General features: G+C 54.9%; 5 protein-coding genes across 10 annotated transcripts in view; 3 read left to right on the top strand and 2 right to left on the bottom strand.

Moving 5' to 3' along the window:
- The window catches only part of CSK (c-src tyrosine kinase), a 19,238-nt gene extending 12,396 nt beyond the window's left edge, over positions 1-6,842 (top strand). The window contains exons 2-13 of one of the 2 annotated variants that reach the window (XM_018066366.1): positions 1,975-2,054; positions 2,363-2,476; positions 2,581-2,693; positions 3,006-3,225; positions 3,984-4,077; positions 4,286-4,351; positions 4,431-4,530; positions 4,627-4,717; positions 5,170-5,243; positions 5,332-5,527; positions 5,634-5,720; positions 5,971-6,842. In XM_018066366.1, the coding sequence (XP_017921855.1) occupies positions 2,040-2,054; positions 2,363-2,476; positions 2,581-2,693; positions 3,006-3,225; positions 3,984-4,077; positions 4,286-4,351; positions 4,431-4,530; positions 4,627-4,717; positions 5,170-5,243; positions 5,332-5,527; positions 5,634-5,720; positions 5,971-6,153 (1,353 nt within the window). In that variant the 5' untranslated portion in view covers positions 1,975-2,039 and the 3' untranslated portion in view covers positions 6,154-6,842. Of the gene's footprint in view, positions 1-1,974; positions 2,055-2,362; positions 2,477-2,536; positions 2,694-3,005; positions 3,226-3,983; positions 4,078-4,285; positions 4,352-4,430; positions 4,531-4,626; positions 4,718-5,169; positions 5,244-5,331; positions 5,528-5,633; positions 5,721-5,970 lie in introns of those variants that run through there. The other variant, XM_018066367.1, reaches the window with a different exon arrangement.
- LMAN1L (lectin, mannose binding 1 like) lies at positions 11,535-23,419 on the top strand. The gene is made up of 13 exons (XM_018066365.1): positions 11,535-11,835; positions 14,372-14,526; positions 14,641-14,748; positions 14,840-14,898; positions 16,338-16,437; positions 16,808-16,928; positions 17,713-17,768; positions 18,384-18,516; positions 18,795-18,946; positions 20,203-20,270; positions 21,154-21,277; positions 21,929-22,056; positions 23,120-23,419. The coding sequence occupies exons 1-13, from the start codon at positions 11,658-11,660 to the stop codon at positions 23,250-23,252; spliced, it is 1,515 nt and encodes a 504-aa protein (XP_017921854.1). The 5' UTR covers positions 11,535-11,657; the 3' UTR covers positions 23,253-23,419.
- On the top strand, positions 24,238-28,798 carry CPLX3 (complexin 3). The gene is made up of 3 exons (XM_005695134.3): positions 24,238-24,494; positions 25,624-25,711; positions 27,405-28,798. Exons 1-3 carry the CDS (start codon positions 24,331-24,333, stop codon positions 27,627-27,629), a joined length of 477 nt encoding a protein of 158 aa, XP_005695191.1. The 5' UTR covers positions 24,238-24,330; the 3' UTR covers positions 27,630-28,798.
- Positions 32,775-39,903, bottom strand: ULK3 (unc-51 like kinase 3). 3 transcript variants are annotated; one of them, XM_018066233.1, is made up of 16 exons: positions 39,683-39,903; positions 38,884-39,024; positions 38,680-38,800; positions 37,874-37,978; positions 37,039-37,182; positions 36,774-36,856; positions 36,005-36,160; positions 35,725-35,830; positions 35,479-35,519; positions 35,150-35,252; positions 34,949-35,013; positions 34,785-34,863; positions 34,668-34,708; positions 34,248-34,295; positions 34,030-34,096; positions 32,775-33,910 (listed from the first exon to the last, which is right to left on the bottom strand). In XM_018066233.1, the coding sequence occupies exons 1-16, from the start codon at positions 39,782-39,784 to the stop codon at positions 33,894-33,896; spliced, it is 1,419 nt and encodes a 472-aa protein (XP_017921722.1). In that variant the 5' UTR covers positions 39,785-39,903; the 3' UTR covers positions 32,775-33,893. The 3 variants fall into 3 exon arrangements, 2 of the variants coding, with proteins under 2 accessions (XP_017921722.1, XP_017921723.1); XM_018066234.1 differs by having other exon boundaries at positions 38,884-39,021; positions 39,683-39,859; XR_001919874.1 differs by lacking the exon at positions 34,785-34,863 and having other exon boundaries at positions 39,683-39,887.
- Positions 40,490-63,676, bottom strand: SCAMP2 (secretory carrier membrane protein 2). 3 transcript variants are annotated; one of them, XM_018066235.1, is made up of 10 exons: positions 63,490-63,676; positions 51,237-51,305; positions 50,718-50,816; positions 50,052-50,180; positions 48,529-48,646; positions 47,889-48,017; positions 47,070-47,229; positions 45,819-45,920; positions 42,299-42,416; positions 40,490-42,040 (listed from the first exon to the last, which is right to left on the bottom strand). In XM_018066235.1, exons 1-10 carry the CDS (start codon positions 63,544-63,546, stop codon positions 41,906-41,908), a joined length of 1,116 nt encoding a protein of 371 aa, XP_017921724.1. In that variant the 5' UTR covers positions 63,547-63,676; the 3' UTR covers positions 40,490-41,905. The 3 variants fall into 3 exon arrangements, with proteins under 3 accessions (XP_017921724.1, XP_005695187.1, XP_005695188.1); XM_005695130.3 differs by lacking the exon at positions 50,052-50,180 and having other exon boundaries at positions 63,490-63,675; XM_005695131.3 differs by lacking the exon at positions 50,052-50,180 and having other exon boundaries at positions 50,718-50,783; positions 63,490-63,675.

Raw genomic sequence — 67,080 nt, 5'->3', positions numbered from 1 at the left:
GAGATCCGAGGATCAGAAGGGTTGAGTTTCTTGCCCGTTGTGTACTTGTCAGAGCCCGGTCTGCCTGACCCTTGCCCCAGGAGTGGGGCCTGGAAGCGGTGGTGGTGGTTCCCCCCCGGCTCCTTCTGGTCACCCAGACCGCACGCCCCCCTGCTCAGGTCCCAGGTCCCATGGCCCTCAGAAGCCAAGCTTGTCTCCTCACCTGGCATTAGAAGCCCCACATCCCTGCAGGGTCTATGCCCTGCGGGCCCAGTCCTCTCCGTCCCCTGCAGCGGACAAGGTGCTCAGACCATAGGATCTGTTTCCCAACCTCCCTCACCATGGGCTTCCAGCGGGGGTGCCCCTGCCTTTCCAAGCCCTGCAACCCTCCAGGCTCAGCTCCAGTGCTCCCTCCTCCAGGAAGCCCACCTGAGCTCTGCAGTCCTCACTCCCTTCACACCCCTGCTGCTGCTGCTGCTAAGTCGCTTCAGTCGTGTCCGACTCTGTGCGACCCCAGAGACAGCAGCCCACCAGGCTCTCCCGTCCCTGGGATTCTCCAGGCAAGAACACTGGAGTGAGTTGCCATTTCCTTCTCCAATGCATGAAAGTGAAAAGTGAAAGTGAAGTCGCTCAGTCATGTCCAACTCTTAGTTACCCCATGGACTGCAGCCTACCAGGCTCCTCTGTCCATGGGATTTTCCAGGCAAGAGTACTGGAGTGGGGTGCCATCGTCTTCTCCGTCACACCCCTAGGCACTTGCATTTAAATGTCTCCTTCCACTGCACATGCATCTCAGCCAGGCCCCAGACCTTGTCCGTCACATGAATGAGCCTGGGAACAAGACACATGGAGGCGTTTCTCTTCTGACATACCATAGGCATGGGAGAGCCACTGGCCCTGCCTAAGCCTCAGATTCCTCATCTGTCAGCAATGAACAGTAGTCCCATCCCTCTGCTTCCTGAGACAGGTACACAGCGGCTCTGGGCTGTGTGTGGGAAGATGATGGTTGTAGGAGTGCTGAGCTGGGGCCGCAGAGAGTGTGTGTGCAGGATCGGGCTGATTGCTGCTCTGGGGGCATCAGGCTGGCTGGGGTCGCTTTCTCGGGGGAGTCCACTGTATTGAAGTCGACATGTACATCAGAAGGTACGCCAGTCTCAGGGCACAGCTCGGTGAGTTGCCAGAGCTGAGCTTGCCCCCTTCCAGTCAGCTAGCCGCCGCCTCCGAGGTCTCCATCCTGCCCTGGGAATCCCCCGATTCCGAACCTGATTCAGATGGGGTCACACGGCGTGTGTGCTTCCTGCCAGCGTCTTGGTCAGCAGACGCTTAGAGGCGCGTCAGTGCTGGTCCACAGTGGCGGTTGATCACGGTTGCTGCTATCCGGTGTCACACACAGCTTCTCTCTCACTCCCGGCGAGCATCTGGCCAGTCCCCGTGTGCACTTTGTTCAGACCAGGCTCCCGGGCCTGTCTCGGCAACACCTGCCCTGCCGTCTCCCGGGTGTGTGCCAGGAAGTGGGGTGGCCAGGCCATGGAGCTGGCTTACGTTTGATTTCAGAGATACTGCCTGGGCGAGTTTTTATAGGTGACAGAACTGAGAGGCCCACAGAGGACAAGTGACTTTCCCCAAATCCCAAGCACCTCAGTGACCTCAGCCGCCCTCGGTGACCACGCTCAGTGGCCCTCGCAGACCGCTTAGCTGATGTCCCGCCATGGGCTGGTAGGACAGGTCTACTCACCCGCTGTGATTTGTGGCCTCGGTCGGTCATTCTGTGGGCTGTAAAGCCACAGTGGGCTCAGGGTTGGGGGGTCCTCGGCCCTCCTTCCCTGCCCAGTGTCCCCAGCCTGCCAGGACTGGAAAGGGCAGCCCTTGCCCAAGACCCCAGCTCCAGAAGCCTCTGGCATCTGTTCACATTGCTGTGGGGAGGGAGCAGGATCTCAGTGACAGAGGCACCGTCTCTTCTCACAGCTTCCTCTCAGTCCCCCCTTCTCCCCACAGCTCTCATGGTACCAAGTGACAGGTCGGCCTTCCTGTGACACGGGGACGCCAGATCTTCTAGGAAGATGTCGGCTATTCAGGTACTACAGGGATGGGGGTCCCCACGCCACCATGGGGGTGCCGAGAGGGGAGAGAGTGAGAATGCAGGTCGACGCGCTCTCCTTCTCCCCAGCCCTGGCTCTCAGCAAAGTAGAACTCAGATGCAGGCACTCAAGATGGGAGCCCAGGGGGTGAGACTCAGCTGGCAGGCACCCAGCACTCTCTGGAGGAGGGGCGCCTCATCCAGGCTTGTGGAGGCTAGGCGAGAGGCTGTGGCCTTGCAGGCGTGCAGGCAGGTGGGTGGGGGTTGCCCCGAGCTGCACCCGCCCACCTGTCGCCTGCCCTGCAGGCCGCCTGGCCATCCGGTACAGAATGTATTGCCAAGTACAACTTTCACGGCACTGCTGAGCAAGACCTTCCCTTCTGCAAAGGAGACGTGCTCACCATTGTGGCTGTCACCAAGGTAACCAGGGACCTCACACCCCCACCCATCACCTGCCTCTCGGTTTTTGCTCCCCTGCAGGGGTGGGTGAGCCTGAGAAAGTGTCTGGGCTCCCCTCTCCCCAGGACCCCAACTGGTACAAAGCCAAGAACAAGGTGGGCCGTGAGGGCATCATCCCAGCCAACTATGTCCAGAAGCGGGAGGGTGTGAAGGCAGGCACCAAGCTCAGCCTCATGCCGTGAGTACCTCCAAGGAGCGATCAGGAGCTCCAGTCTGGGAGGGAGGAGGACGGGAGCCCTGAGTCCCCAGGAAGAGAGTCAGGAAAGCATGGAGGCAAAGCTGGGATGTCCGTGAGGGCCTCTTAAGACAAGAGGAAGGGCATGGGTGCGGACCTCAGAGGGGATGAAGGGCGGGAAGCAGAGGACGAGGGCCTCAGTGCCTGTCTGAGCCACAAACCCTGGGGAGGCACCAGCTAGGGGGAGGGCCTTTGGGAAGTGGAGCCCGGCATTGCCCTTGGGCTGCCACGACCCCAGGCCTGGCCTCCCTGCAGCTGGTTCCACGGCAAGATCACGCGGGAACAGGCAGAGCGGCTCCTGTGCCCACCAGAGACGGGCCTGTTCCTGGTGCGGGAGAGCACCAACTACCCTGGGGACTACACGCTGTGCGTGAGCTGTGACGGCAAGGTGGAGCACTACCGCATTATGTACCACGCCAGCAAGCTCAGCATCGATGAAGAGGTGTACTTTGAGAACCTCATGCAGCTGGTGGAGGTGAGCGGGGCCCCTGGGCCTGCTGGGTTCCAGCTGCAGCCCCACCGCCACTGGCAGGGTGACCTTGGGCAGGTCCCGCAACCTCGGCGAGCCTGCCTTTCCCTGTTTCTCCATAGAGCCCCTGTTGTGTGCCAGGGTTGATCTCTGACCCCACAGTGCCTCCACACGGAGATGGCACCCCAGTATGTAGGCCAGGAAACAAAGGTTCAGAGCAGTTAAGGGACTTGCTGCTGGTCACCCTGCTGTGAATTGGAGGTTCCAGAACTAGATCTGAGTCTTCTGATCCCAGAGCTAGCTTCCCTCCAGCCACTCAGAACTGTCTGCCCAATCATGTGTATAAGCATGGCCCCTCGAGCTCCACCTTGGTGGCCCCCGTGTCTGGCAGTTCCTAAGGCCGACTCTGCCCCAGGCAGCCTTCAGGTGCCTCCTGCACCCACCCTCAGCACTGTCCCTGCTGCTGGCCTGACTTGCGGCAGGGGTCCTCTGCACACCTGGCTAGAGGCTGAGTCAGGGCTGCTGGTGCGGCCAAGTGATAGCAACAGCCAGTGTCCGTCCAGCACCTGGCGTGTGGGGTGGCATGGTAGACAGGCTGTGTGTCTGGGCCTCCCTAACCCTGCTAGAAAATGGGGGACCCTCCCTCCCCAAAGCAACTCTGGACTGGGTGGGACCGGCCTCTGCTGCCCTCTGGTGGTCAGATCAGAGCGGTGCACTGGTGGTGCCCAGGGGCCGGTTTTGAGGGGCTGCCCTGCGCCCTGCAGCACTACACCTCAGATGCAGACGGCCTCTGTACTCGCCTCATCAAGCCAAAGGTCATGGAGGGCACCGTGGCTGCCCAGGATGAGTTCTTCCGCAGTGAGTGCCACCCCCACCCCACCCCTCTCTTGCCCACCCGCCTCCTCCCCCACCCAGGCTTCCTGGCACAACCCCCATCCCAGAGGCTCTGGAGACCTCCAGGGAACCCACATGTCATAGTCCAGTCTTCCTCTGCTGCGACCCCTGCTCTGACTTAAGCCCCCCTCCCTGACCACCGCCTCCTGCCCCCCTGTCCCCTCCTACCCAGGCGGCTGGGCGCTGAGCATGAAGGACCTGAAGCTGCTGCAGACGATAGGGAAGGGGGAGTTTGGAGGTGAGCCAGGGAGGGTGGGCGCCTGGGGGGCGCTGGTGGCCGTGGGGAGCCCAGGGACCGAGCCCCACTGTCTCCCCAGACGTGATGCTGGGGGACTACCGAGGGAACAAAGTCGCTGTCAAATGCATCAAGAACGATGCCACTGCACAGGCCTTCCTGGCTGAAGCCTCCGTCATGACGTGAGCTGGGGCAGTGGGTCGGGGGGGCGGTGGTCGCCCCGGAGCCGGGAGGTGATGGCAAGGCTTGGAGGCTCTGAGCACCCCGTCCCGCTGCAGGCAGCTCCGGCATAGCAACCTGGTACAGCTTCTGGGCGTGATCGTAGAGGAGAAGGGCGGGCTGTACATCGTGACCGAGTACATGGCCAAGGTGTGTGTCTGCCCCAGGCCCCCCGCGTGCCCTGGGCCCATGCTCCCGCAGCCCCTGCTCTCCAGCTGAGCTCTGAAGCCGCTGGGGCTTGGCTTTTGTCTTGGCTCACCGTTTATTCATTGGAGGTGACCAGTGGAATGACCATTCCCGGTGACCTTGGAAAAGTTGTGTCACCCACCAGACCTCAGGTCCTTGCCTGTGAAGGGAGGTAGTAACAGAGTTTTCCTCAGAGATTTATGAGAATTAAGAGAAAATGCATGAAAATTGCTGAGTGCAGTGTCCAACGTGTAGGATCTGATGTTCTTTCAGAAGTGATGTCCTGACCTTTCCCCTGTCCCTTCCCTCACCTCACACCTCCCGTGAGTGTCGCCATTTACCCAGCCCCAAGCCCCCTGAGGTCTGGAGGGCACGTCTAACCTGTGGGGCCTGTCGGTCTGTCTATCCTGCCCCAGGGGAGTCTAGTGGACTACCTGCGGTCTCGGGGTCGGTCGGTGCTGGGCGGAGACTGTCTCCTCAAGTTCTCACTGTGAGTGAAGCAACCTGATGGGGGGTGGGGGGAGCTGCCCTGCTACGGGACCCCTGCCTGAGGGCACGTGCGGGTGGCTCACCCCTAGAGACGTCTGTGAGGCCATGGAGTACCTGGAGGGCAACAACTTCGTGCACCGGGATCTGGCCGCCCGCAACGTGCTGGTGTCCGAGGACAACGTGGCCAAGGTCAGCGACTTCGGCCTCACCAAGGAGGCCTCCAGCACCCAGGACACGGGCAAGCTGCCGGTCAAGTGGACAGCCCCCGAGGCCCTGAGAGAGAAGGTGGGCGGGCTTCTCCTCTGGGCCTGAGCAGGGGTGGATGGGGTTGCTGGTCACCTCCACCCCCAGTTCCCAGGATCTGACACCGCCTCTCCCATCCACATGGCAGAAATTCTCCACCAAATCTGATGTGTGGAGTTTCGGGATCCTTCTCTGGGAAATCTACTCTTTCGGGCGAGTGCCTTATCCAAGAATTGTGAGTGTGGGCGCTGGGGCTGAGACTGGGGCTTGGAGAAAGGGGAGGGTGGCAGGGTGGGGGGCCTCACTGGGCCCTGCCTCCCGCATCTGAGGCCTGGAAGCTGCATGCCTGCCCTGGGGTCCTCGCAGGCCACCCCCAGGACCTGGATCTGAGACAGAACTAGGGGTGTCATGGAGAGGAGTCCTAAGTAGGGGTCCCCTCGGGGTCAGGCCTCGCACCGACTCACGCCACCCCCTTCTCCGCGCAGCCCCTGAAGGACGTTGTCCCGCGGGTGGAGAAGGGCTACAAGATGGATGCCCCCGACGGCTGCCCGCCTGCAGTCTACGAGGTCATGAAGAACTGCTGGCACCTGGACGCCGCCACGCGGCCCTCCTTCCTGCAGCTCCGCGAGCAGCTCGAGCGCATCAAGACCCACGAGCTGCACCTGTGACTGTCGGCCTCGCCCGGGCCGAGGGCCTGCGGGGACTGAGCCAGAGAGACTGCGGACCTCGCGCCCCCGCTCACTGGGCCCAAACCCGAACTGAGCCCAGCAGGAGGCTGGTGGGCCTCTTTCCTGTCCCAGCCCGCACCCCCTCTGGCCCCCGGAGACCCCGCCTAGGCCTGGCACCTTCTTTCATGGACCCACCTGCGGGGCTTTGGGAGCCCTGCCCTCGGGCCCGGATGGGAGGAAGCTGAAGAGCGGGGGGGTAGACTCCCTGCCGTGGTCAGGCTCCCCCTGGCCTCCCATCTCTCGCCTTCTTAGAGTTTTATTCCTTTTCTTTTTTTGAGATTTTTTTTTCCGTGTGTTTATTTTTTATTATTTTTCAAGATAAGGAGAAAGAAAGTACCCAGCAAATGGGCATTTTACAAGAAGTACGAATCTTATTTTCCTGTCCTGCCCGCAAGGGTTGGGGAGGCCAGGCCCCTCTCCAGGGACCCACCACCCCGGCCCTGCTCCCCACCCCGTGTCCCGTGTCCATGTTGCCTCGGTCGCCCCGTGTCTGCGCTTGACCATGTCGCACCGTTTGCATGCGCCCGAGGCAGACGTCTGTCGGGGGCTTGGAGTCCGTGTGCCGCTGCCGCCCACCCACCTGCCTTGTGAGACGGAATCGTAATAAACCACTCCATGAGGACCCCGCTGCCCGGTCTCGGCGCTTCATCCGCCGAGCCTGCCTGCCCCACCCGGCCCCTCATCCCTGTGCCATCTTGTCCATCCCCCTGTCTCTTGTGAGTGAGGCTGTGCTTGCCCTGTGAGGGGGGCGGGGTGGGGAGCGCTGCGGGGAGATGTAGCCACTGCCTTGTGTCAGCTGCACGAGCGAGTGTCCTGTGTCTGCTGAGAAGCAGTTCTCACCACCCGCCTCCCCCAACATCCCGCTGCCGGGCAGGCCTGGCTCCGGGGCGTCCTGGGCTTGGATCCCCCCCGCCGGCATCCCAACTGCCTCTCCTGCTGTGTTCAGGCTCACAGCACAGGGAGGGCTGGAGCATGGATGCCAGAGAAAGCCAGGCCTGACGCGCCGGACATGGGCTCCCCTTGGTAGGAGGCAGGATAAACATCTCGTGCCGATGAGACGTGACCACGATGGGGAGGCTCTAAGCTGCTGACCGATCTTACAGCTCCCCTGAGGCCGGGCATCGCTGACCCCGCCCCACGTGCGCCCAGCCTTGCAGGGCACAGATGGAGAAGGCAGACTGGCCCTGGGTTCCGCGGGGCCACTGGTCAGTGAGAGCCTCTGAGGGTTCACTTCATTCACTGAGACAGGCAGCTGGTGGAGTGTCCACTTGTCCTTGGGGCTCTGACCTGTCCTCTCCCAGCCTGCAGGACCTGAAATCCAGGCCGTTCTGACCGTGCAGGACGCCTCGGGGCTGCTCAGCCCACTGTGGTCCGGCCCCATCACCTCCTGCAGCTCAGTGCTGCTGCCTCCTCTCCCCCAGTTCGTTTTCTCTGCACATGGCCAGATGCATTTTTTTTTAAATCAGACCATTCATTCAACAACACACAGTTGGATCCCTGCTGTGTGGTGGGACTAGGGTTCAGCAGTGAGCAAAACAGACCCTGTGGAGTTGACAGTTGGGAAGACAATCACATAGGCAAACTGATAAGTGCTATGGAAGAAACGTGTAGCCTGGGAATCAGACCTTATGTGTAGATCAGAGAGGGCTTCCCAGAAGAGGCAGCATGCAAGCTAAAATCGGAAGGATGAATGAGGGTAAGGGGGTGGGTAGCAGCATTCCAAGAGGGAGGGGCCAGCAGGTTCTCTGCTTCTCAGAGGACACAGGAGAGGGAACCAGTCTGCTGTCGGGGTTAGCTGCAAGGAGGTCACTGGTGACTTTAGCAAGACTGAAGTTTGGTGGGGGTGGAGTCCAGATCACGATCACAATGGCTAGAGGAGGTGCAAGGACGGCAGGAAGGTAGCCTGTGGAGGAATCCAGCTGTAATGAAGAAAGGATTTTTAAGGCAGTAGAGGCTTAAGCAAATCTAACTGCCAAAGGGAAGGACTTTTACCTCGGGATCGTGTCCACAAGCTGAGAGGGAGGTGGACAGTAGAGAGGGGAGGGCACGGTAGCGATCCCAAGTGGGAGCTTGCCAGGGGCGGGGTTGGCAGCTGGAATCCTGAGCGTGAGGGGCAGTGGGTCTGTGATGGGAGAGGGACCGTCCTGGTGAGTTGCCGAGGAGAGGGTACCACGCAGTGGCACGCTGGTAGACAGCTGACACTCAGGTCTAGGGCAGGGGTCACGGGTGGGGGCTCCGATCTAGAGTGTGCTGGTATCTACTCTGTGCCCAATACAGGGTGGACTTCATGCTCCCAACCTGACTTCACTGAAAGTGGGGATTGGGGTGCCTTTTGATGATCAGCTCTCACTGACTGGTCCAGAAGCCAGCTCAGGTTCAGAAACCTCCAAAGATGCCCGTGGCCGTGGGGTCACAAGAGGGGCCAAGCAGGTGACGTAATGGAGAATTGTGACAAGAGTGAAGGGGCCAGGTCCAGCTGATGGGGCCCTGTGGGAATGCAGGCACAGGGGACAGATGTCCTGCCCCGGTCCTTCCTGACTTCTCCACCCCCTTCACAGCTTAATTCCTCCCTTTCTTTCATCCTTCGCTTGTGCTCTCCTGGCCACTGGCACATCGTAGATGAGTGAGAGGATTTCTCACCCAAGGAGCTCATGGACCTGGGGGAACCTGCTCAGAACTCAGTTCAGTACCCAGAAATCTGGTGGGTGTCACCACTGCCACCCAGGCCAGGGAGGCAGAGGACAGAGGGAGCTTCTCAGACAGTGGAGGACCATCGGGGACAGAAAGGGAGGGTGATCCTGCCAAAGGAAGGGCACTGCCTGGACAAAGGCAGTGAGGTGAGAGGCAGTTGAGAGGCTTAGTGCCCGGGGCTAAGGGGCCAAGGGATGCAGTTTGGGAGCAAGTGAGGCTAAAGAGAAAGCAGGGCCTAGACCCCACCTGGCTTTGCAGGCCCCGTGAGAAGTTTATGCAAAGATGACCAAGAACAACAGAAGGACTGGGGGCAGAGTTTAGCCAGGTCTGCATTTTAGAGAGATGATTCTGGCTGGAGTCTGGCTAGAGTGAAAGGGACAGGGGAGATGGTGGGAAGGCTGACGGGCCAGGTGGGAGGTGACTGATGGAGGCCCGGGCTGTGGGACCTGGTAGGAGGTGGAGAGGAAGATGAACACAGCTGGTGTTTTACTGAGCTGAGTTCTGCCCCTCTTTGTTCCAATGGATGCATTATTTCATCTAACCCTCCAAACAAGCCTTGGAGAGAGACACTATTATTATCTCCAGTTTACAGATAAGGTACATGAGGCTTGGAGAGAGTAAAGCATCAGGTAACAGTTTGAGGGCGGCAGGAGCAATTGAAGAGCTTACTGACAGCTGAAGAGAGGAAGGGGCCGTGGAAGGGCCCTGGGGACACTCCAGTCTCCAGCTTGGTAAGGTGGGTGGTCCACCCATGACACCCCAGCCCTGGAGGAGGATGTGCTGGGGGTTGCAGAAGAGTTTGGTTTGGATTTGTGGCCTGGGAGCCTTTGTGACATCCAAGCAGAAAGGTCCCCTCCAGAGTTAAATGTTTATTTGGGCCTGTGACTCCAGGAGAAGCTGGGCTGAAAGCGGAGATTTGGGGATTGTGGGCCCAGAGAAGGTGCTTGAAGCCGTGGGTGTGGATGAGCTTGGCCAGGTAGCATATGGAGCCTTTGGAGAGATGGGAGGGACCAGGAAGGGACAAGAGTGATCAAGAAGCAATTCCTGGGGTGGCTGGGGGCAGCAGAGAGGCAGGTGAGCTCTGGGGCGGGCGTTCTCAGAGCAGGGGTAAGGGAGGGGTGTCTACAGCGTTTCATGTTGCAGAGACCATGTTGAGAAGCGTCCACTGGGTACAGAGAGCGGGCATCGTCAGGCCTTGCTGGAACAGTTTTCATGGGGCGCGGGGGTGGGGAGGGCAGGAGCTGGGAGGACTTAGGGGGTGGCAAGGAAGCAGGGCTGGAGGGGACCCCCCATTTCCATAGCTTGGCTGCCAAAAGGAAGGGGGAGAAGCGAGTGGAGGTGGTTGAGGGCTCAGTGTAGAGAAATGAAGTTCTTCTTTTAGCGTGTCCTAAAATTTTCCGTTTGCAGCCGTGGTTTTAATTAACTTGTAGAGCTTCAGTATCTTAATTCTACTGGGGGTTTACAAAGTACAGTAAAACTTAAGCTATCCAGAATTCTTGGAGGCACTCTGGAAAACCAAAATTTATTTGGATGAAAATATTTGAGATACAGGATTTTTCAGCTTTTTTTTTTTTTAATTCATTTGGCTGCTCCAGGTCTTGGCTGCACCGTGTGGACTCTTTCGTTGCAAAAGATGCAGGCTTCTCTAGTTGTGGCACGTGGGCATAGCTGCTCTGCAGCATGCGGGATCTTAGTTCTCCAGCCAGAGATCGAACCCACGTCCCCTGCATTGCTAGGCAGATTCCTAACCACTGGACCACCAAGGGGAGTCCCAGGATTTCTTATTTTTTCAAAACTTCTTTCATTATGGAAATTATCAAACATATAAAAGTAGAGATTAGAATACAAGGACCCCTCACGTCCCTACTACCCAACTTTAACAGTTATCAACTCAAGGCCAATTCTCTGCCATGCACACCCTGTTCCCCTCTTCCCACCCAAGTTTTAGGAGACTTGGAAGCAAATCCTAATGTTATATCAATTCATCCATAAAGCTTTAGTATAGTTCTCCAGAAGACGTAAGACTTAAAAAAGAAATTCTACCACAATACCATTATTATTCCTAAAAATTCTAACAAGAATCCCTTAATCAAATATCCAGTGTTCAAATTTCCCCATCTCATTTTTCCCCTCACAAGGTCCATGCGATGCATTTATTTGCTCTGTCTCTTGAGACTCTCTTTCTATTTTCACATAATTTATTTTTTTTATTCTCATATAATTTCTTCGTTGAGGAAACCACGTTGCTTGGAGGCATGAGTGTTTGGGAGTATGGGAGAGAGCTGAGAATCAAGGCAGTGAGAGCAGGACAGGGAAGGATGGGGGTGGTGGTGATGGCCAGACAGCAGGGACAGCCATCCGTGGGAAGGGGCCAGGATGCCGGGGCCCATCCCAGGCAGGGAGGAAAGTCAGAGCTGCTGATGGTGGCTCGTCCCAGTGATCCCGATGAGGCCCTGCAGCCGCGGGGACAGAAGGAAGGAGGAAGGATGGCCTGAGCCGAGGAGCTGGGCAGAGCTCAGGTTGGCAGGAGGTCAGGCTGCCTCATCAGGCTGGAGGTAAAGGGTGGGGCGGGGCCTGAGATCAGGCCTGAAAGGAACAGGATGTCTGTGCTGGGGAGGGAGGGAGAAGACAGTGCCAAAAACCCAGGTTCTGGGCCATCCTGGCTCCTCCCCACCTGGCCCCATCCCAGGAGCCCCTCCCTATCCTCCCAGCTGCAAATCCACCCTGGGGCCCGGCTACTAGTTCCCTTCGCAATGAGGGTGGTCCGTGGCCTGGATCCCTTGCTCTGCCTTCTGCTCCTCGTACTCCTGGACCCCCACAGCCCCGAGGGGGGCCATCTGCCTCAGCGAAGATTTGAGTACAAGCTCAGCTTCAAAGGACCGAGGCTGGCATTGCCTGGGGTTGGAATACCCTTCTGGAGCCATCACGGAGGTAAAATGTCGGGTGAGGACCAGCCTTGCCCAGTGTTCTTCAGAGCACGGGAGGGGCTGACCAGATCTGGGTGGCTGTGACTGGGTGGGGAGTGGGCCTGCCAGTACAGCCACTGCCAAGACGGGGCCAGGCCTGGAGCAGACAGTGCCAGGGGCCCCAGGACCCCCCAGCCGACCTGTCTCCTGCCCCACCACCACAGCCCCACCCCTACCTGTCCGCCTCAGCTTCTCCTGTCTGCCTCTCCCCTTCTCTGCCCTGGGACTTCTCTCTCCTTCTCTTCTTGCCTCTCCTTGGAGATCCCTTCACCACCCTGCCTCATGGACCTGTGCACACACACACACCTGCTCATAGGCTCAGACTCACAGACGCAAGGCAGCTTGGATCAGCACAAGCCGATCCTCTGGCGCTACACCGTCAGGCCGTGGCTGTCCAGGAGACCTGGGGCAGCCTGGAAGGAGGCAGCCTCGTGGCTAGCTGTTTCACCAGAGAGGGTCCCAGCCCTGCCCTGTGCATGTGTGTTGGGTGGAAGCAAGCACAAGAGCATCTTAGCCCGTACATTGTATTCAGGGCCTTCCAAACCCAGACCTACAAACAATGTCTTCTACTCGGTCTTGTTCTAAAAAGATTTTCGAGGACTTATATGGACCTATGCAACTGAGAGGAATTTAAATTTGGAGTAAGCCAGAAGAATGAGACATAGTGTTAGGACTGAGGCATGAAATGAGTCCGAGAACATGGCTTACTGCCAAAACATATGCTGTGAAGCCTTCCCACTCTTCAGAGTTGAGCCATGAACCGGGTTTAGAGCCTCCTAGCAGCCAAACCAAAGAGAGAAAGCAGATCCATTGTGTATTTCTGTGTCTATGAGATGTAATGTCTGAAAAACAGCATCATTCCTAAGACCACAGCAAATATCCCTTTAAGAAGACAGGCCCTCTTAGCAGGGTTTTAAGCCCAGTTCTCCCTCACAAAGACCCAGGAGGTAAACAAAGGAGGAGGCTGCTCCCCATAGCACGGAGCAGGCCCTGCCTCAGGTACAGGATGGTAGGACCACACTCGTTGTTTTGGGCCATGCCAAGTCTAGGGTGTTCCAGGACATATGGGGGAGCAGAAGCACATTCTTCAAGGTCACTCAGAGATATGCTCACTGTCCATTCACTCGTTCATCCTTTTATCTGGCTCACCCCCATGTCCTCTGTGCCTTGCCCAGAGACACAGGGCTGAGTCAGTTTCGAGGAGCCTGCAGTCTGCAGTGAGGTCCCCTGAACAATCCACCAGAGGCCCAGCACAGAAGTGTGGCAGACATGGGCAACCTCTGCCTCCTGCATGCCACTTCAGAGGCGATGGTAGCTCCCAAGGGCTCCAGCCCTCCTGGCCTTGCAGCCTCTGAGCCTCCCTGCCCCCAGCTCTGGCCTCTGCTGAGCAAACAGGCTGGATTAGGAGTCTCCAGGACATGCTGGCAGGGTCTGGGCCCTGGGCCAGGTTCCAGGCTGGCAGGCCACAGGGGAGTGGAGGCAGCTGGGGCAGGGCCTCTGGCCTCCCTTCTCTGTTTCCTGCCAAGCCTGCCTCAGTTTCTCGCCCCTCCCTTCCCTCTCCCCCATCCCACCCACATCAGTGGTAATTCTCACATCCACTCCATCCCCACGGCCAGTCCCCTCCTCTGCTTTCATGCTTTCCCCACCTTGAGATGCCCCCTAGGTGCCCCCACCAGGAAGGCTCACCTCTGTCTGGACATACCCATGTGTCCAGAGCCTGGAGCCCTGGCCCTCCACCGGGTTATTCTCTCAGGGTGCTCCCCTGCGTTCGTGGTCTCCAGCTGTCCTTTCCCTCACAGGCCTCTCTTTCCTCCTCTGAGAAACACAATGCTCCCATGCTCACTTGCTCAGTCATGTCTGACTCTTTGCAACCCCGTGGACTGTAGCCCGCCAGGGTCTTCTCTCCATGGGATTCTCCAGGCAGGAATACTGCAGTGGGTTGCCATTCCCTTTGGACACAAATCTCTCTCATGGTGGAAATGGCTTGTACTTTGGAATCAGAGGGAGCTGGGTTCCCATTCATTTAGTTCCTTAATTTTTCTGAGCCTCAGCTTCCTCATCTATAAAATGGGGCCTTGGGACTTCCCTGGTGGTCCCGTGGTTACGACTCTAAGCTTCCACTGCTGGAGTCATGGGTTCGATCCTTGGTTGGGGAACTAAGATCCCCCATGCCATGTGGCCAAAAATAGTATAATAAATAATCAAAAGATAAAATGGGGCCCTATAAAAGCAAGCTGCACAGACTTGCAATGAGGCTTATGTGAGAAGGCAGGTAAAGCGCTCCATGTGTGTCTGGAGACTTTGTTGACCCTCCCTCAGCCTGGCAAAGACCCAGTCCCCACTTCTCTGGTGGATTCCACTGTCTGACCAGCCAGCTTATTACCTATTGGCTGTGATGTTTCCTCCTTCCTCCTTCTGGAGCCCAGCCTAGACCAGTGAGAGAGTGCGATGGGGGAGCAGGGGCTGGTGGGGCCCAGGCCCTGAGCTGCCCTGGCCCGCAGATGCCATCCTGGGCCTGGAGGAGGTACGGCTGGCCCCATCCATGCGGAACCGGAGTGGCGCTGTGTGGAGTACAACCCCCGTCCTCTTCCCTGCCTGGGAGGTGGAGATACAGATGAGGGTGACCGGGCCGGGGCGCCGGGGAGCCCAGGGCATGGTGAGTGGTCCCCACGAAGGTCTGGCAGAGGGGGTGGGTCAGAGAAGCTGGTGGTGAGCCCGGGGTTCCAGCGTCCTGCAGGGACCCCTGAGCTGAGCAGCTGTGGACCCACAGGCCATGTGGTACACCCAGGGCAGGGGCCAGGTAGGCCCTGTCCTGGGGGCACCGGACCTGGGGGATGGCATTGGGATCTTCTTCGACTCCTCAGCCCAAGATGCCCAGGTGAGTGGTGGTCTCCTGCCCATTGTCCCGCCCACACCCTCACCCTCTGCCCTGTGCCCGGGTCTCAGACTGCTTGTCGCCTCCCACACAGAACAGCCCTGCCATCTACGTGCTGGCCACAGACAGGCACATCCTCTACGAGCCGCTTGGGTAAGGGTCCGCCTGGGTTGGCCCCTGCCTCATTCCTGGGCTGCAAGGAGCTCGGTGGGTACCCACGCGGCCCACACACAGAGAGCCCTCCTCCTAGGGCAGTGTGTCCTTGGTGCCCTCTCATCTGAGCTGATGACACTGCCCAGGGCCCCCCTCTCACTAGGTCCCAGCCAAGCCTCCTCCAGGGCCTGGGACCAGGGTTGGCTTGCTCTTCTTGGGAATTACTCCACGGAGTCCTCAATTCACTGAACCCAACAGCCCCAGGGCAGCGGGTGTAGTGAAATGACGCAGGGTGAGGCCTGTGGTCAGTGTTTTCACTCCCATCATCTCCTCTTGACACTCTTGAGAAGTGGGGATTATTAGGCCCCAGTTACAGGTGAAGATGTTGAGCCCAGAGAGGAGAAGTGATTTGCCCCAGGTCACACAGCTGTGCCCGGAGCTGAGATTTGAGGCCAGACTTGCCGGTGGAGGGTCCACGCCCTTTCCTGCACCAGCTGCCTGCCTGCCTGCCAGCACTGTCGTTTTCTCTCCAATGACATGGCTCCCCATCCCTCCACAGCCAAGATGCCTCCTCAGTAGCTGGGCCAGGTCATCAGTGTCTCTTAGCACTTCTCTCTTAGCTCATAACAATTAGAATAATTGCTAACATTTATGACCTGAGCTTACTGTAGTCCAGGCACTACGCCAAGCACTTCAGGCTCATGGCTTGGTTAACCCTCATAACAATGTTATGAGATAGTTTCAATTATTATCCTCATTTTAAAGATGGAGGATCTCGGGTTTGGAAAGGTGAGGCAACTTGCCCAAGGTCATAGGGGCTCAGAGGGCAAACACGCCGCCGGGGCCCCTTCCCCTGCTCAGTGCTGCCCCCTCTCGGCCTAAGGCGGTGGTGACGGGCTCGCTGCCGTCAGAGCTTCTGTGTTGTCCACGAGCCCAGACACACTCAGAATGTCTCAGCACTCCTAACTCTCTGGACCAGCTGCTTCACCCCCGCGGGGAGGCGGGCTGGTCATATTGTCCTTGGCGGCTACGATGGGTCTCGTGCTGTCTGTCCTGCTATGGGTCAAGAGTGGCAGAAAGAAGAAAGAGAAGCCGTACCCAGAGGGAAGCCAGTGGGAGAGCATGGAGGCGGTGGTGGGCCTGTGGGATTGTGGGTAGAAATCCCACTGTTGGTCCAGGCTGAGCCCTAGGGAAGCGTCCCAGGGCGGGCCTCGGCGTCTTCTGTGTATTCCAAGTCCCAGCATTCTGCCAGGCAAGGCTCACTTTCCTGCTCCTCTCTCTTCTGCTGTGAGAGCAGAATACAGCAACGGATGCTGGAGCTAGACCATACCAGTGGGGGCGGGTGGCACTGCAGGCCTGGGCAGCACGGCCTCTGGGACCACCCCTACTGGTTAGGCCTTGGGTCCTGTGTGGCCCGGCTGGATTCCAAGTGCCCACAGGGATGGAGGCAGCCTGCTGCTGGGCTCCTGCCGCCAGGACTTCCGGAACCGGCCATACCCCTTCAGAGCACGGATCACCTACTGGGGGCAGAGGCTGCGTGTGAGTCGTCCCTCCTGCCTTCCTGGGTCTACTGAGCAGGAAGTGCAGGTTACAGGGCTCAGAGCTCTATGGATTCCCACGATCCCACAGACACACCTGTGACAGCACACGCGGTCCCTGGCACACACGGGCAACACCGATAGGGATCCCTGCTCTCTACACAGACTCCTAACTTGCCTCCAGCACATGCCTGGGAGAGCTGGCACGAGCCCAGGTGTGCGAGCCCCTCCATGTCACTCTGATTCCAAGCTGCCCACCCGCCTTCCAGGTCAGGGAGCCAGTGAGTCAGGTGGGGACACTGCCCCTGCTGGGGCTGGGGGAGAGCAGTGGGCTCCCCCTGTGAGGGACTCATGCCCTTTCTGTCCCTCAGGTGTCCTTGAACAGCGGCCTCACTCCCAGCGACCCAGATGAGGTCTGTGTCGATGTGGGGCCCTTGCTTTTGGCCCCTGGAGGTTTCTTTGGGGTCTCGGCAGCCACGAGTATTCTGGCAGGTGAGGGCCTTCTGGGCAGAGGAGCGGTGCCCACTGAACACCCCTTCTAAGAAGCACTAGGGTGGGGCCAGCCAGTTCCTCACTGTGGGACCCAGGAAAGCCACAAACCCTCTCTGGACCTCTGTTACCATCCAGGGAAGTTCGTGTCTGCCTTGCAGAGTTAATGAAAGTCTCAAATGCGGTAAAACACGAGTCACTTCCATGTCACTGTTGGCTCCACAAGGGTCCCTAGCTGGGATCTGTGGGGCAAGAGGAAGAGGGGCAGCCATGAGGGACATCTAGGAAATGGAGCAAAAGGATGTGATGTAACAGAGAGCCTGTGGAGGAACTCAGCTGGAGAGCAGGGTGCAATCAGAGGTGGCGTCCTGGAATGCCAGGACTTCGGTGTTTAGACTCTAGGCACTGGGGAGCCATGGCAGGTTGCTAAGGAGGAGAGTGACGTGGTCAGAATCATGAGGCGGCGGCGGCGGCCCCTGTGTCGTTCCTCTGCGAGGAGCAGCCAGGCTCCGGGCCTTGAGGGTATTGCTCGGCCTGTGGCCGTGGCTCTAGTCAGGACCAGTTTTCCCATTCACTGGGGGCCCCCCTCTACCTCTCTGTTGGAGTCAGTCCTCACAGCCCACCTGTCTGCTTATCTGATCCTCACACCTTTCCTATGAAGAGAGGCAAGATGAGGGTCAGAGCTGCTCAAAGTCACCCAGATCTCTTGCCTGCCTGGAACATAATGGAGGCCGGGGGTGAGGGCTGAGGGAGTGAGTTCCCTTCCCTTTGCTACACTGCTTTCTAGATGACCATGACGTCCTGTCCTTCCTGACCTTCAGTCTGTGGGAACCGGGTCCAGAGGTAATGCTGAACCTGGGCCTTCCCTGGGGGGAGGGCTGGGGGAGAAGCAGCCCAGTTATCCCTCCCCTCCCCTCCCCTCCGCGGATGCTCTGCTCATGTCCAGCTGTCAGACCGGTCATTCCAACCCTTCTCTCTACCTGCTTGCGGAGCTCTACTCAGGCCAAGCCTTGTGCTGGGAAGTGCTGGGGGCCAGAGGTGACCCAGAGCCAGGCCCTGTACTCAAGGAGCTGTGGGAGCACTGAGGGGTCCTAACCAGCCAGGGGAGCAGGAAGACGGCATGGCAAAGATGAGCCTGAAGGAACAGAGGGAGTGGCAGAGACAAAGACCTGAGGGAGCTGCCGCGGCCTGGGCCACAGTGGGAGAGACGGGTGTAAAGATCGGCAGTGCAGCAGGCTGGGAGGACGGCCTGGTGTCGGAGCTGAGGGAGGACTCGGTGTGTGTGTGGGCGAGTGTGAGTGTGTGTGAGTGCGGCGGAGGTACAGCAGGGCTGGGAGGACTGGGCCTATGCCAGGGTGACTGGTCAGGGAGGGGACAGGGCTTGAGGGAGGCCCTGTGGGAAGATTCCTCTGGCCCGCCTCTGGGTTTGGGGCCTAAGTTTGTGTCTTCTTTCTCCAGCCTCCTTCACAGCCCTTCCTGGAGATGGAGCAGCTCCGCCTGGCGAAGCAGCTGGAAGGGCTGCGGGCAACGCTGGGCCTGGGCGTCAAGGAAGACATGACTCCAAAGCTGAACTATGGAGTCCAGGAAGATGGTAGGGACCCAGGGAATAGGCAGGTGGGCCAGGGACTCGATTGAGGGTCACAGTATCCTCTTCCCTTCAAACCAAGAGCCCTTTAACCAGCGGGAAGGGGGGGCGCCTGAGGAGGCCGTACCTAAGCAGGCTCTGCCCCACCACCCAGACACATCTTTTCAGGGGAGAGTCTTGGAGGCAGAAGCCACACGTTTCTGCCTCTCCAAGGCGGCTTCAAAAGACAGGCTCTGTTGCCCACCCCAGTGGCCTGCCTGTCTCCACTCTGCCCCGATCCCCAGGGGAACAAAGCTCCGGCCTGGAGGAGACACTGCACAGACACAGCCAGATCCTGCAGGCCCTCCAGGGCCTCTCCAAGCACTTGGCGCAGGCTGAGCAGCAATGGAAGCAGCAGCTGGGGTCCCCAGGCCAGATCAGGCCTGAGGGAGGCTGGGTGAGTGGCCCTTCGAGCACCCAAGGGTCTGCCTACAGGCCCGGCAAAGCCGAGCTCCATAGGCACCGGATCTGATGACACCAGTGAGCTCTCTCTGTCCAGAAAGAGGGGCAAGCACTCTACCCAGGAACTTGTCTCCCCCAAGGTCTGGAGAGATAGGAGTGTGTGCATGCGTGCCTAGTCACTTCAAGTCGTGTCTGACTCTTTGTGGCCCCAGGGACTGTATCCCACCAGGCTCCTCTGTCCATGGGGCAAGAATACTGGAGGGGGTTGCCATGCCCTTCTGTAGACCTTCCTAACCCAGGGATTGAACTCGCATCTCTTTGCATTGGCAGGTGTGTTCTTTCCCACTAGTGCCACCTGGGAAGCCCTGGAGGGAAAGGAGGGCAGGGGTGAAATGCTGCAGGTGGCAGTGTGGCATGGATCTGCCAGGTGGGGGAGTGAGGTGGGGGTTGGGGGGCTTGGCACAAGCAAAGGCCCACAGAGCCCATGGCTGGGGCTGGGGAAAGGAGTTGCCAGGTATTTAGATGCGGATCTCTAGACAAGTGACAGAAATAGACTGGGTGCTTATTTGCATGTAGCTCCACACGTGATCTGATTCACATACGCTTGCTTAATGCTCAGATGCACCAGAATCCTTGTTTCCCCTCCACTGCTATCCTGGCTTCTCCCCCAGGGAATCACATCCCGTGGTAGACCCAGCCTGGGGCCTGAGAGCTGAGCTCAGTCAAGATGTTAGATGCCGAGCAGAAGAGGCCAGCGGCTCCTGTGAGCTGGGCTCTGGCAGCTCGAGGTTTGAATCGTATCCTCAGGACAGAGCAGCTGAACCTGGGCTGCTGGAATAGGGCAGAGGGAAGGGACCAGGTCCTCCAAGGCCATGTCTCCCTGGTCCTACCACCAGGCCCAGGACTTCCCCTGCCAGGCTCCACCCACCCCTGAGAGAGGTGGCTCCCTCTCCAGGTCACTGGGCAAGATGGCAGCTCAAGCTCTGGGAGTTGACTGGCTGGGACCTCGGTTGGGGGTGGGGATGAAGAGGGAGGGGGAAAGGGGACTTCTCAGGGAGAATGGTTTGGGAGGAGCAGAAAATCACAAGCCCAGATGCAAAGGGTCAGATAAACCTAGTGTATCCAAAATGAGGGCCCAGGTAATGGAGTGAGGCCTCTAGAAGGAAGAGGGCTGCAAATCCCTGGGGAAGGTGAACTCTAAGAAGAGGGGCTGTGCCCTGGGCCCTAGAGAAGAGGCTGGTACCCCTGCAGGACTCAGCCAAGGTCAGTGCCCTACTCCATGGACAGCGGACTCTGCTGCAAGACCTGCAAGAGATGAGGTAAGGGCACCAGGAGAGGGGGATCCTGAGGGAGAGGGAAGAGGAGTGCCCACCCACCAACTTGCTTCTCTGCCTGAAGACCCCTCATCAGTCCTTTAATACTTTCATCATCTCCTGAGCAGCAAGCACAAAGCCTGGAAAACAGGGAGGGGCTAGGGGCAGAGTTAGGTTTGTTGAACTGAGCTGAATTTAACTGAATCAAGTTTAAAGTTTTGAAACTCCTGGTTTAAACGCAACTCCCTGAGACATTCTCACCCCAGGGAGGGTTAGTAAAATTGAGCCTTCCTTCAGTGATAGCTTCTGGAAGGAGGGTACATTTTGAGGGGGTTCTTGGAGGGAACACAACGAAAAGCAGGCCCAGTTGGGGGATGGGCAGTCCCTGACTTCATTTTACCCACCTCCGGCCCCTCAGCATCCCACTCTAGGCCCAGGCCTCTGGAGTTACCCATGGAGCCCTAGGGGCAGGGGGTCACCTTGGTGCCATCCATGGGAGGAGAGGGGCTTCAGGCTGCATGCTGTGGCTACAGCCTAACCCTAGCCCTTCTCCCTACATCTAGATTCCCTGGGGCTGGGGACCTGAGGAGGAAGAGGATATAAATCCCTGAGGGCCAGGGACGGAAGGCAGAGCCCAGGGACCCTGGGGTTGGGATGGACAGCTTAAGGGAGATGCTTCTCGGGAGATGCTTCTCTGAGCTAAAATGTCTCAAGGAGAAGTTCTGGGTTGGGGGGAAGACCACCAGTCCCCAAAAGGGGCCTTATGGGTGGTGCCTGGTTCCTCGCCCAGGTGCTGCCTTTGAGGATTATGGGAAATCCATGATTAGGTACTTTGGGTGCAATCAGAAGCGATAATGGGTTCTCTCCCTTGGTTTCCACTCTGTACCAGAGATGCAGCTGCTCACATGGCCTCAAGAGCCCAGGTCTTCTTCCTGCCTGTGGGCACCAAGCACCATTTCTCAGAGCTGGCCCAGATCCTGAGCCTCCTGCAGAAGGACCTGCGGGGCCCAGCGGTGAGAGGGACAGGAGCGAGGGCTGCGCGGCTCAGCCTCCTTCTAGCACTTGCACCGCCCCAAGCCCCTCCTGCCTTTGCCCTTCCCCCGGGACTCCTGGCAGGCACACCTGTGTCCGTGTCTGTGCGCGCGCCCGGGCATGCAGGCACACGGACTGCATCTTCTCTCTGCCTTCTCTGCTCTCTGGAGATTCCCACAGACTGTCAGTACCAGCAGGGCCCTGGAGATCACTTGGTCCAACTCCCACAAGGACCAGAAGATAAATGGGAATGGGCTGTGCCCAAGATCATTCAAAGCTTGGTGGTGAAGTCCGCTCTCTCCTGTGCCCTCCTCCATCTTGCTCTTTTCCTCGCCCTCTCCATCACCTTGTCTTTTGCTCTGTATTTCTCTCTCTCACGTATCTCTAGAGCCTTCGGCCCCTTGAAGATCCCAGGTCCCAGGCCCTCCGGGCTGTTCCCACAAATAGGGACATAGGAGCTGGGGTGGGGAGGCAGCTTTCTACCCTACCCCCTCTCCGAGTTCCCTGGATGACAGCCAGGGTACCACAACACTGAGAGAGGGAAACAAAACCCCACAGTGGTCCAGATTCTAGGTCCCCTCCCTCCTTCTGAGTAAGAAGCTGATCTAAGATCTTAGAACATCTCTTTTCAGAGAGCAGCAGCCAAGGACCCTCGCTCACCTGGCAGGTCCCCAAGGGTTTCCTCGTGCCTGCAGCCTGGCATCTTCCTGTTCTTCCTCCTCATCCAGACTGTAGGCTTCTTCTGCTATGTACACTTCAGGTGGGTGTTCCCATGCGCAGGACTTCCCACACCTACTTGGCATCTCTTGGGTCTGGACCACAGAGATTCAGTTTGAGAGAGGGGATACTAAGGTTCCAGTGGGGAGATCCACATGGCCCACCAGCTGGCAAGGAGCAGTGCCCAAGTTAGGGCCCATTTTTTCCATAGAGATGCTGACTACCTGCTCAGCTGCTGGTCCCATCTGAGTCCTCTCTTCACAGAATTCACTCTCTAATGTGAGAAGCTGACAAGTAACTAACAGTCACATCCTTTGCGATCAGTGCCATGACAGCAGGAAGCTCAGGGGCTTAAAAAGTGCTGGAAAAAGCACTAGAGCCAGCTTGGGGAGATCAGGGAATCACCTGGAAGGGATATTTGATATGGATCATCAAGGCAACTAGGAGGGTTTCAAGCCCAACAAGATAAGTAAAAGCATTGATGTAGAGGAAACATCATGAGAAAAGACACGGAAGCGTGAAAAAAAATATATATATAAATTTTGGAGAAAAAGTGGCAAGTTCAGTACTGCTAGAGCTAAATGTTTGTGAAACTGGGCAAAGAGAATTTAAAAGTTTGGGGACATTGTCACAGTTTCTGCTTGATGAATGTTTGTAAATGAGTAAGACACTTAGAGATGTAAGATGTGCTAAGGAGCTCAGAAATGGGGCAGTCCTTGTCGGTGGTATTTCAAGACAAAAGGAATCAGTACAGGCTGTGATGGTCCTGGAGGAGGAGTGGAGTATGCTGAGTTTCAAAAGCAGAGTGGGAGAGGAGATGGCCTGCAGCTGGGCAGAACAGCAAAGGTATGAGGGTGGAAATGCTGACAGGCTTATGTTACACAGGAGTGTGATGGTAGTCATAAGGCTGGAGCCGCCTGGACAGAATTTGAATGCCAGGAAGAAAGTGTGGTACTGATGGAGCAGACCAAGGGTGTCATAGACGTTCTCAGAGCAGGGGGTGCTGTGGTCCAGTGAGTGTAGGCCGGTGAATGCAGTAAATATAGAGCCTGGTCTCAAGGACCCAGAAGGGAGAAGCCCAAGTGACCTTCTTCTCTCCCTGGCAGCAAGCAGAAGCTGGACAAGGGCCTTCAGGACTATTTGTCCACATGCAGCCTTCCTCTGAGTTCTACACCGCAAATCCCCAGGGTCCTGGGGGCTCTTCGGAGGCAGCCCTTCTCCCCCAGCATACAGGCGTGACCTACTTCGAAGCCCTGATGAAATGTCCACTTCTCATCACTAGGAAGTCAACATGTACCTGGGGGTGGACAGTTTGGCTGGTGTCTTCTGCCCCTGGGTACCTACCCCCTACCCACACCTTAGCTTCTGGGGACATCCACCCTTATTAAAGGCAATTTCCCTCTCCCCATGCTTTGATATGCTCATTTACCCTCCAGCATCACCTTAATCTCTGAAGACTTCAACTTCTTCCAGATGGTCACTGGGAGTGGGCTCCAAGCAGGCACGGAGGCCCAGGGCTGGCTTGACTGCCAAAAACCCAAATACCCCATAGGCCTGAACTCGGGACTATGGTGGGAGATGGCATCACAGTTGTGCATAATTCTGTCCCCAAATTCACCCAAAACAAGGAAGGGTGCCTCCAAGTGCCCTTCCTGGTCTAGCCCAGCCAGCATCACCATGAACAACTCTCTCCCTGCTCCAGGGGTCAGCAGGGCAGGCGCGTGACCGAGAACTCTGAGAGGCAACCCATGGAGCCATAATTGGGATTCCCCACTCTCTGGTCTCCCTCCCTTTCTCAGCGTCAAGCTCTTTGGGCAGCTGCTAGGGCGGCGGGTTGGAAAGAAGGTTGGGGTAGAGCCCAGGGCTACTCGCACCTCCCAGCTGAAATCCTAGTTATCAGCCATCCGGAGGAGAAGGAAGTAGGGATAGGAGGGTTCTGGGGCGCATAAAAGCACAACTCATTCCCCTGGGGAGCGATCCCCACCCCCCGCCCCCCGCCCTCAACAGCAGCCCCAATCCGTTGCCGGCAGTGCCCAGCGGAGCTTGGCATGGAAGGAGGCACGTTGGGGAGGCGGGAGTGAGGCACGGGCACGTGGTCCAGTCTGCTCAGCCCCGTGCATGCCCCCCGCCCCCTGTGAGGAGGGGTTTGGGGCTATGGAGGCGGGCCCGGGCAGGGGCGGGCGGTGGGCGGCGCAGAGCGTGGGGCGCCAGCCTGCGGCGGGAGCTGTCCCTGAGACCTAGTGCTGAAGTAGGAGCGGACGTGCCTGGGTGCCCGCCGCGCGGTAACCGGCGCCCGGCGCCCAGGTCAGCGACGACCATGGCGTTCATGGTGAAGACCATGGTGGGCGGCCAGCTGAAGAACCTCACTGGGAGCCTGGGGGGCTGCGAGGACAAGGGGGACGGGGACAAGTCGGCCGCCGAAGCGCAGGGCATGAGCCGAGAGGAGTATGAGGAGTATCAGAAGCAACTGGTGGAAGAGAAGTGAGTGGCATCCCTTCCTGACTCCACGGCCCTTCCCACCCCCCAAGAGCCGCCCGGCCCACCCTTAGGGCAGTCTCAGACCCCGAGCCCTCCCCTACTTTTCCAGAGGAGGTAAGGGCCGGGCCCTCTAGGGTGCCCCCAGAGCCACCCGGTCTCCAACCTAGAACCCCGCTCCACTTTTACATTCGGGCCCAGAGGGAGTGGGGGCAGGGGCGACAGGGGCCTGAGACGAGGTGGGGGCACGTGCATTTCTGACGAAACAAGTAATCCCTTAATCCGATCTGGTCTCAGCCGTCTGTGTCTTCCAACTGGAGCTCCTCTGAGCCTGAGGCTCAGCGCAAAGCGCTGCAGCTGAGAGAATCAGTCACAGAGACATCCCGAGATGAGGACACTCTTGTGCGAGGACAATGCTGGGACAGAGAGGTACCTGGAGTGGAGTTAGGAGCTCAACTCCACACTAGGCTGCTTGGGTCAGATCCTGGCTTCGCTTCTTTTTTGCTGGGTGACCCTAGGCAAATTACTTTCTGTGCCTCAGTTTCTTCTTCTGTAAAATGTGGGTGGTGATAAAACATGCTGTATATGTTTATGAGGGTTAATACTTAATGTACATAAACCGCTTAGCAAGACACCTGGCACATGGCAAACCATTAAATGTTAGCTATTATTTCACTTAATCATGATAACAGTTTTGTGAGCTGCAAAATCTTATCCTCATTTTACAAAACAGGAAAGTAAACGATTTACTCAAAGACAAAAAGTGGTAGTGGAGCCACGATGCGAACCCGTGTCTGTCCCAAATACTTTTCCCCACACTGACACAACCTGTCAGAAAAAGAAAAGACAGACCGAGTCAGACGCCACCTATGTTAGGGTCTGGAAAGCCAGACAGACTGCCCCGATAGCTGCATCAGGCGACGTGTGTGGAGGCAATAAAGGGCACTGTGATACCCGAGAGAGGCAGTGAAGATTAATCTTGGCTGGTTAGAGCACCCAACATACCGGTCCGCGGCCGGCGGGGGCGGGAGCCGAGTAAACCGGCTAGGACATAGAGACCCTTCCCGCCCCTTCCTCGCAGGCCCCGCCCATTTTCTCAGCCCCGATGGTGATTCCGCCCCCGGTGCCCCCACAGGATGGAGCGGGACGCGCAGTTCACGCAGAGGAAGGCAGAGCGGGCCACGCTGCGGAGCCACTTCCGAGACAAATACCGGCTGCCCAAGGTAAGCTTAAGGAAGCTGGGCTGCAAGACACATCCGGGACCCTGAGCTGTGGGCTCCGGACCCCTTTGCCGTACTCCTGGTGCTGCAACTCTCAAGGAGTGTTTGATTAAATCAACGATTCTCTCACTCCTTCATTCATTCACGGTTAATTAGTGCCTGCCAAGGGCCAGGGCTTGACGCTGAGAGGTAGCCCAGTCCAGATGGGTTTGTGTTTCTGGAGTCAATTCAGGCCCCTTCTCTCCTCCAACTCCCACTCACCCAACCCAGAGTCAGGCCTAGGCATATGAAGAGTTGGAAGGCAGTAGATTCTACCTCAGGGGTAAAATCTCTTGGCACTTCTGAACACCCAGGGAGGGAGATGGACCGAGAGTAGGCAGCACCTTCTGTGTGCTTGATCTTCATGCCCTTACCTAACCCTTCAGTAACTCTGCCAGGTAGCTACTACCCACATCTACAGATAAGGAAACTGAGGCTCAGAGAGATTAAGGGACTTGGCTATGGTCAGACACAGCCAGAGAGTGACGGGAGTGGGAAAAGAGATCAAGCCTGTACCTGCTGAGCCTGCACTTGCTCCCAGACCCCTGGTTGCCTTCCAAAGTATGAAGTCTGTCTGCAGAGAGTAAAGTACCCCCTTGACTGCCCAAGTATCTAGGAGGATGTCTCCTCTAGGCTCTGCAGCATCAGATGACCATGTGAGAGTTCTGCTCCTGTTGCCTAAGGAGGGAACTGAGGCACAAGCCACTGCCCCTGCCCAGAAGCTAGACTCTGAGGAGAAAGGGAAGCACAGGCTATACCTGAACTTGATCTTGCACTTGAATTGGAGGATCAGATATGTGAACATCATATTCACTCATTCAGTACATGCTTACTGAGCCCCTGGCTGCCCCTGATTTCCCACAGAGCACTAGTCTTTTGAAAATCTCTCAAAGGGAGAGTCAAACTCAGCTAGGAATGGATCATCCTCAAATGCTTGCATTAAGCATATAAGAGAAACAACTCTGCCATCAGAGAACTCTGAATACCCTAGGAGAGAGAAGACTTGGCTGTAACTGAGTAGGACATAAAGTAGAAAGCCAAAGAGCCCCCAAAGGGACAGGGAAGTGCAATGACCATCAGTAGGTAGGTGCTGTGCAAAGAAGACACAGATGTTGGAATGAGGGACATAGGTTTACATTTAGCTCCCCTACTTCCAAGTGGTGTGACTTTGGGCAAATTACTAAAGTTATCTGAGCCTCAATTTCCTTATTTGTAAAATGGAGAAAATAATACCTACCTCACAGGGTTGTTGTGAGCATTAAAGGCACTCAGCTCAGTGTCAACCATGTGATAGGTGTTGGATGAATGGAATCCATCACTGTGATGGGTAACATTCTTCAGTGTAGTTAATGACAGTCAACACACAACTTAGCTGACTCAGTCTGACTCCGAAGTATTTTTATGTTGTCGTTACTCACTGCGCTAATGTCTTACCTTCAGTATCTCAGGGTGAAGTCAGGCGGTGTGAAAGGGCAAGGTCTCCATATCCAAGCGTCAAAAGCTTGATCCTGGCATGGAGAAGGGGGGCTGAGTTCACTGGAACCTGGAGTTCCAGAATCCTGGGGCCTGGAACGCAGTCCAGGCTCCTCCTTGCCCCTCAACTCTGAGTCCCCACAGACCTGCAACCCCATCGCACCCCTTTCCCTCTTCCCTTCAGAACGAGACAGACGAGAGCCAAATCCAGATGGCAGGTGGAGATGTGGAGCTGCCCCGGGAGCTGGCCAAGATGATTGAGGAGGACACAGAGGAGGAGGAAGAGAGGGCCTCGGTCCTTGGGCAGCTGGCCAGCCTCCCTGGCTTGGACCTCGGCTCACTCAAGGACAAGGCCCAGAGCACACTGGGGGACCTCAAGCAATCAGCTGAGAGGTGCCACATCATGTGACTACTTCCCCTGGGGTGACCAGACAGCTGGGCCCACACAAGTGCTGAGAACATGTCTCAGCTTCCAGGGACCCATATCCCATCTTGGCTTTGTCTCCCTGCCCCAGGCCAGCCCCAGGACCCTTCTCATCCAGGGCTCCAGTCTGCCTTCTGCTCTCACCCTCTCCACTGGGAGCAAAGTTCCCATTCCTCACCCTACCCCTCAGGACCCAATATCCCTACTCAGCCTGGGAAGGCCTCCCAGGATTGTAGGAATAGATCTGACCCTCTCTGACCATGCCCCCAAGTTCCTGCACATAGGAGAACCCATAGAGGGACATACAGAGGGACACAGAGATCCTGGTGTGAGCAGAGGGGTATGTCACAGATGCATCCTGGCACACAGACACAAACACGGGCCAGCTCCCCAGGTGCCTAGCTCCTCTAGACACCAACACTCAGATATGCTCAGGGGAGCTTTAGGCAGACACTCACAATAGACAGGAGGCCTGAGTTCAAGTCTCCACATTTATTCTCCTTAAAACCCACCCTTTCTGGGCCTCAATTCATCATCTGTAAAATTGGAATGGACTGGGTGATTTCTAAGACTTCCTAGCTTGGCCTTCCTGACCCTTGAGAGTCAGCCCCACACCCCTCCTTGGGTAGAGCAGCAGCTGCAGCCATAGTCTCAAGCGGCTGCCACTGTGGGCTCTGGCTCTTGGAAGCTGAGTGATGCTATGTGAGGGGCTTAGTGCCAAGGATGAAGCTGGCAATGAACAGTAGCCCAGGAGGCTCCAGGCCTTCTCTGGGCCCAGGGCCCAGACAATTTCTGTTCTGTTCCTGTAGAACTCTCTCTGGATTCCATAGCTGGATTTCCTCTCTCAGTTCAGTGAAAAATAAAAATTCCAAATGACTTGCCTATTTTACTTCTTACTGACCTCCAGGAGTCTCGGGTTTCACAGGCCCCTAACCTTGCCCTTGGAGGGGTATTCTCTACCTCCTCATCCACAGCTTCATAGGAGTGCCAACTCCTATAAGATACTCAAGCAGTCATCCAGATGGGCTGCACCAGGGAAGGCAGGAGGGGCTAAGACTCAATCACAGCTGTCTCTGGCACCTGTGCCTATCCCCCCACATCTTGGCCATCAAAGGTGTAACAAAACAAAGGCAGGGCAACTGCCTTCCAGCCCAGGCACTGCTGTGTGACTTTGAGCTGGTCCCTTTCCCTCTCTGAGCCAGTTTCCTTCCCCGCTGTGATATTAAGAGCCCCCACTCAATAATAATAACACCTGGTTCAAAGGGTGGCCATTTGTAAAGCCCTTGGCACATGATGGACCATATCAATAAATGGTAACTTGTTCTTAAAAAAAAAAAAGGGTAGAGTCCAAATCTCATCTTGCTCACCTATGTGTGTGCTCCAGGGGTGGGGGTTATCCAGGAGACCAACCAGGAGGCTCCGCAAGCAGGCCATCTCAGAGGCCTGAGAGGAACAAGGTGCTCCAGGCAGATCCTGGTGCCCCCATTTGACACCAGACTGTAGAAAAGCCAGCCAAGATTTACAGGCAGAAGAGCCATCTCGGGGTTTGGTTTCAAGGGCAAAGCTTCCATTAGGCTCCTTTGTAAAATAAGAACAAGAAACATAAAACCTGTGCAGTAGGTAATGTGGGGAGGGAGAGGTGGGAGAGAATGAGAGGACAGTGAGTTAGGATGGTGGGGGCAGGGAGGGACACAGGCCCAGGATCTGGGCAGTGATGCTCAGCTGTCATGCTGGGTCTTCTCTCTTGAACACCCCAGGAAAAGGGGCCTGGGCTGCCCCCAAGCATGATCATGGGACAAAAACCCCTCCTGACCTTCCTGGAGCTGGAGGAGACCAAGTTCTGGCCCCAGGTTGTGGGGGGTGGGGCATGGGCCACCCCGGCAGCATCAGCAGCAAGGCCCACGTCAGCACTCCGCCCTCCAGGGGCCTTCTGCCTAATGGGACTGGACAGACCCTTTCCCCTCAGTGGTTTGCAGGACCAAAAGCGAAAGAGCAGGGATGCAGGCCATGGGGAGGCCAGGGGGTGAACATTCACTGAACCCTCACAAAATGGGCTGGCTGGGGCCTGGGGTTAGGGAGTGGGAGGGGGCCAAGCCCCCACTCTGGCTCCTTGCTCACAGCCTGAGAAACTTGAGGGGCCCTGACCTGTCTGCCTGTCCCTGGAATCGAGGTGGAGGGGGCAGTGAAGGCTCTGGGGCTCAGGCAGAGATGGGCAAGGAGGGCGGGCTGAGGGGTGCGCAGGCTCTGCTCACCTCCCCGCCTCGCTCTTCCTTCCCCTGCTCTCTAGGCTTCCCTGTCAGCCCATGGCCCTCTCATCTGTATCTCCAACCCTCGGTCTCCTTCCTGGCTGACACCCACCCAACACCTACACCCTCAACATGAGGCTGACCTGGCCTAGCTGGAGTCCCCCCTGCATCTGCCGCACTCTCAGCCCTCAGCCCCACAGTCCACCACTAGACTGCCACTCTCCTCCCATCCTGCTTCTACTTCCACTTAGACCATCACTTTCTTGATTAGTCCATCCTCCCGGTGTGATGTTAGGGCCACAAAGCCACTTACCACCAAAACTTTCCAGACCGATGCAAGTCCCACCATTAGGGCACCATAGTTTAGAAAAGGTATCTTTCTTCTCCCGGCCCCTCCCTCCTGTTCTCTCCTTTCTTCCTTCTCACCCTGCAGGCAGTCTGAGGGTACAGGACATGTTGACAGGTGATAAGACAGCCCCTCCAACCCCTGTCACTTTCAGGAGGAAGACAACAGAGCTGGCCGGCCTGCTCCCTCTCACCCCCACCCTCAGGCTCTCTGGCTCTAGAAACGGGACTTCAGGGAGATAAGTGGCGACTCCTGGCCCCTGCCGGGCTCAAGTCCCCTTCTGCCTTCACCCCTGCAGACAGCCCAGGCCTGGTTCCCAGAAGGAGGAGGGGTACAGAGAGAAGTGACTTTCTGGAGGCCAGTGGATCTCCAGGGAGGAGCTGGAAAGGGTGGTGATGGGTTTGGAGTTGAGAGGCTCTTCCCTTCCCCCAGTGGCCATATGGTCCCTCCTCCACCACTGGAGGCCCTGGCAGGGGCAGGCAACGGGACATCTGGGGGATGTCCATTTGCTGAGCCTGAGCTGCTGGCAGTGCCTACTGACCCAGCTGACTCCTGAGGCTGGGTTGGGGGTGGGGAGCCACACACGAGGGGAGCGCGAGGGAACCACGGAGCCCGCTGCTCTGCCTCCCACCCGGTGCCTGCCAGACATCGCTGTTCCCAGAATCCATGTGAGGCTCCCTGGGTCTGGGGAAGCAGCAACGCTGAGGCTACCTTGTCTCTAATCAACAAGAACCGTGCCTGTGTCTGTTCGATCATGACTGCAAGTCTATGTGGAGTCTGCATGGGTGAGTGTTTTTGTAGGTGTCTGTGGCCCGTGGCCTTTTAGTATCTGTGTGTGTGTGGCGGGGGTGGGTGTGAGTTACTCTGGGGAAAGTGCAGTGGCCCCTTCTTTTACACCCCAGCCTCCGGGTTGGGCCATCTCCCTCTCAGGGAGGGCCTGGATGGCAGCTGGCCTCTGAGGACAACGGCCCTTATAGACGGAGTCCCTCACCCCAGTTGGTCAGGCAGGCTGGCCAGAGACGCCTGGGTCCCTCAACCTGCTCCAGAGGCCCATCTGCTTCTCCCAGGGCTGGCCCCTTGGGAGACAGAGGGCCCAGTGCTGGCTGGGCTGGGGGGACTTGGTGGAGGTGAGAGGACAGGGCAGGGTGAGCACCCAGAGGCTGGGAGGGAGAGGTGGCCTGCTCTGTCTTGGGGACTCTCAAAGTGTTAAAGGTGAGAGATGGAAACTCTGGCTCCTAGGAAAAAAACTTATTAAAAAAAGATTAGCATTATTTCCCACAGGCCTCTGTCATTTAAAGAAAGCCCTGGGGAGCCCCAACTCCTCTGGCTGGGCTGCCTCCCTCATTGGCAGGTGGCTTAGACACATAAACGTCTCACCCAGGGAGGGCCCTTACCCAGGGCCTCCTCCGCCAGCCTCCGGCTGCAGGTCTTTCCTATACCCAGTGCCCTCACGGGGGCCCATTCCCCGCCACAATCACATGCAGAATGCTATCAGGCCCCTGTCCTCAGATAGCCAATGCAGACATCACAAATAGAAACTGGGGCCTCCAGGGCCAAGCTTTTACCCCATTATCCTTCTATTTGATTAGTCTTTCACAAACCCCATCCTTCCTCATTCCCATTCTCCCTCCCATCCATTTCTCTCAATTTATCCACCCAACTGGATCCATTCATTCTCCTCCTTCCTTCTCATTTTACTCAGAGGGCTTTCTGTCTAGCCCACTCCCAGAAATAATCTGAATGCATTCCTCTGAAAGTAAGTTTTGAATTGTGTGTGCCAGGCTCACAGGTTCCCATGGGGCATTTACCTTCATCCTCATTTTACTGAGAAACAGGCTACTCAATGGGTCCCAAACTTCAGAGCCACAGAGCAAGGCCAGGATTTTAGCTCTGCTTCCTGCCTTCCGGGTCACTGCTCCACACTGCCACCCAACGGTCAGGCTTCTGGAGAAGTTAGCCCTTTAAGGTCTGCATGGAAGGCTGAGCAGCGAGGGAACTCAGGCCTTGGTGGCTGCCCAAGGGGGCGAGCTCAGTCTCCCTAGGTCCCCAAAGATGCTCCTCCCACCAGAAGGTGGGCAGAGGGCTGCTGGAAACAGCCCCAACTTGGGGGGCCCTGGGGAGCTGAGCATGAGACCCTAGGGGATGCCCTTTCCCTAATCCGGCTCACTGGCCCAGGGTGAGAGGCGGTGTAGGCACTGGGTCCTGTCTAGGACGAGGAGTATGCAGCACAGATGTTCAACAGAATCACACCTGCCACCGGGCCATCCTCCCCATGCAGACAGGAAGGGCCTTCCCTGGGCTCCGAGGCCTGTGCTTGCGGCTCCCCACTGCTCTCCTGGGCAGTGGGAGGCCTGGCAGCTGGGAGAGCCGGAACCCCAGGGGCTGAGGGCAGGGAGCAGATGAGGCTTTCACTCCCCTGACCCTGTGACCTCCCCCAGCCTCCCGCATTCCACCCAGCTTTTCCTGGAGCCCCTCTAGCCCCAGCCTGTGAGCTGGGGCTCTCTCTCCTGTTTTTCCCAGGGCAAGAAGAGAAGAACAAATTCAGAAAATAATTTAATAGAAAAACAATGAATTATATTCTTTACACCCAGTCTCCTATAGGGAAGGCAGACAACTCTTGCCCCAAGGAGGCATTTAAGGACAGAAGGATTAGAAATCACTAACACCCTCTCTGATTGTTTAGAAAAGAAAACGCTAAATAACTCCAGGTAGACATATTCGTTCCAGGTTAAAGACACTTTGTTCTCCTGGAAGCCCATGTAGGGGCTTGAGGAGAGAGTAATAGTGCCACTGGAGAGATGGGGAGAACCCAGCCCAGGAAAGGGGAGGGAGCTTGCCTGGGGACACACACTGGTGGAGCAGCCGTGTCAGACCCAGGATCAGGTCCCTGGATCACTGGTTCCCCCGGAGCCCGCATGCCTCCCCATCCCAGGCCTGGACCAGCTCTGCGGTCAGTACAGGCATTCCTCAGAGGGATGAAGGTGGGAGGGATGAGGATTGAGGACCCATCTCCTTATGCCCCCCAGACCAGGGCAAGAACAAGGCATGGGTTTCTCAAATTTGCCCATCTCTACCAAAGATATTATTGTCATGCATGAAGGATAATCTTAAAATATCGAGAGGGTAGGCCGGGGTCAGCTCCCAGGAAGACTGGTTGAGCTCTGCAGGGCTGAGTGCATATGGTGGGATGGGTGGTCCCTGAGGGGTCTTGGAAGCCCTGTTCCAGTGCACAGAGGGAGGTGAGGCTCCCAGGAAAGACAGGGGTGGGCACAGCTGCCTGCTGGCAGGGAGTGAAAAGAGCAGGAGTGCCCTGTAGGGCCCTCACCTCAGAGTAAAACCAGAAATCAACAGGCTCAGCGCCCAGCAACCACCAAACAAGTCACGTGACAGAAACACACTTCTCCCAGAGTTCTGCCCACCCCAGGCCAAGGCCCCGTGCTCCCGGCACACACCATGGGCTCTTAGACTCTCTAGGGAGTTAGGAGTCTCCCAAGGGGTGCTGGGGATCCTGTGGTATGCGGGCGGCGGGGGGGGGGGGGTCCCAGAATTGCCCATCCAGGAAGCCTGCTCCTTAGTGTTGCTGAGGGCCACAGAATTCTGGGGGCCAGCTGGGGTGCATCCCCAGATCCCAGTGATCTGTCTGATCATCCTTCAGGGTCACTGCAGAGTACAAGCTGTGGAGGGGAAATGGGGAGCGTCAGTCTTGGGCCTCCGGCAAAAGAGGCAGAATCTAGGGCTGCCCCAGTCTTCATCCCTCCTCAAGTGAAGAGTCAGACCCCAGGGCGGGACTCACAGCTACGAACAGACTCCGACAGCCCCTCTTTGTCCAGGGTCTCGGCCTCCCAGTGAGCCTCTTTCATCTGCAGAACATAAAGGACAGACTGTGATGGAGATGCCTTCAGACAGTAACGAGAGGGAGACACAGCACAGGCGGCAAGGGGTAGCTAGCCACAGGCAGGGCGGAACAGAACGCACATAGCTTCGCCCCAGGGTGGGTCCCCACAGGCCCACCTTGACCTGCTCCTTCAGGTATTCAGCCCGAGCCATGAGATTCTGAACCTGCCAAGGGAAGACATGCCCAGGGATGTGGGGTGAGGAGAGGCCTTCAAGTCAAGCTCCTTCTCACTCCTAATGCTCCCTGGGATCCTCTGCCTCATCAGAACAACTTGCCTGAGTCCTTCTCTGCCCCTTCCTCCAGGAAGCCTCCTGACTGCTGCTCAGTTCCCAGACCCTGCCTGTCCCTCTGCCCTGACCCCAGCACCCAAGCCCTGATGACGTGCACAGGAGTCACCAACTTAGCAAGTCTATGAGGTTTGACTCTGTGACCTGGGGCACCTTGAGGGAACCCAAGGAGGTCCCCACACACGGAAGCAGGGCAAATGGGGACAAGGAACCCCACCCCTCACCGACCCTCCCAACCCCAGTGGGCACCTCAGTGTGAAGTAGCTCCCGCCTCCGGCCTGGGGGCTCCGCTGCAGAGAGAGGGAGGGCACGTGGTGAGGGCAGGGTGGCCGGGGGCCGGTGGGGAGGGTGGGGTTCGGGCCGTACCTGCCAGTAGCAGCAGCAGCTCCCCCAGACTGTGCTGGTACAGGGCCAGCGCGTCCTGCTCCCCACCAGCCTCTTCCTCCTGCAGCCACATGGACACTAGGTCGTCTAGGGGTGTGACCTGGATTCCTCCTGCCCCGCCCAGACCCCTCCCAGCAGCTCCAAACCTTGGCCAGGGCGGCCGAAGCCATTTCCAGGGCAGCCAGGAGGCGCGGCTTGTCCCGGGCCATCTCTGGGATGAGGGGCAAAGGCGCACTGTGAGCACTGTGAGAGGAGCCGTCTGCTTTCTCACCTCAGGACGCCTACCTCCACCTCCCTCCCCCTTGGGCTTGAGGGAAGTGGCCGGGGAACTGGTGGTCAGGGCCTACCTCTGAGCAGATCTCGGGCAGAGGTCCCCTGCCTCAGCAGGGCCCGATTGGAGGAGGAGACGATGGCCTTGAGCTCCTCAGCCCGGGACACATACTGCCCTACCTGCTGGAGGGCAAGGGGCTGAGGAAGGGCTGTCCCCCACTGCCTCCCTCGCCAGCACCCAGCTCCAGGTTCACCCTCTGGGTCCTCAGTGATTGCCCCAAACTTCAACGTCAGGGGCCAACTGGGGCCGGCCTGAACCCCTTCCCAGGGAGGGAGGTTCCTCTAGGACAGCCAACCCCCAGAGGCCCTGGGACCCCTCCCCATGTCCTCAGGGGACTCTGATCACCTTCGCCTTAATTGCCTCCTTCCGCTGGGTGTCCACTTCGTCTGCAGAAAGTGGGGGTTTAAATGAGGCCTCTGAAGCGAGGAGACCTCTGCCTCACACCAACCCCTCTGGAATCCCACAAAGCACTGAATTCCAGATTTCCCCACTGTCTTGTCTCCCACAAAATTCTGGAAGGGGAGCTGCTTCTGGAAGCCAGCCACTGTGGCTGTGGCTGACCCCACCCTGCCACACCTGCCTGGCACTCACAGTGCAGGGCGGGCACAAAGAAGTCCAGGGCCTTGCAGTAGAGAGACAAGGCGGCCGCAGCGTCCCCCTCCTGGTCCTTCTTCACAGCCTGCACCACCAGGGCGGTCTGCGGGAGGGTAGATTGGGAGTCATGACCCCCCATAACACTCACTGCGAGGGGTCATCCATACCCTGAGCCCACTCTCTGCCTCCTGCTGGGCAGGTCACCTGGTCACCAATGAAAGGGGTCAATGAAACCCCCCACCTGCCCTCAGCCCACCCGTCTCCACTGGCTGCTCACTGCTCGTGCCAGGCTCTCCCCACTGGGCATGTGCTCCAGGTCTACCCAAGGGTGGGCGAAGAAGTCTTGGAAGGAGATGCGGCGGCTGGGGTCCCGCTCCAGGAGCCGCTGCAGCAGATCTCGGCAGTCCTGGGAGAGTTGGGGCCGCAGGGGGAGCTGCAGGGGTAGGGGTGGAACAGATCACACTGGGCTCTGGCATCCTGGCCCCCAGCCCCCAGGGCCTGTCAGGACCACCCCGTCCTGGGGGGCCCCCAAGACACACATCTGACAGATGGAGAATATGAGACAAGGAGGAAGAGTGACAGGTCAGAGTGTGACAGCCAGTGAGAGCCAAGCCTCGTCCCCAGGCTCCTGTCTTTGTGATCCTATGGACTGTAGCCTGCCAGGCTCCTCTGTCCATTGGATTCTCCAGGCAAGAATACTGGGAGTGGGTTGCCATTTCCTCCTCCAGGGGATCTTCCCAACACAGGGATGAACACGCATCTCCTGTGTCTCCTGCATTGGCAGGCAGATTCTTTATGCCACCTGGGAAGCCCTGCTCCCCATGGGGAACCTGTAACAGGCTGTAGGGCAGGCCTCTTACTCCTCACTATGGTTGATCTGGGTTCCCGGGACTGAATGGAGCCAACTTTCAGGCTAGAGCGTGCCCAGCTCCACAGTGGTGGCCTGGAGCCCACACCCCAGTCTGTGCAGGTGTCAGTGAGCTCTGCCACCTCAGGGCCCTGACTCCCGCTGCCCCTCACAGTTTCGAAGGCCCTGCTAGACCTACCTCAATAACCCGGTTGCTCCGGATCTTCTCTTCCAGCTCTGAGAACGACCTGGAGGCAAAGGGGGGCTGCCCGAAGAGGGCTTCTGTGGAAGGGAGGCAGAGGGCAGGCTGGGAGGGGATAGGGTCAAGCTGGGCCTGGCCCACTCCTGGAGAAGGGCCCCAGACCAGAAGGGTCAGTGTTCTCATTAAAACCCTTCAGGAGTGGCCCAGTGATGCTCTGACTGAGGCTGCTCTGACAGTGGGGGGCAGGGGACAGAGCTCTCACCATACAGGATGACCCCCACAGACCAGAGGTCTACACGGGCATCGTACTGCCGCTGACACACCATCTCGGGAGCCATGTAGAGGGGGGAGCCACGAAGCACATGCTTCTCATCCCGGGGGGACATGTGCTGTGCAAAGCCAAAGTCTGCAGGCAAGAGGCCAGGCAGCAGGCTCAGTTTCTGCTCCTGCTTTACAGACTCCCCCTGGGCTCCAGGGCAGAGCTCCTCCCCACCCTCTAGACTCACCAGGATTAACCCTACTTCCCTACTTTGCTCATGTCGTTTCTCTCACTACAAACCCTTCTACCTCTTTGAGGGCATATATTCTCCCCATCCTGCACAGCCCCCTGCACACCTTTTCCCAGGAAGCCCACCCTGATCACACCAGCAACGAGGGTAAGGGCTCACTAGGGGTTGACCTCTCCCTCACTGTCCTACTCAGCTCAGTGGACCTCTCTGGCCTCCAGCGTCAAGTCAGTTCTCCTCCAAATTTTATCAGGGCCCACAGCTACCCCTTTTCCCACTCCACACTTTCCAACACTGCCCCAGACTGAGCCCCAGAATGCTAGTTCGGTGATGGATAAAGGACTAAGTCTGGTCACACTCTGAACCCTGACCCCACCCAGGATATCACATCGCTAGAGTCGAGCATCGGTAGCCTGAGAAAGGCCCTACCTTTTGGTGACAGGGCCTGTCCCTGGACATCCCAGCCTGTCGCTGTCTGATGACTCAACAGAGGGCTCCATGAGAACCAGGGCTGCTGAGCGAGCCCAGGCAGAAGGAGGCCTCTGCACACCCACCCTCAAAACCTCCACACCTTCTGTTCCAGACTCACACCTGCCAGTTTAAGGTGGGGCTTCTCCAGGGAGCTCAGCAGAATGTTCTGTGGCTTCAGGTCCAGGTGAGAGATGTTCCGTTCATGTAAGAACTGCAGGGCACTGGCTAGGCGGGAGGAACCGTGTAGAGTGACAGGTCAGAGAAGCCTCTCTCTCCCTTCCCCTCTCTTACCTGCCTGCCTGCCCATCCCCAGTTCTGGCCTGGTCTACCAAATGCTTTTTTTTTTTTTTTTTGGGGGCCTGTGCTACATCTCAGCTGTGGCATGTGGGATCTAGTTCTCTGACCAGGAATTGAATCTGGGCCCCTTGCGTTGGGAACGCAGAGTCTGATCTAACCACTGAACCACCAGCAAAGTCCCTACCAAATGCTTTACATACAAGCACCAGGCTCTGCTCCCCCAACTAAGACTTTGCTTGACCCCCACCTCGAGTGACCTCCTTCCTCCCTTGTACCCCTTCACAAGTCTCCCCTCCTCCTAGAAGCCTCCCTAGATGCCCCAGCCCTTTAGGCCCTTGCTCTTCTTCTTGGCAAAACACTTGGGTCTTTGGAATGTTCCACGAGGTCTTTATGTTACTGAATATGTTTCACGTGTGGAAGCTTGTACTCCCCACAGATGGGACTCCTCTCCATCTCTCTCACAGCATCCTTAAGCTGGGGATGGGCAAAACGAAGAGCGGGCCCTACAAATCCAAGCTGGGATGGCGGGCAACTGCTAAGAGTGTCACAGCTCTAAGCCTGGGGCAGAGGTGGGGTGGGAGAGCAGAGATCATGAGAAGGGGTGTCAGGCTGGGGTCAGAGGCTTTTACCCAACTGCTGCATGAAGACCCGAGCCACCTTCTCAGGCAGAATCCTGCGGGTGTGGATGAAGCGAGACAGGTCACCTCCTGCGCAGAACTCCATGATGAGGTAGATGTTGTCACTGTCCCACTGGGGTTAGAGGCAGAGAGGAGGCTTGAAGAGACTGGCCCTTCTCAGCCCCCTTTGGTGGTCGCCCCATCCCAGGCCCACACCTGGAAGTCTTTCAGCTGTACAATGTGGGGGTGTCGAATGCCCTTGAGGATCTCAATCTCTGTCAGGAGGTTTTCCACCGATGCCTTGTTCAGACTCTTCTTGGCCACACACTTTATGGCTACCACCTCCCGAGTATCCTTCTGTGGGGACAGGATATTCAAGGGCTCTGCCTTGAGAGGACCAGGAACCATGCATGGCCAGAAGGCTCTGGTCCCCTCTGACCCTGCTCCTCCTCTCGGGGCCTACCCACTCACACCAGCATTCAGGTTGCCCAGCTGCCCTTTCTCAGGGCAGTAAGGCACCCAGATTCTGGAATCCTGGCTTCCCTACTAGCCTCTCTGCTTCACAATCCCTTTCATTGTATTCTAGAGTGCCCCTGCTAAGGCATGTTATTTACTGTTCTAAACTGCCCACTCTGCTTCCTAAGTGGGTCCAGCCTTCTAGAACCCTGCCCCAGACTCCTCCCAGCCCACAGGTATCCTCCCTGTTTGGAGCCTATTCTTCAGCCACTAACGCCGAGGCTCCATCGAGGTCTTCACTCGTTTCTCCGCACAACAGCGGTGTATATTTGTTTTGAAGACCTATCTGTGGCGGTCACCGCGCACCTCCTCCACAGAAGGTCGACCTGGTACAGGCTAGGCCATGCACCCTTAGCTCACGCCGTCTCAACCTCTCCCCGTTTCCCGGCCCCGTTTCCCGCTTGCTTAGCGTCTGGCGGGCACTGGGGCCAGAACCTCAGAAGTTCTCGAGCCCCCAACTGCTGCCTCGCACAGAAGCCCCGAGGCGCCCCGCACCCACCTTGGCGTAGGCCTTGTACACCGTGGCATACGTGCCACTGCCCAGGCGCTCAGTGAGAATGAAGCCGTCGAGCCGCGGGGGACCCCAGCCGGACCCCGCCATCCCGACAACCCGCGCCCGCGGCCGGGCGCTTCCTGGTTCCCGGAGCCGGGGTTCCGGCCAGGAGCCTAGAGGGGAGCGCGCGGGCGAGGCGGTAGCACCGGACTCTACACTGCCCCGAGCGGCGCCCGCCGGAAGTGCAGCGAGGCAGGCTGGGCGGGGCCCCGGCCCCCCACCGCCCCCGCGCCCCTCCCCTCCAGGTGCTCCAGGTGCGGCTCCTGGGAGCCTCCGCCTTCACCTGCACAGGAAATCAGATGACTCGCCAGTACCCGCAAGATCCATTTGGAGATACTCAGGTCCTCGCAGGCCTAACGGGAATTAGCAGAGGCCAGCGGACGAGGTCCCCTGGGAAATCCCATGCAGGCTGCACAGTATCTTATTAGAGATCGCCCACGTGAATGGGATAGGAGAGAGAAGCCTCGTTTAAGGCGTGGATAGGGTGTGTTCAAAGAGGCCCCTCTCCTCCAAGACCAGCAACTGTGAATGTGGAAGTACTGGAACAAGAAAGTACCATGGAAGAGGACAAGCAATCTCAGTAAGGGGCTCGCCCCCAGGGGTGAGGGACTGAGCCTGCCCAGACTGGCCAGGGAGTAGAGTGACCAGACACAGCACCTTCACTGTCTCTTCTCACCTATGGCTGGCCTGCCTCAGCCTCTACCCTATTAGCCACTCCCAACTTTCCAAATACAGCAGACGTCAGGACCAGTATTGTCTGAAAATGTCTTTTGTTTTTATTTAAGGACAAAATTGAGACATAACATATACATTTGTACACGGAGAAAAAAAATACCAGAAAGGAGTTTACAAAACCTTGGTCACTGCCATCCTCATTCAGTGGCTCTGGAGCTGTGTCAGCTGGCAGCTTCAGGGCTGCCTCCGGGTAGGCCCCAGATGCCCTGGGTTGGACAGCTTTTTGAGAAGTCCCCTCAGTCTACCCACCCACTCCTACCATCTCTGGAGGACAGGATACAGGTTTTAACCTTGAACTCCTAAGCACCCATCAGAGTGACACAGATCCTGGGGAATCCTCAGGACTAGTGGAAGGTGATCTAGGCTCTACTTGGGGAGTATGGGAGAACCCTGGGGGATTAGTCTGGAACCCTCAAAAAGGTGACCTGAAGAATGAAGTTCTGAACTCATTCCCCTTGCCCTCCCTAAGAGTCATACAAGCTAGATACTGCTGATGGTGGGGGGCAGGGATGGGCAAGAGTATGAGGCCAAGCTAAAGGGCAGCTGTCCCTCAGAAAGAGAGGAAATCAAAACAAATAGGGCCAAACAAACCATACCAGGACAATCAGACCCACCCTAATACAAGACTGCCAAAAGCTGGGCAAGACAACTTCGGGTCAGTGTCCTCTATCCCTCTCCATCCCCAAATCCCAACCAACCCCATTGCACATTCAGTAAGTCTAAAGAGGGAAGGGCTTAAGAAGGGCCCCAGAGGGCACCACGTACTGCCCACATCTGGAGGATGTGGGGGCCTAAAGGGCTAGGAAACTGTTCATTAGAAACATGAGGCAGGACAGAGGCTAGAAGCCCAGAGTTCACCCTAGAGTGATCTGAGGAAGAGCCCAGACTGCAGCTCATCTAAAGGGGAGCCCTTGGGAGGCTCTCAGAGTCTGAGCAGGAGGAAAGGGCAGGACTGTGGAAGTCACAGGCTGGGTCCATGAAGCCAGATTCCGGTCAGGCCTGCTGGGGAGGAGTGGAATCTCAGGACTCCAGCAGAAATAAAACCCCAGGTGGTTGGGCCCAGGACAGCCAGTGATCCCAAGTGTGTACGTTTGTGTTTGTATGTGTGTGAGTACACGTGTGTATCTGTGTATGGGAAGAAGAGAACTTCAGTCCCACTGCTTCCAAAGAGACAAAAAAATCCTATCAAACCACCACCAGAGAAGAAAAGACAGCTTTGTTTTTTTTTCTCTTGTGTTAAAAAAAGTCCCTGTCCCTCCCTCCCCTTTCCTCAGGTGGAAGGGAGAGATGGTTGCTGAGGGAGGAAGAAGAGCCACGGGCAAGACCCTCCCCAGGTCTATGCTGGGCATACCCAATGCTTAAGGCACCCATGGAAAGTGCAGCTCAGAAGGCAGGTGAGAGAGAAGGCCAGGGCAGAGGGAGGAGTCAGAAGGACTAATTCCCCTGGAACGCTCCTTGGGCAGCAGATGAGGCAGCACTGCGGAAGGTCCTGCTACTGAAGATGCCCTGGGAAAACTCCTCCTGGGCCTGCTGGAAGCTGGCCCCCGTCCTGCGGTACAGGGAGTGCACCTGCAGAAAGAGGCTGCGGTGAGAAAAGTCCACCCGCCTGGGGGCCACCAGCTCATGGGCCCAAGGCAGCCACCACGGACCCCAGCCTGTCTGACCTCCCACCCAGAGCCTTGGAGGAAGCTGCTGGAGCTCTGAGGACCCAGGAGACGCAACTGCTGTAGTGATGAACATCCCCCATGGAGAAAGCAGGAGAGAGGTGCCTACCCCAGGGGCTGGGGCTTCCTTGGGTTTGCAGTTGGCCCGGCACCCACCACTTACCCGCTTCAGGAGGAAGAGTGAGAGCACGGCACAGAGGGTGAAGAAGCCAGCCACCACCATCATGATGACCGACACAGCCAAGTTGTGCTTCATCGTAGACAGGGCTGCAATCCAACCACTGCAAAGGGAGCATAGTGGGATTGGGCCCCAGAGCTCCCTGTGAGGGGCTCCTCTCCAAGTGGCCACTGTGTGCTAAACACCACCTGGCCCATCTCTGGGCAGCACAGAGCCCTGTGGGCCAAAACCTTGGCCTCTGAGGCCAGGCCTCTATAAAGGCCATCAGGCCCCATAATGCCCATAGGGAATCTATGGGCCATGTGAGGCCTGGAAGGGAGGATGTGGCTGCTGCTTTCACAGTTAGGAGTAACGGTGGGTAGAGCCCTTTAGGGGGACAGAGCCCTCCCTCTGGGAAGGAGGATCACTGGCCAACACACTTCATTCATCCTCTCACCTTAGCTCCCCACCCTGCAGCCCAGGGACAGCCCCGCTGTCTCCAGCCAGTCACATCTCCTTCCTGAGCCCCAGTGTTCTCATCTACAAAGGGGACATCCTCACATTTTCTGATTTTAAAACTTAATACAAAGCTACAGCTATCAAAACAGTATGGTACTGGCATCAGGATAGACATATATTACAGATCAATGGAATAAAATTGAGAGTCCAGAAACAAATCTATATATTTATCTCCAACTGATTTTAGACAAGTGTGCCAAAACCACTGAATGTTGAAGAATGGCCTCTTCAACAAATGGTGCAGGACAGCTAGATATCCACATACAAAACAACGAAGGTGATCAACACAATATTGTAAAGCAAATATCCTCCAATTAAAAATACATTAAAAAAATTAAAAGAAAAAAAAAAAAACAATGAAGGTGCACCCTACTTCCACCATATAGAAAAGCTAACTCAAACCTAACAATAAGAACTAAAACTATTTAGATCTCATTACAATTAAGAACCTTTGATCATCAAATAATATTATCAGGAGTGAAAAACAACATACAGAAAGGAGAAAATTTATAAATTATATACCTGACAAGCAGCTATGCAGTATGCTGAATATATGAAGAATTCAACAGACAATCTAAATACTAAATTAGAAAACAATTTGAATAGATATTTCTCCAAAGAAAATAAGCAAGCAAATAAATGATGGCCAATATCACAATTATTTAGGAAAGAGAAATCAAAGTCACGAGTTACCACACTTGTAGACCGGCTATGAAAAGAAAAAAGGAAAAAAAAAAGAAAGGAAAATAGTAAGTGTTAGGGAGGATGGACTGGAACCCTCATACACTGCTATTGAGAATGTAAAATAGTTTGGCCTGGGCTTCCCTGGTGGTCCAATGGTTAAGAATCCACCTGCCAACCCAGAGGACACAGGCTCAATCCCTGGTCCAGGAAGATTTCACATGCTGTGGGGTAACAACGCCTATGTGCCACAACTCCTGAAGCCCGAGCATTCTAGAGCCCAGGCTCCACAACAAACAGCCACTGCCACGAGAAGTCCATGCACCATAACTAGCGAGCAGCCCCAACTGGCCCAACTAGAGAATGCCCGCAGCAACAAAGACCCAGCACAGCCGAAAATACATACCTAAAAAGGTTCAGCCACTGTGGGACAGTGTGGCAGTTCCTTAATAAATTATACATAGAATTACCATAGGACCCAGCAATTCCACCCTAGGACACACACCCTAAAGAACTGAACGCAGGTACTCAAAAACCTATACACAAATGTTCACAGCAGCAAAAAGGTGGAAACCCAAATGTCTATCAGCTGATGAGTGGATAAACAACATGCAGTATATCTCCAAGAACTATGGAATATTTTTTGGTCATAAAATGTAATGAAGTACTAACATGAACCTTGAAAATATGATGCTATGTGAAAGAAGCCAGGCACCAAAAGCCAAATGTTAGGCTCAGTGGTAAAGAATCTGCCTGCCAACCCAGGGCACGCAGGTTCAATCCCTGGTCCAAGAAGATTCCACATGCTAAGGAGCAACTAAGCCCATGTGCGCCACGACTACCGAGCCTGTGTTCCAGAGTCCAGGCGCCACATCTGCTGAAGCCTGTGAGTCCCAGAGCCCATGCTGTGCAACGAGAGAAGCCGCTGCAGCGAGAAGCCACACAGGCTGCAGCTAAAGAAAAGCCTGCGCAGCACTGAAGACCCCGCACAGTCAGAAATAAACACATAAATACAGATATTTTAAAGCCACATACGATTTCATTAAAATGAAATGTCTAGAATAGGCAAATCCAGAGAGGCAGAAACAGCTTAATGGTTGCTACAGGCTCAGTGAATGAGGGAATGAAGAGTGACTGCTTAATGGGCACGGAGTTTCCTTACAATGTGATACAAATGTCACAGTGTGATACAGAATTAGACAGTGCTGATGTCTGCAGGACACTGTGAATGAACTAAATGCCACTGAATTATACAAAGTGGTTTAAGTGGTAAACAAAATGACAGATTTTATGTTATGCGTATTTTATAATCAGTAACAAAAAAAGGAGGCGGGAGGACATCCACCCAATCGTGGGTGTTCTGAGGTGAGATGAGAAAGACACCGGGAGGCTGGAGGCCTCGGAGCTCAACCAGGCAGACCCAGGCAGGGCAGTGAGGGGCGAAGCAGGACCAGAACTCAAGCCTTCTGGCTCCCAGTCCAGGGTGTAAACAGCAGTTGTTAATCACAGTCTTTTACCAGGATCTCACTGAGGGTAATGAGTAATGAAACTGGGTCACCAGTCAAACAGAAAAGGGGCCAGGTTAGAAATAGCAAGGCAAGAAGGCAGAGGGGAGGAAGGCAGCATGCACTGGCTGCGAGTGTGAGGTGAGTTACCCCTCCCCGCCACTCTGGACTTGCCAGCTCCACTGGAGGGTGGGGACCAAAATAGTGCAGCCCTTCCAGGCTCAGGCTTTCAGCCAAGTGCCAGCCTGACCTTTCTGTAATGTTCCCTGTGCACTGGAGCAGAAAGGAAAACATCAGCCATCAGCTTTTCTCTTTGAGACTAATTCTGAGCTGAGAATTGCAGCAGCCGGGACTCTCAAGCCAGCTGGATGCTCAAGGAGAGCAGCCCGAAAGAGCCGATCCTCCAGGGGTGAGGGCTCCACCTCCTGAGGTTATAGGGCCTCCAGAAAAAGTCGCAGCTCACAGTTTGTAAAGGCCAGGACATCCATGGGCAGCCTCCCAAGCCTCGGGGCTTGTCTGGGGGTGGTGGGAGCAGCCGCAGGCTCTCGGAGGGCATGGCAGGAGAAAAGGACGAGGGGGACCTGCAGTGCAGGACACAGCCCTGAGAGCCTAAGGATTCAGGCCAACTCCACCCACGACACTCCAGAAAGGGGTGAGCAAGGCGAAACAGTGAGTGGCTACCAGGGAAGAAGTGGAAGGAGGCAGACCCCCGCTGACCCATCACCCCTCTCCCAGCCATGGTGGAAGATGGGTCATCAGTGGGGCCTTTCTGGGAGCAGGGGAACAGGGCCTAATCCCCTCTGTGCTGCCCCACGTCTCACCTGTCCCCAAGGCTAGGGATGCCGATCAACTGGATGATATAGATTCCTATTTGACAGAAAAATACAAAGAAGAACACGAAGAAGCTGAAAGAGTTGTCAGACCTGTGGAGAGAGGGGGAAATGAGAAGTCACACGAGGCCTTCGGGCTCAGTCCTCATCCTTTTCACTTGCCAGGACACCTTCCTCGCTAGGAGACAGGAGGGAGTGTGCCAGAGTAGACAGAGCTCCAGGGGTCAGCCACACCGTCCATGAGGATAGGGACACACAGACACCCTATGATCAAAAAGGACTTCCTTCCGCTGCCTTCCAATTTAAGGGGTCAATGCTTGACTGCTTAAAGAGCTTATAAATAAAGTTGCTCACCCCAAGGACAATGTAAAAAACCTAACAGTCCATTTCCTGAAGTTATCTCCATTTCATTACAGGTAAGAAAATCTAAGCCTGTTATAAAGATAATAAAACTTTAAGAATCAATCTGTAGGCCTGGGTGGAAGAAAAGACATCTAGGGAGTAGGGAACACCAGATAAAACTGGTGTTTTGAGAACTTCCATCTCGCCCTGGAGGACTAGAATACAGTGAGGGTGCAGGTTTTGCCTGCTGACTACATGGGAGGGTTTGGCCAATGCTCCGCCCCCTCTTTCCCAGGACCTGTTGGGCTCCCTGTCTCTCCTCCCTTCTCTTCACTCCCTACTGGGCTCAACTAGGAGCTGAGCATCAACTCCTAGTCTCAATTCCAAAAGTCCCTGTGGTCTGTCAGGTGGATTCATTCATGTCCACAGTACTGGCTCTAGGGCCACTGGTCAAATACTGGCACTCATCGAGGCTCAAGGGTTACTGGGGAGGTGGGGAGAGGGGCAGATATGAGCATGGAGGGATAAAGCTATTGAGAGCTTATCTGACTGTTATCAGACTCTGTCTGGCTATCACAGACACACAGCCTCTCCCCAGGGACTAAAATCCTACTGAACCAGACAGACTGGGAGCAGGGGGAAGGCAAGAAAGGCTCTTGATTTCCTCTCTGGGTCTCCTGAGCCTGGTCCAAGGACAGGGCCCAGAACAGACCTCTGGTACAACAGAGGAGAAAGCAGCTGCTGATCCCTGCCCGCTCTCGCTAAGGGTGGGGATGGGAAAGTGAATTTCCCCACCATTCCATTCTGCTTAAGACTGGGAGGGGGCCCCAGGGCTGATGGGTTTTGACCTGCTACCCGATGCCAGCCATATATTACTCACCCCTGCCCAGCCCCACTCACCTGAAAGCCTTATAGATGGGCCGATACCAACAAAGGAAGGCACAGGGGGTGAAGATCACAAACCACAGGATGGAGAGGCCGAAGTCTACTCCCCTGGAGGTGTCGACTAAGAACCAAGCCAGGCAGGCAAGTAGGTTCAGAAACAGTGTCACTGAATGCACTGCGGAAGGAGAGGGGGCCAGAGAGAGAGGCTTGTGCCAAGGTGACCGAAGGCTTCCCCTCTGAGGCAAACCATCCCCTGAAGAGGTCCACGCTGTGAGAGCAGCTGCAGAAATACTAGAGGACCTTGGTCTGTACACAGACAGGGTGTTCTGAGACCTTACAACCAGGGAATCTTCAAACTCAGGTATCTGAGGAATGGCAGTGGAGGGGCGGATACAGATACAAGGGCTGAGCTTTGGGGGAATGAAGTCTTTCAGCAGGGTTTCCCCTGGTTGTGGACAGCCCCCAGTGGAGCTACAAGGAGTCTTCTCTCCTCGCTCCTCATTCCTAGGAGCCGAGGGGACCGTGGAGAGGATAGGCCTTCCCCTAAGGAGGGCTGTTCAGTGCAGGGAGCTCTGTAGGAACTCTGAAGCCTCCAGCTAGTCCCACCCTACCTGATATGGGGTCTGGACTGGCCCTTGGGGATAGGTTCCCAGGATAGGGAGCAGACTGTGGAGGACCAGTTATGTGGGCAGAAGGCATCCCTCAGCCCAGCCCAGCCCAGCCCAGCCCAGAAAGCGGCTGCAGCCTGCCAGGAGGAGCAACCAGAGCATAGCCAGCACGCTCGAGTCACAGCCCACTTCACCCGGAGCTCGAAGGGGCAAGAGCAAGACTCACGCATCCAGAGATAGTACAGCATCTTGCATATCCGCTGGTAGTCGGCAGGGATCTCTGTGGAGAAGTCCTGATAGAAGCAGGGCTTGACAGGGCACCACACAGGCAGGGGCGGCCAGTTGTTCTCTCTCACTGCGTGGGAAGAGGTGAGGAGGCGAGCACGGCTTTAGCAGCAGCGTGGCCGGGTACACGTGTGGGCCAAGTCCCTGGGCCAAAGCAGGGCTCCCAGCGGGCGCCAGCAGACGGGTCTCAGGGTGTATGGATACAGAGTGGGATGGGGAAAGGATGACAGGACACAGACACCCCTGAGCTCACTCCAATACAATGGACCCCAAATGCACTGGGAAACACAGAGTGTGATGGCCTAAGTGACTACTTTTATTAACAACCAGACCATAAGCACAAGGGGGCATCATCACGGGTAAGGAATCCTGGGACCAAGGCCCCCACTCTAAATTCCAGAGTGGGGAAGGAGTGCAGAAATAACCTACATCTATTAGGACCAAACGGCAAGTCTCCTGACCTTCACCTTACGTGGTGTTCCCCAGGACAATGCCATGACAGAGCTCAGCAAAGCTCTGAGGCTGCCCTGGAACAAGCAGGCTCAGGGAAGTCCTAAGCCAGGTAGCATGGCCTCCCTTACCATGTAAGTTGGCCACCGTGTTCTGAAGCTCCCGCTCCTTCCGCTCCAGCTCGGCCGCTTTCCTGTCCAGTTCTTCCTGCTGCCGGAGCAGGCTTGCCTGGGCTGCAGAGGCCACAGCCTGAAGGGTGCAGAGGAGGTGGAGGGCAGCCAGACACAAAAGACAGTGAGACAGTGTCAGTCTGAGCTGAAGTCGGAGAGGCCCTGCCCCACGCAGGGAGGGCCCAGAGGCAGTCCCAGGCCCAGTGTGTCATGGATACCCAAGAGCACCATAGAGAGACCAAGGTGACCTGCCCCCTACCACCTCCATACCACCTCTGGCCCCTTAGCCATCACCAGGGCTCTCCTCTCCCTTGTATCCCTCAGCTTGAAAGAGATGGGAACTATCCCCATATTGGAGTCATTAAAGTTCAAAGTGACTTTTGAGGTAACAGCAAAGGGAAAAAGACCTCAGAAGGGACCAACCTATAGCCAGAAAGCCAGAGACTCAAGCCTCATTTGAAGAGCACGGAGTGTGCATGAGTGTGTGTGTGTGTGTGTAGGGGAAACAGTGCAGACCCGCCAGCAGTGAGACAGGAAGGGAGATACTTGAGGGCAGCCTTGTGCGCCCAGAGCCTCGGGATCTATATTTAAGCACTCTCCTCCCACCCAGGAGCTGCCCAGAGGTACAAGTGAACTGTGACCCAGTACCACCCAGCAGCCCTTTAGGCTTGGCTGTGCTTGGCCTTGCTTTCATGACGTGCGGAGTCCAAGCTTACCCCTGTCCAGGCAGTGCGGGGAAGGCGCTAGGAGACTACACACGAGGCTGAACAGAGCTGGGCTTGGGCACGGTGTTCCAGCCTAGGGCCCTGCTCCCCTTGTTGGGACCTGGTTCCTCCTGAAGTCTACAGTCCTCCTTAGGAAACAGGTATCAAACTGGTCCTCTCATGGGGTGACAAGGCAGGCACACCTGCGCATGCGTGTGTGAGCACATGCACCACACACACAGCTTCTCCTTCTCCCTCTCTAAAAGGAGTTCTCCAAAGAGTTACGGCTGCCTTCAGGAGGTTTTTCTTTTCGGCGGCGGGGGCGGGGGCAGTGCGGGGGTAGTCTTGGCTCCCTGGCCAGGGACTGAACCCACGCCTCCTACAGTGGGAGTGTGGAGTCTCAACCACTGGGCCGCCAGGCAAGTCCCAGGAGGTCAATTTCAGGCAATGGGGGCAGAAGCAGGACCAGAAGTGGCCACACTAGACCACACTGGGGTCTCAGCCTCCTTTCTGCAAGTCTGCAACTTCAGCTGAGTAGGCCCAGGTCCCTACAGCCCACCACTCAGCTGGACAGAAGTCGCTCCTGCCTCTAAGTCTCGCCTCACCTCCACAAGGCTCTAGGGCCAGGGGTGGGGCCCAGGGACCCGGGCAGGGGCCGCACGTTCAGAGGAAGCCCAGCCAGACGACAGGAGCAGCCTGGGGCCCACTGGTGCCCACAGCCCAGCTTGGGTGGGCCCCGGGTGCCCTGCCCTCCCTCGTGCTCATCTACTCTTCGCCTACCTTCGGCAGGTCTCGCAGGTAGCTGTCTCTGAGAATACTATCTCCTCCTAGCAGCATCTGCCTCTCTGAGAGCTCACTCACTGCCAGGAATCTGGTAGGCAGGAACCTGCTGGCCTGTCTAAGCAGGAGCTGCAACACACAACTCCACTGTCGGCCACGCTCACCTGGGGGCCACGAGGAGCGTGGGGTGGGGCTGGGAGGCATGGAGGGGAGTGTCGGGCACAAAGCACACAAGGCTCAGAGTACCGGTGGAGGGACAGAGGGAAGCAGGAAGGCGGGCAAGAATAAACGAGGTTTAAAAACAAGAAAGGGAGAGCGAGGGGAAGAGAGATTCTGGGCCCTGGGGAAGAGAGAACAAACCAAAGGCCCGAAGAGGATCTGGAAGGACTCAATAGGGGTAAATGCTCTTCCTGCCACCAAGGAGCCTGGCCTGGTGAGTAGAGCTTATTTTGGGTGGTGGTCACGGGGTTAGGGGAGAAGATACAGGTTGGTAGAGCAGACCCTCCACCTGCAAGTGACCAGCTCCCAGGAGATGACCCAGAGGGCCCTGGAAGGGGAGCCCGTGATGAAAGCCCTCTGCCCTCTCCTCAGTCTCAGGGCTCAGCCACCAGTCTGGGTGTGTCCCTTTGTGGAAAGGAGAGGCCAAAGGGATCTTGTCAACAGTACCTGGGGGGTTGGCTGGGTGGGCTCCACTGAGGGTTGGAGAACTGCCGGCTGCGAGGGCCCGGGCATCTGTGAGACAGGAACCGTTGTCGCTGCATTTGTCTGCACGGGGCAGAGCGGAGGAGGGAGGTGAGTGGGCCTCCCCCAATTGGCCACGTGGGGACAGACCCACAGCCGGGAGAGTGATGTGTTCTTGCCCGTTAAGGGCGCTCCCTCTGGGCCTGCCTCCGCAGCTTCGTGGCCAACAAGCCTCAGGTTCTGGGCAATGTGTGGCCTAACGTAGGACCCTGGATCCAGACCTTCCCAACACTGCCTGGCCCTCCTCTTCAGGGAGGAGCCCAGATCATGGATCCTGAGGGGAGAATGGATGGGTTCCTCTTCCATACCCCACCCCACTGAGTACACATTAGGACTGTCCCTTTAAGGAACAGAACTTCTCTGTCTCTGCCAAGCCTCCTTACCCAGAGATGCCAGCACCACCCAGAGGACCCAGGGACTCAGAAAGAGGGCATGCCCACCAACCTCTGAGAAAGGGTTGAATTCAGCCAGGCCTCCTTGTGGGGCATTGGTCAGCTGGGTCACAGAGGGATCCTGAGAAAGTGAAAAAAGAGTCATCAGACACTGGGGAAAAAGGAGAGTCTTGGTGATGGGGAGGGAGACCACCATCTCTAGGCCCCTCCCGGGGCTACCTGGCTGAAGTAAGCCTGTTGATGGCCCTTCCTAGAGTGCTGGAGAGCCTCTCCTGAAGGCTCCTGTGCCCAGCCCCTGCCATACCACAGCTGCAGTCATTTCTCCCTTGCTGGAAAAGGAGGGCTTCAGCCCAGATGATTTGCCAGAAGAGACACAGAGCAAGGTTTACATTCTGAGGCCCAGGAAAAGACACCACAGGTGTTCTCTTTGGAGCCCCTGAGAAATTCAAAATGTTTAGGGAATTCCCTGGTGGGCCAATGGCTGGGACTTGGCACTTTCATTCCTGGGGCTATGTTCAATCCCTGGTTGAGGAACTAAGATTCCCTAAGCCATGCAGCGTGGCCCTCCCCCCAAAAAACAGAAAAGAGATTGAAGATGGTTTAGCCTGAAAACTAGTCCAAGCAGTATACACCTGAAGTAAAACAAAGTGAAAGGATGTGTTAGCAAGTGGGGAAGTCCACTAGGTTACAGACTGCTTCTGAATGGACCTGACTGCTCTGTGGGACCCAAGTGAGCCAGCAGGGTCTTTTTTTTTAAAACAACAACAACAACAACAACAACTGTACCACACAGCATGTGGAATCTTAGATCCTTGACCAAGGATTGAACTCTGGCCCTTGGCAGTGACAGCACTGAGTCCTAACCACTGAACCATCAGGGAATTCTGGAACCTATAGGTTTGACTCCAGAGGGGGGTTGAATATAAATGTCCTCACCACTTTATGGCTGCTCTTTACTGGTACTGGCCACTTGCCAGATTCAGCTCCCTCAGAAAAAGGGGAGTCATCTGGGACCCACCAGCCTGCACTGAATGGATCTGGTGCGCCTTGGACACACACACACACACGGACACACACACAGACACACATTGACTACTTAGAATGAGTTCCTCTAGGATTGCCTTGATTGCCTTTTTTCCTCTAAATTACTTCTTCCTTTAAATTTAACTTTCAGTTTTGAGTCACTTGGTTGACTGTTGAATCAAATGATTCTATGGTTTTACAGGTGGTCTCCTGGAGATGCCAGATGGGATCAGCACAGCCTAAGTACCAATTGCTAACACCTATAAAATAACCCCCACCTCCTAGAGGAGACTCACTTAAGAGTTCTTTGGACTTCACCCTCAAAAGTAGCTAAAGAATTCAAATGACAGGTTATCCCAGAAAATCTTCTGCAGTTAGTGAAATTTAGGGTGTAACTAAGAACATTCAGAACACACAGTTTACGTGGGGTGGGCCAGCATGATTATAAAATGACAGTAATTAATGTGTACATGCTCTGTTAGGGAAGACTAAGGGGAAATAGGTATTCAGCCTAGAAAAACATTTCTCAGTGGATTTCCTATGAAGTCAATGTGTCTTGAGCTTAACTTTGAAACAAAGTTAAAAATGTTTTTTAAAAATAAAGTAAAATAAACTGGTTTACAGGTATTTACCTTCAGGGAGGGTTTGTTTTTTTGGTAGGGGAAGTGGGTGGGGGAGGGTGGGTAAATAAGATGGTATGAGTGGATACTTTTCACTTTATAACCTTTCTATACTGTTTTGTTATTTTTATTATTTAACAGAAAGCATTTATTCCTCTCATTTTCTAAAGGACAATTTAAGGTTCTGGAACAAAAACGTGCTGCTGGCTGCCAGTGCTGATTTTATTAAACCATGCACACTTGCGAGGAATACAGATTTGAAGGACTCAGCTGATATGCCAAGAAAATGATGTTTTTGGATTTTTTTCTCCCCAGATTCTTTTCAAAAAATGCAAAAATGTCCTCAGAACACAGCCTTTCCCCAAGTTTTCATCCTTCCCTTTTCGAGGCCAACCCCTCAGGCTGAGGGCCTCACACAGGGCTCCCTGCCATCCTCTCTAAGGGTGCTGGCCTGGGGCCAGGCTGGGCATCTAACGCAGCTCCTGCACACTCGCACTCCCTTCCCTTCCCCACACAGAACAGGTACGGGGCTCAGGTCCAGCCCAACAGCGACGCCTCTGGGAGAAACAGCTGCCCCCAGACTCTGCCAAGGCCCAGTTACAAGGCCTCAGCAAGGCTCCCCTGTCAGCACAGCTCACCCCTAGTTCCTCACGGCTCATCCAGATGCTCCTGGCCTTCTTGCCAGCTTCCCCTCCAGCAGCAAGCCTTCACAGATTGGATTCTTAAACACTGTATTCAAAGTAGACAGACTCTCAGAGACCCAGGCCTCAATTTTCAGACGTAGAAATGGATATTCGCCACCCTGCAGGACTGGCTCCCTTATCTGAACATTTACACAGCCAAGGGTCAGCGCTAAACATGCCTCTCTCTCTCTCTTTTTAATATTTGTTTGTTTATTTGGCTGGGCCGGATCTCAGTTGTGGCACACAGGATCTTTGGTGCGGCATGTGGGATCTAGTTCCCTGACCAGGGATCGAATCCAGGCTCTCTGCACTGGGAGTTCAGTCTCAGCCACTGGACCACTAGGGAAGTCCCTGAACGTGCCTCTTGTGCCTCTTTCACACATTCTGACATCTTCGCACCGAGGCCATCAGCCCCTAGAGGGCAAGCCTGTGTCCGCAGGGCCCCAGGGCCTGGCCCAGAGCTGGACACACAGCCTCAACCCACTTCCTGTCTCCCCCACACCCCACCCAGTCTCCTCCGCAAAGAGGCAATGTGGCCGTGTCCTTTCTGCTGGACACCATCCTTGCCAGGTGGCTCCTGCAATTTGGACAAAGTGACAAGGTGAGGTTTGAGAGGCCAGTTGGAGGAACTGGCCTTGAGGTTTTTTGTTGGCTGAACGACTAGCAGATTTCTCCCAGAATTACTGGGCTGGCTTCCTGCAAGAAAGATCTAGGGCTCAGTATCTGTTCCCCTTTCAGACTCTGCAGACATCAAGTCACAGCCCAGTAAGTGAGCTGCAGTCACTGAAATCAGATCCACCGTCCAAGGGACAGGTTACTCGAGTCGGTCACTACAGGACAAGGGCAGAGGGGCGGCCGTGGTAGCAGTGTCAGGAGCCAGCATACCCGCTTGGCTGAGCTGTACACCTTAAACAGGCAGCCTCCATACCTGTGAAGGGATGTCATTTTCTTACCAAGGTTAGCCAGAAGAGGATTCTGGAGGGTGGAGGGACTGATCACCCTGTCCAAACTGACCCCTCTTCTTTTCTCAACAATCTTAAGGACTTGGCCCTGGGCCCCTAATCAGGCTCACCACAAACAAATCCTGTCTCCTCTAGCAGGCTGTAAACCGCAGCCAGCTGCCTCTGTATCTAGTTCATACTTCTGGCTCCTAGTGCTTGGTGGAGGGCCTGATGCAAGCAGAAGCTCGGGTAATGTCTGGAATAAGGACTGCAGGCTGACGGCCCTTCTCTGCTTTCTCTACGAGGCGCTGCCCAAGTGCCAAGGCACAGAGAAGGGGAGGGCCGCCTGCATCAGAGCAGCAGCCCCAGGGGCTAGAAGGACTCTGCTTGGGGAAAGGAGCCTGGAACACTCTGGGAGACACGGGTGCTTTCCATCTGAAGAGGACCTAGGCACTTTCTGACAGATATGTGTGGTTTCAAGAGAAGCTGAGGCCCAGTGAGAGAGCAAGGGAAAAGGGACAGACATGGGAGCTGACATGCAGAGTGTCCACCATGCGCAGGCTCGTCACACAGTGATGCTGCTGCTGGTCATCCCAGAACTGGCCACTGTGCCACACCACCAGAAAAGAAGGCCCTCCCAGCCTTTCTCAACCTGGGTCCTTGAGAGAGTCAAGCCCCACTGCCCCGAGCCATCCACTGTCTGCAATGACCTGCCTTCTTTCCTGTGTATCAGAACAGTCCTAATGTTCTAATGTTTCCTGAGGATGGTGATGTTCCATCCTCAGGAAAATGGAGAAAACAGTAGTTCCAGTCAGCTTCTGTGTTTTGTGGCTCAGCTGAGGAGCCCTGGCTGAGAAAAGTTACAACCCACCTCCTCATTCAACCTTACAACCACCCTGTGAAGGAGGAGTATAAGGATGAAGAAAGGCCCAGCTCAGAGAGAGGAAGACCTCAGGGACTGTAGTGGTTGAGCCCAATTTTGAATCCAAGTCTGTCTTTCTCCAAAAACACAAGTGGTAAACCCACATGGGGCAGTCTCCCCAAAGCCTGGCTCAGGAACTGACCAACAGAAGGTGCTCGGTCAACATGGGGTTGAAGGGTCAGACAGGACGACTGGGGCCGCTCGGCTATTTGTCCCTGAACTTCAGAGCAGTCCTTCTGGGAGAACACCCTTGGAAGGACACTGGCAGAGAATCTTGTGAGTCAGGACCACACTGACTGGCCTGAATGAGGACCCCAGCTTTCCCCTCGAGTCACAAAGAAGCCAACGGCAGCAATCTTCCTTCCCACTCACCAAGCATCAGCCAGCTCGTAAGTGGGTCAAGCATTTAACAGCATGGTGACAGCTAAGTCTCACCTACCAAGAAGTAAGCTGACACCCCCTCAGCGCCCAAAGGACTCAACCGGCTCACGCCCGTGACTGAATTCCTAACAAGGAGAATGCAGTTCCTTTCATGCAGTGAGCAGCCACACATGGGGTGAGGGATACACTGAGAGAAACAGGGTGCAGCTCCCTTCAGGAGACCATAGTCTGGGAGCTGAGACAAGCGCACACAGCACGAGCGGCCGTGGGAGGGGAGAGGAGGCCGGGCGGGCTCGGAGGAAGGCGAGCACAGGCCCAGTCGGGTAAGCTCGGGCCATACAGCTCCGGGGCAGGGGGCACTTGGTGGAGCTGGGCTGTGAGGACTGAGAAAACGAGGCGGTACAGCTGGGCTGGAGTTCTGCTGCCGGGGGTGGGGGTGGGGTGGGGGGAGGGCCTTGAAAAACATGCTTGTTTCCACTGGTTTGGCAACCCCTTTCCACACATCTCCCAGGTCTCGGCTGTGCTCGAGTTTACAGCGACTTTTCCTTGCTTTCCCACCCTCCACTCCACCCAGGCTCCCAATGTGAGGTTTATTTCAGGCTTCAAATAAACACGTTAAATAAATACCTCATAGACTAAAAAACAAAACCAAAACTTGGCCACTCCCTCTGCGAGGCAAAGAGTCACCACTACTTTGGATCGTCTGTGAAGTCCTGTTTGCTTTAGTGACAAGGCTGTGTGTCACAGCACAAGAAGGAGCGGTCATCCCCAGGCTGGCTGGCTGGGTCCCAGGTGAACAAGGCGCCACGGTTAACCTTGGTTTCTCTGAGCTACGGCCCGAGAAGCCATCCAAAGGAAACATGACAAAAATATGTGAAAATCTGTATCTGCAAAAGTATTCACTGCACTGGTATTTACAACAGGGGAGAAAAAAAGCAGGGAACAACTTAAGTACCCAGCGACAGTGAGCTCCAGTACGTTTCGGTGCCCATCCCCTCAGTGGCCTCAACAGTCACTAAAAATCACCGTTATGAACACAGGGCAGCATTACAGAAACAGCTTGGTTATACGAGTATCAAATGACGATTCCATCAGAAGTACTCACAACAGAAAACACATCAAAACAACAATGGCTGCAAAACACTAGCAGAAACAGGGATGGTTTAATTTGTTTTCCAAATTTTCTATAATGTGATTATGTTATGTTTATGTTAAACAAATACATACACACTTCTTTTTTAACAAGAGAGCCTGAGAACCCATCAAATGAGCAAGGTGCACCTTGGGGCCTCCCTCTCTGCCACAGCAGCGATGTACAGACGCTCCCAGAAAAGGATCCAAGTTCCTGGCCTGGCATTGAGGCGCTCCATAACCTGGCAGCAGCTTTCCTCCAGGTGCAGCCTGTTCCCCATCAAATGGAGGCCCCTGCCCTCTCCTTCCACCGCGGTCTATCTACTCCCTACACAAACCATTCCACACCAGCCCACGGTGAGGGTACCAAGAAAAGGCCTTGGTTCCTGCCCTCAAGAAGCAAATAGCACAGAGAACACAACAGAAGCCAGGGCAAGAAGTGACAGCATGTGACCAGTGCTGAATAAGGGCACAGGCAAAGGGCTCGCAGAGGAGGGAGTGAAGAGGTTGTTTGGAGACTCAGGGAAGGCTTCTCTGAGGTGGCATCTGAGCTGGATCTCAAGAAAGGAAAGAAATTAAGCAAGCACTCAAGAGGGAGAGGAGAAAAGCATTTGCAAAGACATGGGATCTTTAAAAAGACCTTGCATACATTCAGTGAGGAGGATCAGGAGACTACAGAGCAAAGTGTATATACAGAGAGAGGAGCACCAGGGACCCAACCTGAAGATGGCTGGGCCGGACTGCAGGCTGTGGCAACGGGGGCAACAAGAGATTGTGCAAAGCCTGTGCGTTCAGTCATATCCAACTCTTTGTGACCCCATGGACTGTAGCCCACCAGGCTTCTCTGTCCCTGTGGGTTGCTATTTCCTTCTCTGGGGGATCTACCCGACCCTGGGATTGAACCTGTATCTCTTGCGCTTCCTAAAGTGACAGGTGGATTTTTACCACCACGCCACCTGGGAAGCCCTCAGAGGTCGTAAGCAGTGATCATCTCTGCCAGCAGTGAGGAGGGCGCAGTGCTCAGGGAAGGAGGATGGCAGGAAGACTGCCAGGGACACAGAGTCCACATGGGTGACAGTGAGGCCTAGCTAAGGGATGACACAGGGGATGGAGAAGAGCGAACAGGCTCCGGAGGCCCTCCTCAGGTAGCCGCTACAGGCTTGACCACTCCATAGGGTGGTCAGGGTATAGAGTTACTGCAGGACAGGGACACAGGGGAGGGGAAGGGGAGGGAAGGGGTGGAGTAACCGAGGCTGCCAGCTCGGGGGACCTGCAAACAGTGCCACCACTGAGCACGAAAGGCGGTCATGGGGGAAGAGAAAAGGATTTTCAGGGGCAGGTGTGTGGGGGCAGGGAGAGGATCTGGGAAGGTATTGATTCGCATCAGAGAGATTGAGAAAATGCATCTGGGTGGAATGGGCGGAAATGTCCAGGTAAGAGCTGGAAATACTGGTTTGGAGCTCAGGAGAAGGTGAGGGCTAGAGCTCTAGATCTCAGACCACTGGAATGTGGATGCTACTCTGAAGCCATGAAAGTGGGAGGACTTACTCAGAGAGGTACACACTGAGAACAAAGTCAAGGACAGAACTCTAGGACACCCCCAAATGCAGGAGACAAGAAGAGAAAACAGGCAGAAGGAGGTGAGAGTTATCAGTATAAAGAGGCCAAGGACAGAGAGAACTTCCAGGAGACTGGTCAGACAAGCTGGTGCACCACAAGCAGCAGACCCATCATGGGCCCACAGATCCCAGAGAGTCCACAAGAGTGAGGTGGCGCTGGGGGCGTGGAGCTGAGAGTGTGCGGAAGTGACTTAAGTTGGTGCTCCTTCACCTGGAGTACCTTCTCGTGCCATACGCTTTCTGCTCCCAGGACCTCCTACCACAGGACTCTGCCCCGTTCTCCCTCAGATCCCTCACAGGCCCTTTTGGCGAGTTCTGACTGCCCTTATCACATCAGGACATGCTGTCAGGATAAGCGAGCATTTCTTAGCTCTCCTGTCAAATTAGAAGCTCTAGCAGGCCATGTGCCCACTTACCCTGGTCTCCTGCACAGGCCTCAGAGCAGCAGGGGCTCAGTGATGTGCATGAGTGCGTCAGCATCTCATAGGAGCACTGCTGGACGGGTCATATCTTGCGAATTTACGTGCACGGCACTCTTCTCTGGACCAGCAGCAAATACCCCTTGTTTGTCCTGGTTAAATATTACCATTTCTCTGAACCCAGGACTGTCCTACTCCAAGCAGCTCCAAAGAAAACTTAATAGACATGTAGGGTCAAAGTTCAGCTGTATCACTGGCCAAGGGCTTTCTAACACCCAGACTACCTCCAGATGCAACTATTAAGGCAAAAATACCTTCCCACCCCAACCTGGGCAGCTGCCTGGAGTCAGTTAAACTGTATGAACCTTGCCATTTTCAAGTTTCTTGAGACAATGCTCCTGTTCCCAGGAGCAAGTTCTACCAGGTCCAATGGGGGGTTCTGAGAATTCCCAAAGCTACAGTCAAACTGAAGTCCACCCTCTCAGGGAAGTGACACAGCCCTCAGTGTCTCTGAAAGGAACTTCATGTGACTGTTCACGCCCAAATCACGTTTCTGCCACCACTTTCTCCTCCCACAGGAGAGAAATGTCTTAAATCCTTGGGAAGCAGCCATACCACCAAGATTATCTTTTAACTGCAAGGAGACAAGGTGTGAAAGTGATATGGTGTGATTTGGCAACTCATGAACGCTGAAAGGTTTTCTGTTTGGAACCACCAGCTAGTCCGCTCCCAGATCAATGTCGACTGCCTGGGGTAACCTAACAGAAACAGCAAGCAGAAAAGCAGCCCAGGCATTTGCTGGGGTCTGCTGTTTTTCAGTGGACTGCTGAAAGAGAAAATGGGGAGGACCACGCCCATCTGGAGCCCTCAACCTCTTCATCACCCGGCATCACACTTTCTGAGAAACTTTTGGGAACAGACATGCTGGAATCAGTAGAAAGCAGAATACCCAGATGGTACACAGCAGATGCACCATAATGCACAGAGGGATTAGGGAGTGCCAGGGGAGGTTGGGAAACCAGCCACTCTCGGCTTGCACTTTCCTGCTTCCTCCTAGGAGTTTGGTAAAAAACCTCTGCTGCACTCTTGTGACAACTTTCCACTTACAGTCTGACTCTGCAGGAAGTTTTCAAATAATCCCACTATAACCGTACACAAGGAGGAGGTCATAAAAGCCCACAGCCACAGTTCAAGTATAAGGAAGTCAATCTAAAAGCACACCAGGAGCTTCAGGGGATATTGCAAGAGTTAGAAGAAGGATTCCATGGTTGCCAAACTCTGAGAAAGGCTGGATCAAACAAAGTTGGGCAAATATCTTTACTGCAGGATTTCTCAGAGCCTTTAACAAATGAACAAGCCTGGTCAACCTTCAGGAAAATGATTCCTGACTTTATTTGACCACAGAACCCTGAGCCCCTTTCAGGACTGGCATTACTCAGAAAACATGCTATATTAAAATATCATCTAGCGCAATACAGATTTCCTGGTGGCTCAGTGGGGAAGAGCCCATCTGCCTGTGCAGAGGACAAGGATTCAATCCCTGGATCTGGAAGACACCACATGCCATGAGGCAACCAGGCCCACGTGTGGAGCAACTATTGAGTCTGCGCTCTAGAATCCATGCTCCTCAACAAGAGAAGCCACCACAATGAAAAGCCCAAGCACCGCCACAAAGAGTAGCCAACACACAGCAATAAAGATCCAGAGCAACCAAAAATAAATAAATCTTAAAAAAAAAAAGGCACAATACAATCCATATTATTCCAGCCCCACACACTGAAAAACAACAAAAAAGCTCACTTAATTTGTTACTTTCACCCTTACCAGTACTCTCATTTTAAAAATGGTAACAGTGGTGATGATGTTACATTCTTTCCTTAGCTGGCCTAAGTAACTGCCAAGGCAGTTTAAAATCTTTAGAACAGCACTAACCAGAGAAGATGGCCCAGATCTGAGTCCCTTCCTGCTTCAATTAGCTAGTGACTCTGGCATGTCCCATCCTCACTGCATTCTTGGTTTCTCATGTCTAAACTGAAAGGGTTAGAAGAGATTTCTGAGGATGTTCCCAGCTCTAAAAATCCACCATGGAACTCCGAACACTAAGCATATTTTCGTAAACCACCATGGAGAGAAGGGGAAAAAAAAAAGGCTCCTGAAGGCCGGTTAGGTGTGACAGTTTCTGGGTCTATAGCCTCTCCACCTTCTCTCTTCTGAGCTCTGTGCCAACACCCTAAGTAAATGAAGCTGGGCTCACACCCAGCCCCCCAAGGGCTGTGCCTTCCCAGTGTCCCAGCCCTGGAAGTCAGAGAAGCGGAAACCACTATCACAAGGAGAGGGAGGGCAGCTCTCCAGGAAAAGAAGTTTGGGGGCCTCACACCCAAAGCTCCTTCTCCCTCCACAGCTGTGCGCCAAGAGGAAAAACCCAGCACAGAGTCAGGAGGAGCAGAATCGCAGCCAACTGGCTCTCGCCTTCCCCCACAGGCTTCCCCACCAGATGTTACTCTTTACAGGACCACAACTGCTTCCTGTCCTGCCATATCCTGGGGCTGCCTGATGGACAGACTATCTTGCTTCAGTGCAGAAGTTACTTCTACCACAGTTTGCACAATCATTTCTGGGGTTGGAGATGTGGTTTAAGACTTTCAAGCTGCTATTAATACAGGGCAAAATTTAGGCCAATTATCTAGCCCACTGCTAGCCCTGAAGACAAGCTCTCTGCATCTCTGGATATCTGACTGCCCCTTTCAGATAGCAGTAGACATTTGATTTCTGATTCTGACAGTACAAAAAAAGAAAGAAAAAGGCACATCATTACACAGCACACATACCAAAAGGCTTCTGAAAGTGAAGTCGCTCAGTCATGTCCTTGACTCTTTGCAACCCCAAGGACTGTAGCCTACCAGGCTTCTCCATCCATGGGATTTTCCAGGGAGAAGGAGCTTTGGGTGTGAGAACCTGGAGCGGGTTACCATTTCCTTCTCCAGGAGATCTTCCCAACCCAGGGACTGAACCCGAGTCTCCCACATTGTAGGCAGACGCTTTACCGTCTGAGCCACCCGAACTCCAGTATCCAGTATCATGCGGCAGTTTTATAACTAAAGCAAAACAGTTATCTGAAGACAATGGCACAGGAAAAAAAAAAAAAAGCAAATGTCCTTTCTTTACTCAAATAGAGATTACTGCATTACATAAAAGATAAGGTCCTCCAAACAGTTCTGTCAAGAAGCATGAAGTTACTAGAGGAATGTTAGGAATTCCCTGATGTTACCAAGCTATCAAAATTTGCCTCAAGGGCTCCCACTGGCTAAGTCACCTTAAAACCAAGAAAGAGATGTAAAATATTCACTCTCTGACATTCATTCTAGTCTCTTTTGTGTTTATTCTGACCCTTGAAAGAAAGGATTCAAGGTGGAAAAGCTCATGCTGTGTCTTGCAGGAAGGACCCCCTCCAAGGACTTCCCCCACACCTGCAGGAAACTTCAAAGTTGCCAATGACCAAAACAATGAACAAGCAGGAAGAGTTCACATGCCTGGTGACATCCTGACAAAGCAGAAAGCTCGAGGCTCATGAGGCTCATAAATCACTAGTCAGCACAAGCAAGCTTCCCTAGAACTGGTTTTGAGCATACACAAAACAAGAGGTACCGGAGCTTTGGAGTTAAAGGAGTCCCAACCCCCCACCATGGAAAAGAATACCCCTATGCTCTCAGCTCAAAGGTGGGAAGGTTTTGGCTTTTATTTTATTTTTTTTAAGGTTTTGGCTTTTAAAAGGAAGTCTCTTCTTCCTTGGGCAATTGTTAAAAAGTCAGGCCAGCTCATAGATCAGTGCATCTCATCTACCCTGCCACCACACACAGGTCCATCAGACCAACATTCCTTGCACTTCAAGTCCCTCAGTGGCTCCTCACTTCTCCTCCCTCTCTACCCTGGGCTCTCTCATCTAACCAGAGCCCAGTCCAAACTAGATCCATGGCCAACGTGTGTAATTGTCATCAAGGCCATATTTCAACTTGGGTTACCAGCCTTCCCTTTCTGACAAATCTCAGGGGCTCTCCTATATCTTATAGACTAGTTGGCTGTGTGTGTGTTGCGGGGGATGGTCTTGGGATTTTCTCACATTTCTCCATCCCTCTACAGGCTTCCACCTCCTCATTATGTTGCTGTCACCCTCTCTCCTAAAGTGATTCAAGGCTAGCGTCTCCCCAAGACTGCGGGATGTGGCAGTCACACTTTCCCCTCAGGTGAAGTCGCTTCTCTCCCTGAAGCTAGGGGCTTCCCTGATCCTGTGCGCCAGTCCCCTTCCCCAGCGGTATCCAGTTAGAAGGGCTACGATCCTCGGAGCTAGACAGTCCCACCCTTTTCCCAGAGTACAGCGCCCCGCCCCCTCCGCTGTTCCACCTGCTGCTAGTCCCGCCCCCCAGGCGCTACGATAGGACACCCCTCGAAGCCCGCTCTCCCATTGGGCAGACAGCCCGTCCCTCCTACGCCACGTCTCCCGGCTCTGGCGAAAGAGGCCCGGGCGGCGGCCTTCGGGCACTGGACAGAGCTGTAAGATGAGGGCTCTACCTGGAAGGGGTTTACGTCCACTGGGTCCGCGAAGGGGTTGGTATCGAAGGACGACATGGCGGTCGGGGGCCGACGAGCGAGCTCCGAGAGCGCTTCTGCCTCCGGGCACCCAGACCCAGCGGCGCTCTCCGTGCAGACCCTCCACTTCCGGGAGCGAGGCGGCCGTTCTGGCGCAGGCGCAACGCCCTCCCAGAGGGGCGTGGTCATGTGACATCACAGAAGTCCGCTCCGCCCTCCTGCCCAACCCATTGTGGAGCCTGGTGGTCGGTCATTCGCTTCCCTCTGCTTGCTTATTCCTTGCGTCTGTGCTCCAGTGGTCGGCGAGGCACCGAGGAACTTGGGAGACGGAGGAGGGGCTGGAGCCGTTCCCAGCTGCCTCTCCGTCAGATAGGTTACAACACTGTGTTAGAAACTCCTCAAAGTAAACTCCCAAAAGTGGGGCTGGAAACTTAACCCCTTCAGCTTTCTTGGAGGGCAAGTTTGGGAAATACGCCCTGGTTCGGGCAGGGGACAGGAGTTCCAGCCAACGCGGGGAGTGGGGAGTGGAATTCCGACTCAGGGGACTTCGCCAAGCTAGGAAAGGGTTCTGTTGGTAGGGGCCGAGCAGAGAGGATCTTTTCGAAAGAATGGACTGTGCAGCTGTCCCCCATACTAGCTGAGCCCTGCCTCTCTTAGGCCTTGACCCCCGATGTCAAGTTTTATCGTCTTAGGCGTGAGGATCCCTGAGCTCAGACAGGTTTAGGGCCTGAGCTGGGATTAACCTGGGCATCCAGCATTTATTAAATGAATGAGGGAGTTCAGCAATAGAGCCATCAGTATATGGGAGATGGCTGACTCAATCCCCACAAACTCAGGTTATTTATTCATGTCTTTGTGCATTTCTGCTGTATCTGAGTTCAGCCACTCCTCCATACCTTACCCTGGACGAGTACAGGGCTGCTAATTGGTCTTTTGTTGTTCGTGTTGTAACCCCAGAGATTCATTCAAATGGGGCAAAATCACTACGGAACTTTGTTTGAAATCTTTCAGTTACTTTCCATAAAGGTCCATATTCTTAGTTTGACCTCTAAGACTTGTAATATCTGCCCTTCACCTATCAATCCTTCCCATTCCTTCTTGTGCCTTCCCCTCCACTACACCCCACGCCTGAGCATCCCAGCCCTCCTAGTGGCTTTACAGGTCCTCAAACTCATTTGTTCCTTTGCCTGCCTCAGGACCTTTGCTCTGGACTCTCCCTCTTCTTGGTATGCTCATAGCATGTGCCCTCATCATCCCCTAGTTAACTCCTACTTATTCTTCAAATCCAGGCTTATGGATCTCTTCCTCAGGAGTAGCCACTCTTATAGATTATATCAGCCCCTCCCCCACAACATAAACCCTGTGCCTTTCCTTCATAATACCTATTGCAGATTGTAATTACATATGTGTAAAGATGGTTATTTATGTCTGTTTCTCCCACTAGACTGTAATCTCCACAAGGGCAGGAATAGCATCTGTTTTGCTCACTGTTGTATTTCTGGCACTAACATAATACCAAGCAGATACCAAGCAGATATTTCATAATTATGAAATATTTACTATTTACCTCATCCACTTTTCTGAGGGTCCAGCTCAACTTTTTTTTTTTTTTCAGGAAACATCCTCAAGTGGAAGAACAGGAGGAATTTATGTTTGTGTGCCCTTAGAAACTTCTTACCCCTAACCCCCCATGGCTACCTCTCCAATCACAGTGTAAGCACACTTGTGTTTCATCTTTACTAGTGACACAAAACATTTCTGTGATCAGACATATAGGGTTATTTTTTTCCCCACACTAATCAATTTTCTGACACAAGTTGGATGTCATTCAATTCCGTTCTGACACTATCTACCTGGATTTAGCATCAGATCCCACAACTTAAGTAAGCACTCAGTCCCACAAGACTGCCCCCACTTCAGAGACCAATTCAAATCCCAGGGTGTCATCACTTGTACTTCTGTAAATCAAGGTCCCCATCACCCCCCTCCTTAGTTTTAATAATTTGCTAGAATGGCTTCTATAACTCAGAGAAACACATTTACTAATCATTAGGTTGGTGCAAAAGTAATTGCCATTTTGCATTGTTGAACTTTGCCCTTTGATATTGGAATACATTCTTAAATAAATGTGCTTATGTGACATCATTTTAATGTGCTTTTCTCGCTTAATGTTTGTGTGTGTGTGTGTGTGTGTGTGTGTGTGTGTGTGTTGGTTTTTGAGGGGTTTTTTTGCTAATGACATTACTTGCTGCTGCTGCTGGTAAGTCACTTAAGTTGTGTCTGACTCTATGCGACCCCATAGACAGCAGCCCACCAGGCTCCCCTGTCCCTGGGATTCTCTAGGCAAGAACACTGGAGTGGGTTGCCATTTCCTTCTCCAATGCATGAAAGTTAAAAGTGAAAGTGAAGTTGCTCAGTCATGTCCGACTCTTAGTGACCCCATGGACTGCAGCCTACCAGGCTCCTCTGTCCATGGAAGTCTCCAGGCAAGAGTACTGGAGTGGGGTGCCATTGCCTTCTCCTTATTACTTGCTATGTATTATTATTTTAAACTAGGGAAATGATGTTAGACAAAAAGCAAATTCAAGTGATTTTCTGATTTGAGTTCAAAATGGGTTGTAAAGTAGCAGTTAAAACTCGCAACATCAACAATGCATCTGGCCCAGAAACTGCTAATGACTGTTCAGTGCAGTGGTGGTTCAAGAAGTTTTGCATAGAAGACAAGAGCCTTGGAGATGAGGAAAATAGTGGGAAGCCATTGGAAGCTGACAAAAAACAATTGAAAGCAATTATCAAAGCTCATCCAACTACATGAGAAGTTGCTAAAGAACTCAGTGTTGACCATTCTCCAGTCATTTGGCATTTGAAGCAAATTGGAATGGTGAAAAAGCTCAATAACTGGGTGCCTCATGAGCTGACCACAAATCAAAAAAATCATCATTTTGAAGTGTTGTCTTCTCTTATTCGATGCAACAACAGCAAACCATTTCTCGACTGTATTCTGACATGACGAAAAGTGGATTTTATAAGACAATCGGCAATGCCAACTCGGTGGTTGGGCCGAGAAGAAGCTCCAAAGCATTTCCCAAAGCCAACTTTGCACCAAAAACAGGTTATGGTCACTGATTAGTGGTCTGGTGCCAATCTGATCCACTACAACTTTCTGAATCCTGGTAAAAACATTACATCTGAGAAGCATGGTCAGCAAATCAATGAGATGCACCAAAAGCTGCAATGCCTGCAGCTGGCATTGGTCAACAGAAAAGGGCCAGTTCTTCTACAGGACAACACCCAACTTCATGTCCCACAACCAATGCTTCAAAAGCTGAACAAATTGGGCTATGAAGTTTTGCATCATCTGGCATATTCACCTGACCTCTTGCCAGCTGACTACCACTTCAAGCATCTCGACAACTTTTTGCAGGGGAAAATGCTTCCACAAACAGCAGGAGGCAGAAAATGCTTTCCAAGAGTTCGTCAAATCCCAAGGCATGGATTTTTATGCTGCAGTAAACTGGTTCCAAATTGGGAAAGGAGTACATCAAGGCTGTATATTGTCACCCTGTTTATTTA

Source organism: Capra hircus, chromosome 21 (genome assembly GCF_001704415.2).
Source record: "Capra hircus breed San Clemente chromosome 21, ASM170441v1, whole genome shotgun sequence".
Lineage (NCBI taxonomy): Eukaryota > Metazoa > Chordata > Mammalia > Artiodactyla > Bovidae > Capra > Capra hircus.
This window is presented reverse-complemented; position numbering and strand designations above follow the sequence as displayed.

Coding starts and splice junctions, on each gene's coding strand:
- SCAMP2 (XM_018066235.1), bottom strand. CDS start 63,546: ATGTCGTCCTTCGATACCAACCCCTTCGCGGACCCAGTGGACGTAAAC. Junction 48,647..50,051: donor ACCTGCGAGACCTGCCGAAG/GTAGGCGAAGAG, acceptor TGCACCCTTCAG/GCTGTGGCCTCTGCAGCCCA. Junction 47,230..47,888: donor GCTGTACTATCTCTGGATGC/GTGAGTCTTGCT, acceptor CTCCTTCCGCAG/TGCATTCAGTGACACTGTTT.
- LMAN1L (XM_018066365.1), top strand. CDS start 11,658: ATGAGGGTGGTCCGTGGCCTGGATCCCTTGCTCTGCCTTCTGCTCCTC. Junction 18,517..18,794: donor CTATGGAGTCCAGGAAGATG/GTAGGGACCCAG, acceptor CCCGATCCCCAG/GGGAACAAAGCTCCGGCCTG. Junction 21,278..21,928: donor AGGACCTGCGGGGCCCAGCG/GTGAGAGGGACA, acceptor ATCTCTTTTCAG/AGAGCAGCAGCCAAGGACCC.
- ULK3 (XM_018066233.1), bottom strand. CDS start 39,784: ATGGCGGGGTCCGGCTGGGGTCCCCCGCGGCTCGACGGCTTCATTCTC. Junction 36,161..36,773: donor GGAGCAACCGGGTTATTGAG/GTAGGTCTAGCA, acceptor CTACCCCTGCAG/CTCCCCCTGCGGCCCCAACT. Junction 35,831..36,004: donor GGGAGAGCCTGGCACGAGCA/GTGAGCAGCCAG, acceptor ACCCTCCCGCAG/ACCGCCCTGGTGGTGCAGGC.
- CPLX3 (XM_005695134.3), top strand. CDS start 24,331: ATGGCGTTCATGGTGAAGACCATGGTGGGCGGCCAGCTGAAGAACCTC. Junction 24,495..25,623: donor AAGCAACTGGTGGAAGAGAA/GTGAGTGGCATC, acceptor GTGCCCCCACAG/GATGGAGCGGGACGCGCAGT. Junction 25,712..27,404: donor ACAAATACCGGCTGCCCAAG/GTAAGCTTAAGG, acceptor TCTTCCCTTCAG/AACGAGACAGACGAGAGCCA.